The sequence below is a fragment of the Semicossyphus pulcher genome, unplaced genomic scaffold (genome assembly GCF_022749685.1).
Source record: "Semicossyphus pulcher isolate SPU_LCO1_2020_fin unplaced genomic scaffold, fSemPul1.0.p SCAF_2, whole genome shotgun sequence".
In the NCBI taxonomy this organism is placed as follows: Eukaryota; Metazoa; Chordata; class Actinopteri; order Labriformes; family Labridae; genus Semicossyphus; species Semicossyphus pulcher.
The window spans coordinates 28,694,111-28,766,199 of NW_027211693.1; positions in this window are offsets into that span (position 1 = coordinate 28,694,111).

Sequence of the window (72,089 nt, forward strand, 5' to 3'; positions counted from 1 at the left end):
TAAATATGTATATTAATGAATAGACTTGAGAGGAGAGAGCATCAGTATACATTTACCCACCACACACACACACACACACACACACACACACACACTCCCTGCGCTGTGTTTGTTTGCACAGGGTATAATAGGAGCAATAATAAAAGGCTGCGAGTCAAGTGAAGTCAACTGCTCTGCTGCCTTCATCCCCAACTCTAAATGACTTTTATTCATGAAGAGGAGGGGTGGGGGTGGGGGGAGGAGGAGGAGGAGGAGAGGGAGGAGGAGGGTGACGACCAAACATCACAGTTAATCACTCCTGAGAGTTTGCATCAGATCATGTCAAACCATTTCTCAAATATTGTCACTAAATGTTCCAGAAATGATCGTTTCCACTTGAAATTAATCTGATGCACAAGTTAAACATCGGTACGAATATTTACAACATGTCAAAAAATCCATCACACAGAGTAAAATACACACATGAAAATCTAATCTAACATCTTAAACTCAGTATCTGTTTTATCATCCTGAACGCTGATTCAAACACAAACGAACCTTTGATTGTTCAACTTTTTACAGCACATATTTGTTTTTAGACCTATCACTTTATTAACCTGTTTCATTCACATTTCAAGGATTAAACGTCTTTAAATTCCCTGAAAATACATGCACAATAAAGTTTTTTTTTAAAGATGATTTTTTGGGGCTTTTATCCTTTAGTGGATAGAACAGCTGAAGAGAGACAGGAAATGTGGGGAGTAGAGAGAGGGGGGATGACCAAATGGTTCACCAAATGATCAGCAGACAGCTAAGCTAAACCAGCACCTGAAGTCAGTATTTTTAAAGTCATTTGTTTTATTTGATACGGGCTTTCTCCTTCATCAGCATTTATATTTATATATAGTTTTCCTTTGTTTTTCTTAATTCCACCTTAAAGGGTTTGTTTCAGTTTAAATGAAAGGCTTTGTATGGAAGCCCTGAGAGGCCCAATCTAAATAGTTTTCTTTAAAAAAGGCATAAAAATGTTTTTTTACCAGCATCATTGTCAAAGTTACTGAGTTTATCAAATGTTCCTATTTTCACATTTTTTCAATTGTGTCAAAATACATTTTTTTTCCTCGCTTGTTACTCCAACTTACATTCATCATCTGTGGAAAAACAAACAGTTTTAGCAGGAGAGAGAAAGAAAAACAGGATCGTTTTTCATTTTATGGTAAATTAGTTTTGGCACTGTGGCCATTTTTTAAAAGTGTTTGTCATTGTAATACATATTCACATACATGTAATACAATACATATTCTGGCCAGAAGAGGAGGAGGCGCACCACGTCCATGTGTTCTGATAAATGACTGGAGGCAGCCATGTTTGTTCAGGTGAGTTTAAAATTCTCAAAACATGTCTTTAGAGTGACGTGTGCCTCAGTGTGATCCACTGAGGACAAGTGTGTCTGTGTGTCTGTGTGTGTGTGTGTGCGTGTGTGTGTGTTATGATTAATGACACAGCTGAGTCATGCAACATTTTTCTTTCTTCCTCTTTTTTGTGATTGTTTTGCTTTGTTGTTTGTCTCAGACAGCACACTCATCAATGTGTGTGTGTGTGTGTGTGTGTGTGTGTGTGTGTGTGTGTGTGTGTGTGTGTAATCGTTGTATAATTGACGACTCAAAGCAGTTCAAATGTATTACTTACTGCTCAGAGTGTCCAGAGAGCAGAGAGGAAATAATCCCAGACTGTTTTTTAAACACAAACTCATTAAAATGATAAAATAAGTCAAAGTGTGGCTTTGAAGCCGACTCTGAGACAGCAGCAGACATGTTGGAATTAAACCTCCCTCCACCTACCTGCTCTCTCTCTCTCTCTCTCTGATGGTCAGCACAGCCGGCTGTTAGATACCATCCTGCCAAATTCAACAGTGGCCCCTCCTGAGGCCCCTCGTCTCCCCCCGGCCCTCGTCCTCCTCCTCAGCCCAGAGGCCTGGATCTGTCTCTGGACACTCCGCAGCTAACAGGTGGCTAACACACCTGCACGGACAGCTGGTGGTCCATCAGGGCATTTACACGACTGCTGTACCCCCACTGAGGGTCCACAAACAGGGCCGGCCTGCAGCGGAGCAGAGCCAGCTTCATGTGTTACACACGTTCGTGTAGAGGAAGCCTTCAGAAAGGTCCGGGTCTGTTCCTGCTCTCTGGGACACAGGCTTTGTATTAGCTTTGCGGGACGTCAGATGTGCATGAATTTACATTTACACGTTTTTAATGTCACAACCATTCATCCATTCACGTCTCATCCAGTTACATTCTCTTATTTCTCTGGGACATTTAGAGCACTCGCACATACTTTTCCTGCTAATGATCAGTGTGTCTGTCTGTGCTTTCATTACATCACTTTATTTTTGCACAATATAATATGATCTCACTGACACGAGCAGTTTAAAAACAATGTTTGTCTTCAGATCCAGAAGCAAAACGCTCCTCATGAGTTACTGCTGTATGTATAAATATATATGTTGTGTTTGTTGTATCTTGTTTCTACTTATTCTGTCTCTAAACTGAAAATTGCTCTTGCATAAATATCACTGTGCTTTAAAAACATAATATAGTAACATTTGTCATGTATAAAACCTGTTATCATTAGGATATATTACATCCTGAATTTGTCAGGAGAGGCTGAAACACCGAGCTGCAGTTTGAGGGAGGAAGTAGAGACACTCTGGGCTCATGGGCCGTCTCTTTCTCTGTCTGTCACTGTGCCATCACAATGAAAAGAATGATTTTTAGAATCTGTGGCGTTAATTAAAATTAAGTTGGTGTAATGTATCTTTAAAGGGCAGCTGAAAGAATCAGGCTAACACTTCCTGTCAGCTGTGTGGGCGTTGCAGGATTCTGTGTTGGTTGTTCGCTCCGTATTTCAAAGCAAATCTATGTAAATATTCAGATGTGATTTATCTTTCCTGCAGTCTCTCATGGTTTGCATATAAACTCTCCTCCTGCTGCACTGAGACGCTGCCAGCAAACGAGGAGAGCACAGAAACACGAGTCAGGAGAAGGATGGACTCAAATCCCAGCCTGCAGCCACCTCCTCCCACTCCTCTCTTCTCCATCCAGCCAGCCCTCCCCCAGCCCCCTCCTCCTCCCACATCTTCTTCCTCTCATCCTTCTCCTCCTCTCTCTCTCTCCGCAGAAGTGCTGCTGAGCCGTGTGCTGCCGAGGCCTGTCAGTCAGAGGTCAGGGTTTAAGGACTTCACGCAGCTGCTGAAGGTGTGTGAGGATCAGTGTGCGAGAGCAGGAAGGACTTCCTGTTTAGGTTAAAGTGTTCTTTTGTCTCCTGATTGTTCTTTATATTTTAAAACTAATCAATCAGAGGAAACATGACTGTTCATCCTGTGTGCTGATTAATTCGTGGTGTGAAGGCACAGACCAACCATCGAGCAATGACTCCCAATATTTATATTACTTCATCAGCCAGGACCTCAAGTGGGAGCTGAACATCGGCTCCCTCATCAAAAAGGGACAGCAGAGGATGTACTTCCTGCGGCAGCTGAAGAAGTAGACAATGATGGTGCACTTCTACACCTCCATCGTTGAGTCCATCCTCACCTGCTCCATCACCGTCTGGTACACTGCTGCTACTGCCAGGGACAAGGGCAGGCTGCAGCGTATCATACACTTCGCAGAGAGGGCGATTGGCTGCAATCTGCCATCTCTCGAGGACCTGTACACCTCCATGACCCTGAGGCGTGCAGGTAAGATCGAGGCCGACCCCTCTCACCCCGGACACAGTCTCTTTGAGACCCTCCCCTCTGGCAAGAGGCTGCGCTCCATCAGGACCAAAACCTCCCGACACAGGAACAGTTTCTTCCCCTCTGCTGCCAGCCTTGTCAACAAGGCCCCAACCCCACCCCCCCTCCACGTGACATGGACTCTCATCCAGCCCCTCAGTCACTCCACACTTAACGAATGTTTAAGACTTAAATTCAGACTATGCATTACAGTAATGCACACTGGACTTTATATTGTCTGTACACTGCAGTATTTTTACATTTATACTGTAAGCTCTTTGCACTGCTCAATATCCTGCACATCTGTACAGTTTTTAATCACACCTGTTTCTTTATCTTATTCTATTTTCTTATTTTTATTCTAGCTCTGTGTTAATTCTGCACCAAAATCACCAAAACAAAGTCCTTGTATGTGCAAACCTACTTAAACCCAGATCCTGATACTTATATTCATACGTATATAATACTTCCAATATGCTTCACTTTTCCTCCCATTAATTTATCATATAATATTATATTATCAGAGCCAGTTAACTTTCCAAACAGACCACATGGTGACTGACTCAGGAGAAATGTGTGACAAACATAGTTAGCTTACTTCAGTCAGAAACAACTACCTGTAATATACAACCTACATCTCAAAACACACCATGTCTGAGTGTCCAGCTGTTGGCAAAGAGGAAGATCATCTGGGCTTTCAAAGCAGATCTCTCTAAAAAAAAAAAAACCCTCACATGGGATAATTGTCGGTTTGAAACCAGCCTTCTTACTAAACCTGATAATCTGATTACCTCAACACATAAATGCATGCAAAAGCTTCCCACTGCGGAAAAACTTTAATGAAAAAAATGTAAATCCCCATTTTCTACAAAGTTGTAAAACAATGATTAAAAAAAGGTTCACAGTCAAATAAAGGAAGGCGAATAAAACCAGAAATAAAAGTAAGATAAAACAGAAATCAAACAGCAGGTGAAATATACACGGATAAAAAAACACAAGGATAAAGACACACAGAACACAATACAAAACTTAAATCCTCACGTGCTACCTAAACGGTTGTAGAACAGATGGTTTGTAGCTGCTCTTTAAACGAGTCCTCAGAGTGGAGAGACCTCAGGCTGACTGGGAGACTCTTCCAAAGCTTCAGAGCGTCTGACTCAAAGGCACCATCTCCCTGTGTCCTGTAGGTACACTGAAAGACTTAAAGAGCTGAGGGCTCGAGATGTGGGGCTGCAGGATCGAGATGTGAGGTGCTATATTTATGCTTTTTTATGTTAGTTTCATGTTAACCTACATGTTAAAACATATTTATATAATTATCATGTTATTGGTGACAAAGACTGTTGGTAGTGAATGTTTAAAGCTTTAACATCACACATAACGCTTTGTTTGTCATCCCCGTGGATGTGGACAGAAGACGTATTCTGTCTTCTGATTTGGAGAACAAGCAAAGAGTTCATTCAGGCCAGCAGAAGATCAACAGGTATTAAACGCCAGGTAGATAAATGTTACTCCAAACAAAAGACAGACACATTGTGCCAGACTCGAGCATCATGTGTCTAACTGGTGCGACCAGCTGACAAACCTTTAACTGTTAACATGCTCAGGTCAAACGGCTCTTGATAAGGCTTTCATGTAAGACTTGAACAATAGTGCAGAGGTTTGGTTTCAACACTTGTAGGACACAATGTTCAACTGCATTCAAGCAAGCTCAGGTCACCCCACTGCTCAAAAAACCCACCCTCTACCCAACCCAGGCTGAAAACTACAGGTCGGTTTCACTTTCCTGTCAAAAATACTTGAGCGCACAGTTTTAAATCAAGTCTCTGACTTCTTGTCCAAGAAGGCCTCAGGCGCCTAAAGAAGTTTGGCCTGAGGCCCCAAATCCTCAGGGACTTCTACCGGGGCACCATAGAGAGCCTCCTGACAGGCTGCATCACCACCTGATACGGGAGCTGCTCCAGCATGTGCACTGAACTGAACTCTTAATTTACATAAGCTGGATAATTGTGCAATAATTTGTAATAATGTTGACGTAATACTGCCTACACTGGTCATTTGTAAATAACTCTTATGTATAGAACTTTTAGCATTTATCTCTTATTTTATTGTATATATAATGCACATATTTGACATTTGTATTTTTGATTCTGATACTGTAAGGCGCTGGCGAGGGTGGTGCGCACAGCCCGGCACATCACTGGGTGTGAACCCAACCTGCCTCTTTGTGTTGGTCTGAGGTTAACGTTCGCAGGTATGGAAACTTCAATGACTGTACTGATTGTTTTAGTTACGTCTCCTCTCACCGTTCGTCCTCTACTCTGCTCACCCGGAACAGATCGGCTGCAGAAGCTGTATTTGTCATCAGAGCTGTCAATCATCATTATGACAGCATCAAATAACTAATTAAAAATAAACTTGTCAAAAACATGAACACTTGCACGTAAATCAGCATGAAAAGAACTAACTATAATGACAGAAACCATGTTCGAGAAAATGTATTTGACATGTATTGTGATTTTATAGTCTGACTCATGTCCCATCTGTTAACATGGAGGAGGCGGGCTTTATGACCTATACTGAAGCCATTCAGCAGGGGGCGATAGAGAGGGTTTGTCTTCACTTTTAGGGAGCTGTCATGTCGGCCATCTTTATATACAGTCTATGGTCCAATCGCACTTTTGCTGTTTGTTGACTCTTACTGACTTTGTTCCCTCCTGTCTTGATCGTTGTTTGTGTTGTATTAACTCTCAGATGGACGTCACTTTGAACAAAAGCATCTTATAAATTAAATGTAATATTGTAACTCTGTAACAATGTCTCCTCTGTCAGATTCATATTTGATGACATTTCATCACATTACCACCTGATGTGAGACTCAAACCTCGCCCCCTACATGCTTAAGCCAGAGCATATTGTAATAATTTAACTTCCCTCCAAAGTTAATAAGAGGTTTTCTCAAATCTTTGCCCCTAGAGTAATTCTTCTTTCATTCTCATTCAACTATTAATCTGTCATTGCACATAGAAACTGCACACCTACAGTCAGTGCAGCAGGTCACACTGAAGCAGCTGTGTCAGTATAATCTGTTTACAAGTTTTGGTCTTTGTTTACTCAACACTTCCAAATATCCCTTTAGCGTAATTGCTGAGTTTAGTGTTATCATAAGTGAAAAGACATGAAATCAATCCAACACATAAATTGAGTCCAGCTTTGGATAAATCAGAACCAGGTTTAAGTAAAGTAAATACTGCTCATTGCACCGGCTGCCCCTTGGAGCTGCTGTCGTGTCTGTGTGCAGTAAAACCTGCTGCAGGTCTCCTGCTCATCGTTCAGCTCAGTAATAACTCCTCCTGCTCTCACAGCCTGAGGCCTCACGCGCTGTGTGGTCATCTCAGCCCCCGTCTCCATCCTGGCTCTCTCGTACATCCCGTCTCTCTGTCTTGGCTGCTGTGTGGTGTATTAGTCAGCACCGTCTGTCCTGCACCGCGGGACTCTAACTGCCCGTTGGCAGCGCTGCAGCTCCTCCAGCCAAGCGAGCCGTTCTTTTCCCAGAGAGTCGTAACATGGAGCCAACATGGACACACTCCTGGGCCGGGCCGACCCGCTAAATGACTTTGCATACATCGCCGGAATTAATGGTCCCATTGAAAAAGTGCCCCTCTCCCCAGCTTTAATTTGATCTGCAAAGGTCAAACGGTAAAGATGAGGTGAGGCAGAGATGTAATTACAGATGTGAAGCCGTCGCCTCGGCTGGCACACGGCCGCTTCATTTGGAGGGAACTCTGCGGCTAACACGAGCTGGACTCTGAATGAGTATCTCTCTCCGTCTGTGGGGACATGAACAGCTTGTTTCTGAGCAGGAAGGAGAGAACAGATTTACTCACACTGGTTTGATCATCTATAAATTCTGCATTATGGTTGCAGAGTTACACATGCCATGGAAATGTTTCCACTGGTATTAACCTTGTGAAAACACTGGTGTTAATGATTATAAGAGGCAATTTACAAGATTGAGCATTAGTGTCAGTAGGCAGACAATATTTTATGCTGTATTCAGATGGATTTAGGCAAAAGGTTGACAGCAAAGCAGTTGTCACTTTAGTGGACGTTTTAACCTCAGCCCTCGTTTAGCCTGTTGAACTCTGGGTCAACTCTTCTTCCTCTCCACACGTGCTCAGTGAAATCTTAAAGAGCTTCTCTGTGCTGCTGCTGTACAGGGCTGACACTTCTAGTTTATAACTGTAGCATCTGAAAACAGACTAGTGTTTATTAGAGGCTTTAAAGAAGTCAAACGATGGGGTGGTGGACGAGTGATGTAATTGGTGTATGCCCAAAATACTGTAACACTGACTTGATTTGGCGCTTTAAAGATAGAAATAGATTGAATGTTTGATCGAATCAACAAATGGTGAATGTTGGTAAGTGCCCTTTGTGAGGCTGAAAGTGCACCTGACTACTACGTTGGACGTTAAAAGACAGCAGGATGACATCTTTATTTAGAGACTAATGCACACACTAACAGGACAGGAGCAGAGAGGAGATTAGTTGACCACTTTGTCCACAGGGGGCACCAAATCCACACACAATTAATCAGCTTCTATCAGTGAAAACAAAAGGTAGATGTTTCTATGAAGTCTGCATGGAGCCATGCTTCCATTCTTTATGCCAAGCTAAGCCAATAAGAAAACCTCATTCAGTGAACTGATGGAGCTGATTTGGGAAAAAGCTACATCATTTATGGAGCCATGGCAACGATGTAGGATGGGAAAAATGACCCAGAGGCTTCCATGAATTAAATCCAGTCTCTGCTGAGAACAACTGTCCTTTATGACTTTGAAGTGAGTTATACTAAATATTAATCCATTTGTTTTGTGTGGTGATCATGCTGTTGGTTGGGTGTCTGTGTTAGCTCCACTATATTTCTGTTCTTAATGGTTATTTTTGCCCTACAAGTCACTTATCAGGATGTGGAAATGATTCTGTGCTTGTGAAAACATAAAACAAAAGCACCTCTCAGGTTGTAATAATGGAAGTTTTCTCAGAGCATAATACAGCTCAGACTGTCACAGCATGTGATGTTATTCATAATCATATAAAATATGATGCTGATGATTTGATGTTACAAACATTACTCAGCGGCCACTCCTGTCATGTGGGAGTACACCATGTTCACATCATTAGAATGTAACATAGTCTTTTTAATTTACTGCAGAGATTAACAACAATTTAAGGTGTTTTTTTTTTAATCTTTGGTTTAATGTTTAATTCTTCCGTCCGTCTTCAGTGATACAAACTCATGATTTGTGTCTGTTAGATTTGTGGTCTGTAATTTATACCCAGAGGCAACTGCTCATAATCTCTATTAAGAAGATTATTAGATTTAACCCTGAAAAACAGCGAAAACTTTTAAATTATCTGTTTTCCCTCATGGCTGACTGGCAGGCTGCAGCCAGGCCCACAGCTATAATTAAATGTGGGATCGACCACGGTGACTTTAAAGAACGCTTTCATCTGAGAGACAGTCAGAGACGAGTGTTCCCAGACAGTTTGTGAGAAGGAAAAATCGAATACGTGAATTAGAAATAACATTAAAATAATAGAAATTAATCATCAGGAGCGCTTCCGTTCCCCCAGGAAATGAGGGTCATGATTTATGTTAGTATTTGTTTTATGTGAATAGATTTAAACTGTGAAAGTCTTTATACAAACTTTACATAGATCAATGAATATTTGAGAATGTTCCAAAGAACATTTATATTGATAGACTTATCTGACACATTTAGGGAGAAAGTATTGATCTCCATATTAAAAGTTTTTAGTTAAATTATATCAACAGAAATGACAGGAGCGGAGGACTGTGGTTCTGTTTGGGATGACTTGATGCTGGTTATTTGGCCTGATTTGCAGCCACCTCTAACCCCGACAAACTGTTTTGTTTTTTAACCCTCAATGGCCCACTTGTTAGTCCTGTTAGCCTCTTCAGCTCCCACCATCAGGCAATTCATGCCAGCTTGTTAAATTCTCCATGTCCTCTGCACCTGCATCCTAGACCCTCTTTACACTTAACTGATGAATATTGTGAATTTGTCTTTTACGGCTGACACTGTGCCTGTTTGGATTAAACCTTTAGTTAAAGCAATGACACCTCAATCCAGGTAAACCAGTCTCTAACCTTCCATCTATTTAAACAGTGCTAGAAAGAGTCTGAAAGTCTTTTCAGTCTGTTTTCAGAGCCTGTCACTCCTCTGAAACTACACTTACTGAAGTGGTAAATAATCGTCTGCTCACGTCGGATTGGGATTCCACCAAAGACCTTCTGTGATTCGATGCTAGTGTGGCTGTAGAATTAATAGATCACTCTATGCTCCAAGACAAAGTGGAAAATTAATCAGTCACACCTGGGCTGGCTCTTGCTTGTTTAAAATCTTTCTGAAGGAAATCGGCATGCTTCCTATGACATAATTATTCTTATGTGAAATATGGAGTACCTCAGGGCTCTGCTCTCGGTCCTCTGCTCTTCTCTCTTTTTATCAACTGTTGCTGTTGATGATACTCAGCTGTGTGTCTCTGTAAAGGCTGAAGATTATTTGCAGTTTATCAAATAAGAATCTTGCTTCTCTGCTCTGAAAAAAAGGATGAAATGAAACTTCCTGCCTCTAAACTCTGATGAAAGTGAGATGCAGATCTTTGGCCCCGTTTGTTTAGTTTAAAGTAACTCTTTCCCAAAGTTTCTGACAGATCTGATCCAAAAGAAAACTTTAAATAACTCATGATTATTTCTTTTTGATCTTGGTTAGTTTTACAGCAGTCATGGTCATCTCTATCCATTGTACTACCTGAGGCAGGACTCACTGCTGCCCCTCCTTTCTCTCTTTCTCTTCTCTTTGTAGAAACTCTGACGGCTTTGATCTTTTTATCATCAAATAACTTCAACCACAAATATTCTCATTTTATGGAACCGTAACTTTCTGTCACATCATCGTCATCAGCAAGTTCTGATCCAGAGGATTTCACCCCTTTCCTCTGATCAACAGAGGGGTCAACACTCAAAGATATGCTGCTGTGGATGTAAACAATGATGATGAACATCCGGTTCATGTCAGGGGAAGACACGATTGTTTTAGTGAGTTTTACTATTCTAAGAGGAGCTGCATTCAAACTTCCACATTTCAATGCACAGATTTGTGAATTTGAAAACATGTGTGTGCATATTGTTCCTGATGACTTTATGTTCTGTGTACTTTATGCTTCTGTCGAGTTTTTGTTTCACTGTTTCATTCTTGCTGGATATGTTTTATGTATGCTTTCCATGGATAGTTGGCTTCAGACTGAACACTATTAAAATGAATGTTTCGACTTAATAATATAAAAAAGGATAACATAAAAAACTAGAATGTGTCACAAACTGCCAATAACTTAAACAAAGTTGAGATATTTAGAACCAGTAGACCTGAATTATTTGATGTGTGTGCTTGCAGGTGTAATGTGCCCAAAAACACTGTTTAATAAACAAGCTGAACATGAACATGAACATGAACATGGCTGTAGTGTATTGTTAATGCTACTTTGATGAGGAAGAAGAGGTTGTGTCTATTTGTTTCTGATGATTACAACAACGACTGTTCAATCGTGGATTTGGCAACTTTTGCTACAAACGGCAGATTGGCCATACATCTCAACATGTTGTGTGTTTCTGTGTGTGTGTGTGTGTGTGTGTGTGTGTGTGTTGGGGCTCCTAGAGAGATACTCTGCTACTGTTAAGAAATTCTTAATCAATAGTTAATTGACATATATGCTCGAAATGGGCAGCCTGCTCCGTCTGAAATCAAGGACCGTAGCCTGCATAGAGGAGGGGACGTAGCCATTATGACTCCACCCACAGGTTTGGTAACCCCTTAGTTGAAGCCTATAGTTTGGCACATTGGCCGTCACCATCTTTTTTTCATTAGCCAGTAGTAACCATATTTGAAGAACCGTTGGAAATGCATTGTGAAGCCTCCATCATGGGTGATAGGTCGCCGTAATAGTCAATCACAGGTAGCCGCGCCCTAAACCCTCCCCTGCTTTATGGTCTCTGTGACTCTAAATGGGAGCATCATTGACTAAATGAACATCATGCTGTGTTGAAGAAGACTTGAAACTAGAGATTGAGACCATAAACTCATTAGGAAAATGTAGGACCATTTTCTCATAGACTTCTATATAATTAAACTTATTTTAAAACCAGTGGAGTCGCCCCCTGCTGGACATTAGAGGGGATGCAGGTTTAAGTCATTGGCATCACTTTTGAAACCAAGGGGCTACACCTCCTATATACAGTCTATGGTGTAAATAAAAATGTTCTCAGATGTAGCAACAGTTACAAAAAGGGGCGGGACTTAGACCTGCTCAAGGACTGATCAGAGTTTTTGTGATGAAAGGAAATAACTGTAGGGAGTGTCATGGGTCCGCTAGTGTTCAGTTTCTATCTTTGACCACCTGGATCCACCTGGACTCTGACTTCATGTCCTCCAGCAGAGACAGAGCTGCATAAACGTCAACCTCCACGAATGAACGAATGAACTCTTCAGACGAAGGCAGCAATCATCTCTGTGCTAAACCTCTGAGCTGCTCTCCAAACTTGTGTGTTTTTATCTGCCACCGTTGCAGCTGATCTGCAGAGACGCCTTGAGCCTTTATAAAGATGTGAGCAGATTTCAGAGCACCTTGCTGCATATATTTGCCTGTTAATGAGGGGAATGGCAGGACTGTAGGCAGCTAAAGTGTCTCATGTCTGCTGTGTTAAAATAGTAATGACAATTCACCGACTTTAACCTGCAGATTTTCGAGAAACCAACACCTCCCTGAGTGGCAGGAAGAAAAAACAGAGTTTAATTAAAACAGAGAAGAAGGAATAAAATATTGGAGTTGCCAGCTGAGGAGTCCCAGAGGCCTGGTCCTCCCAGAGACAGCCCGGTCAAATGGAGCGAATAATAAATGAGATTCCTCTTATCAGTGGGAAGTCCATCTGTTGGCCCTGTGTTTGAGCCTGCTCTTTATGGCCGCTAATGATCATTAAACAGTGAGAGGGCCTTTCATGGTCTCAGCACAGTTTACAGATGAGCTGCAGGAGGAAGGTCCAGCATGAGGGCAGGGATGGATTGGTAGTGAAAGACTGCCCTGGACTCTGACCCAGCCCAGCCCACAACAATCAGTGCTGTGGAGTCCGCAGGTGCAATGTCACAATGCCTTAATCTTAACTCATAGCCTTAAGACACTTTGAAGGGTGCCTTGAAACCGACTATAAACAACAAAATATTGAGCATAACTTCCGCAAAACAGAGAGAATATTTGCCTATTTGATCTGTTTTTTCAGTCACTACCTATCAAGCTAAAAATCTGTTTATTGCTGGTCTAAACATCAAAGTATCAAAATTTCTATTAAATTTCCTTAAAAAAAAAGATCTCTAGTTATGATCAGTTATTTTTACCTGTTTTATTATGAATGAATTAAACTCAGAGAGAGCAGGAGAGTCTCTCTGTCAGCAGGTAACACTTTCTATCCTGGGTGTTACGCCCCTCCCTAAGGCTGACCTATGGGGCTAACAACTACACACAACTGACCCAACAAACTCACAGGAAACTCTAGAAAAAAGTTTAGTAAAGACAATACTAACAACTGAATCATTAACTGAAGTCAACTACAAAGCAACCACAACACAAAATCCCTGCTGAGAGGCAGAACTACATCAGTCCCCACTCCAGAAGCCTCTCTTGGTGTCAGTGCTGGTGTCTTAAAAAGGCTACTGATCCAAGGCCAGGTGCATCTCATTTGCAATTAGGTTCACCTGCAGAGTTGAGAACAGAAGGGGAGAAGGGACAAACAGAACGGGGAACACATACAGCTGTAACAACGAGCGTCAGGTTTGATCAGCGTTACGTGATTTTGTGACTGGCAAATAACTTCCATAGTTTATATGACTCCATAAATGTATTAAGGTATACAAATTAATGACTTTGCAATCAGATTTTCAGTATTTACAAATACAAACAGGTAATATAAACAATTACAAATACAAGAGGCCTAAGTGCCTAAGTAAAATTATCACTTGGGCAAATAAAAAAGTGGTTCTAAGCAGCGCAGGTGTTAAACAGGTAACAGGATACAGAGAGAAAACACTGTTATTGTGTGTTTTGTTAGAGTTAATACAGTCAGCAGACACAAACAGCTGTTAAAGCCGACTGACCACTGATCCAGCGTTGATCAGCTGACGACGTCATCAATAACGTCGCTTCACCTGGCGCTTCAGAGTCAGAGTCTCTCCTCACGTGGTTTCCTGAGAAGCAGCCCATGTCTTTCGCTGCTCACATCACTCACATCGCACACCTGCTGCTGTGTTCCGGTCTTGCTTCTTCTTCATGGGTGTTAACTTGACGAGTTAGAACCAAAAGTTTGCATTAGCACTGTCGCCCCCTGTCGCCTCGCCTGTCAGTGTGCAAATATCTTAAATGATAATGTTAAACTACCGGCTGTGCTGTGATTGTCCAGAACAGACAGAAGTTCAGCTCGAAGCAGGTTCAGTAGGATTTCTTGACAGCATGAGATCATCATTAGACTGGCTTTAGATACTTAGGTATAAACTCAACTGTTACTAAATCTCTCTATTTCTTCTTTTCAGGCTACACACTTAGCATCTGAAGCTCTGTTCATACAGGACTTATGTCTCTAAGGGAGCTGGAGAGATTTTAATATTACCTGGCCAGGTGGGTGACAACGGCAAAAGGATTGGAATAAATCTTGAGGGTTATTCAAAAGAAAAATAGGATTCTGAAGCAGATTCGGTCAGATAATCTAGTTCTGTTTTTAGTTTGGATAAAACCTTGAGTATTAATTGTTCTAAACTTCTGAGTCTGATCGGTATAACTTTGATTATCCTGATCCCAGCAGACGGGAGGATTCAGGCACAAAATGGAATAAAACTTTCAAACAGATAAAAGAAAACACAGTTTTCACAATGATGTTGATACTTTAGACTTTTTAAAAAATATTTTACTCTTGAACTCGCTGAACCGCTGCTGTGACAGTAGAAGAGGTAGACTTTAGGGTTGTGGAAGAAATCAAGGAATGTCCCTCTCAAATATTTGCTGTACATATGGACAAGGTATGCCATGAAGTCACATTTCGAGCGCTGGTAATGCCGATTTGGTAATCCTTAAAGGTATGAATCTGGATAAAGTTGATCCTATCCAGTTTTCCTTGAAAGACCTGGACTATTTACACCAGCTGCTGCAAGAGGAAGGAATCACACAGGCCTCTACCCACCCAGCACACACTGTTTTTTTTTACCTTCCTTCAGGAAAACGTTTGCAAAGCATCAGAGCAAGAACCAGCCGCCTCAAGGACAGTTTTTATCCTCAGGCGATCAGACTACTGAACAGTATCGCTTAGTGTCTGCTATTTATTTATTCATTCATTTTAGAATGTTGATATTTGCTGTCTTTGATTGATATGCTGCAACTTATTTATACATTATTTATGTTATTACTTTTGGTTTAGAGCAGGGGTCAGGAGCCTTTTACACACCACTCCCCCCAAAAATCTGTCTGGAGCTGCAAAACACTTTACAATAAAGGTAACACAGCCTATTAAGTCTAAGCTTGTTAACATTTCTAATAAATCTCAATGAGCATTCATTAAAATGTTTCACCAGTGGGCGATTTCATGATTGTTACTTTAACCTGCATTTCCATTACAATTATACCATATTTTGTTGCATTTATGGAATTAGAAGTACAAAGCTGAAAAGTGTTTACATGTGTTATTTTTGGGGGGAATGCCATTATCAGCACAACACTAAACTGAACATTTGTGTGGGGAAAAGAATGCCTCTTTTAGAAAGAGTGGCAATGAAGAGCTGCAGGCTTACTTTGGGTTCTCGTGCGAAACATAAATAAATAAAACGCTGTTTGCTTATTTCTCGCCGCAGCTCAAGCATACTGGTAAGCCAGCAGCGTGGTGCTAAAAGCAAACAAATCTGTCCATGCACTTTTGAATTCTCAGTTTTCATGAGACTTTTCTTTTTATTGATTTGACATCCATGACTACTCTGGAAAGGTTCTGTAGACGCAGGATATGGCACATTTAGGTTGACAACATACGAATAATATTAATAATTTGGTGTATAGGCTGCACATTTTTTACAGTTAGAGACTGTAAAAACACTTTGCTACAACAATGATAAATGAAAATCATAATTTGAAAAAAGTTTTTCTTTTCTGGCAAAGTCACAGGGAGTCACTGGAGAGGGGCAAAAGAGCTGCATGTGGCTCCGGAGAAATGTAATAAAACTTTTTGATTTGTGGATTTCTTGTTGACCTAGATAAGGAGAGACATTTGGATGTGTCTGATTTCCTGTTCAGAGGGATTCTTACTGTGTTACAGTCACTTTAGGTTTCCAGAAGAGGAGTGTATCCTGAGCTCATTTGCATCCTGCACTACATCTTCTAAATGAAATGCTGTCAGTTATGGCTCCGTCTTTATTTCCTCAGTGAGGGTTCACACAGTGTTCACTCAGCGCTGTATCCCGGTGTAAACTCTTACACAGTCCAGACACTGTGAGCCTCTCTTTGTCTCTGAACATCCTGTGGCTCTCGTCCAGCTGCTTTCACACTCTGCGCACCGACTGAGGGACCTCATGTGAGTCAGACCAAACACTCACGCTCAGTTTACAGACCTGCAACAGCTTCACACCGAGCAACACAAGAAGTAAAACTTACAATATTAAATATACGTCAGTCATAGGGATCAATGAGTCGTGAATAGTTTGGTGCTGCTCAGTGACTTTTTCAGAGTTGATCAGGAAGTACTCACATCAAAGTGGTCAGAATACAGAGTATAAACAGGTGAGTGATTTAAAGGTTTAAAGGTATTTATTGAATATAAAGTTGTGACTTTGTGGCTCTAAAATCCATATGGTTGTCTGCATATCTGTTCTGCAGGGTCATGGGGTGGGTCTTTAGCCTATCCCAGCTGTCATCAGGCGAGAGGTGGGGTTACACCTGGACAGGTCACCAGTCAATCAGAGGGCTGCCACACAGAGACAGACAACCTTTCACCCTTCGGGCAATTTTAGAGTCACCAATGAACCTAACGAGCTAGTCTTTGGACTGTGGGAGGAAGCCGCGGTACCCGGAGGGAACCCACGCATGCACAAGGAGAACATGCTAACTCCCCACTAAATCTGAACCGGGACTCGAACCAGGAACCTTCTAGCTGTGAGGCGACAGTGCTAGCCACTGCACCACTGTGCCACCCATCATTGTCTTAAGTTTAGATAAAAAAAACGTGCTTCACAGAAATGTGTTTAATGCTATTTTTTAAATCGATTCTTACATGAGCTTCAAACATCAGACAGCTTCAAGACGTGTAACTCAGACTCGTGCTTTAAAGAAGCAGGTAGTTTGTCTATTAAAATAAAATAAATAATTAATATAATATCCAGTGAAGGAGTTAATATAAATTATATTACTATTACAGCAGCTCTCCTGTTTTAGTCCTACATTTAGAGTTATTCAGGAAGTATTATCAACACTTCATCATCATGCCTAACATCATTCACTCATCACTCATTTCTGAATAACTTGTCACAGTTTAATGATCCACATCATGAGGGGTTTCCACTCTCAGGCCACCATGTGAAGTTTTAATTCATAATTATTATTGCATAGAAACAAACACATATCAGTCCTTTCTCCTGCAGCATGAATCACAGCTCTGTAGCAGCTTCACTTTCTGCTCTAATCATTCTTTAATCTGTGAATAGGTCACCATCACTTTAATTGAGTGTCAGAACAAATTGCTGCTACATGATTTCATTCATCAAATATGTTTTTTATGTTTTTTAAACAGGATAATCACTTTAAAATGAGCGCGCATCGTGATGAAGCAGCCTCGCTCTGCCTCCTCGTCCTCCCTCGCCTCTATAATGTGATGCTGGATGAAATCACTGAACTTCACACATGAATCTGTTCCTCTCTGCATCATCAATAATTGTGAGATTGTTGTAAATATCCAAACAGGGACGTTTAAATTGTCCAAGTGCTGGAGGGGGGACAAAGCTAAATGTAGGTCAAGGAGCTGATTTGCATTAAGCTTTTCCCGTGTGTGTGTGTGTGTGTGTGTGTGTGTGTGTGCAGGCTGATGATTTAAGGCTGCAGAAGCTCTCAGAGTGCAGAGGCTCATCATGCATGGGGCGCTGCTCCAACAAATTGCTTTCATATTGAAGTGACACTGTGTTGGAAATTGAAAGCAGAAAGCAGAAAGTCCAAATAAATCAAGGAGGCAAGACGAGTGGAACAATCTGTGTGTGTGTGTGTGTGTGTGTAGGTGTGTGTGTGTGTGTGTGCGCGCGTGTGTGTGTCCATCAGTATTATAAAACAGTCTGCTAAGTGTCAAACCTGAAGCATCAAACTGGACTCGACTCACAAACTTTCACTGAAAGTGATCGACCACACTATGAACAACAAACTCTCCTCAACATCAGAGAACTAAACTCTGGGTCATTTCAAAGGTTTGTCTTTGTACCTGTTATTCTTCTTGTAGAGTGAACTTGGTGCCACAGAGGCACCGTCCTGTGCTTTAAATGTTGCTACAAAATAAAGCTTTCCGTCCTCACTCAGTGATTTGAGTGAATGTGACTGAAGAGCAGGCTGTATGGGGCAGTATTATTTCTCCCACAAACATCTAGAAGTTTTTCCTTATTGTGGACGATGTTCTACTTCTGTGTAGAAAAGTAAAGTAATGAATGTGGGCAGGAAAGTTTGAACCTTTGAATAACTGACGAATAAAGTTGTCTCCTTTAGTGCATTACTTTCATCTGTCAGGCACACAGAACGAGCACTGCAAACTAAACGCCACCGATTCGCAAAGATGGTGAGACTCCTTCCCCAGGGAACATCTTCTCTGGGTGGCATGGACAGGACTCGGTCAGGAGTTTGCGTTTTATACTATCGGCAACACAAAGCTCAGACCCTCCCTCCCTACATTGCCACTTCTACGTTTAACGGACTCGGTTGTAGTTCTTGAAGATGTTTCTGAGAACTACAGAAAATGCTGCTACTTGTTGCTTTGGGCTTCATTGCAGCTCTAAACAGCTGGTAACGCTTGGTTACATTTTAACCTTGGTTCTCTGAGTGAAGAGTCCATCTCTCCACTCCGTTACATATTCCTTGTGTACAGGGAATGATCCCCCTGCTGTCAGGGTATGGGCATACTTCTTTAAGACACACCGGCTTGCCACTTTATGTGCCGCTGCGTGTGCCTGTAGTTCAGCGGCATGTGCCGATACTTGAATTGGTGTGCCAGTGAAATTCCACACGTACAACAGCAGGTGACGCTCAAAAGTGTAAGGCCACTATCAGACTGCAACACAGTGGCACAGCCATAGTTCCACCCCTAGTGATGCATATAAGAATGTATACCCGTGGTCTTGCTTTAAAACATTTATTTTTCAAAAAATATTTGGCAATAATGTTTCTCTGGTTTGTCTTTCATGTGTATTCGGAGTATGGTTGTTGATCCAGCGGCATGTCAGTAGAGGACGGCGACATGCCATGGCATGCTCTCGGCCACTTTCGATCTCGGTGCTGCTGAGACGTTCAGTAACACATTGAATTCCAGTGCCTACATTCAAAAGACAACGTGCTTTTGGTTGAATGTAAGATGTCTTTAGGGTCAACAACAGGTTTGTAAAACTTGCAGGACTCTGGACAGAAGATGAAAACTTTTCCATCACTGCATAAAGGATGAAACATGTGCCTTAGTTTGTAGCTAATAAAGATTTTTAAGGCACCAGACCCCCTGAGTGTCATAGAGGAGTATTAGTCGTGTGAGCATTTCATACTTTGCCTTGGAGCGCTTGTTCTGTAGTGAACATGCTGTTAGAAAAGGACCGGGCTGATCTGGAATGTGACTCTGGTAATGCTGAGTGTGGTGTCACACCTTGACGCTAATACAAAAATGTCCTCTCCTCTGCAGTAAAATCATCGTGTCAAAGTGTCCACTCGCTAACCTTTACATAGTCCCTCATCACTGTGTCGCTGTGAGATCCTGTCTGTACTGACTCACCTGACAGGTTGATCCCCTCCTCCCCTCTGCGGCTCCGCTGTGTGGCACTTCTATCAGAGGTGGCAGGCACATTACCATTCAGAGGACGAGACACTTCAAACCCCCGTTCAGCCGCTCAGATCCAAACACAGTTTAGCTGAGGCCACAGAGGAGCCTGAGGGAGCATATCAAAGGCAGAGGAACAAAAAAAGACTTTCAAAGAAGCTCTGAAACGGGAAACAGGAGCCACGGGATGGAGAGAGAGACAGACGAGTGATGGGACAGAGAGAGAGACAGGAGCAACGGTACGGAGAGAGACACAGGAGAGATGAGATGGAGAGAGAGACAGGAGCAACAAGATGGAGAGAGAGACACAGGAGCGATGGGACAGAGAGAGAGACAGGAGGAACGGTACGGAGAGGGACACAGGAGAGATGGGATGGAGAGAGAGACAGGAGCAACAAGACGAAGAGAGAGACACAGGAGTGACGAGACGGAAAGAGAGACACAGGAGCGATGGGACAGAGAGAGAGAGACACAGGAGAGACACAGGAGCGAGGGGACAGAGAGAGAGAGACACAGGAGAGACACAGGAGTGAGGGGACAGAGAGAGAGACAAGAGCGACGGGATGGAGAGCGACACAGGAGGGACGGGACAGAGAGAGAGAGAGACACAAGAGCGATGAGATGGAGAGAGAGACACAGGAGAGATGGGACAGAGAGACAGAGAGAAAGACATGGAGAAACAAAAGGTGGAGAAATAATTTAGGTTCTTAGTGAGTGAAGAAAATAAAAATGAAGCCAAATCATCCCATGAATGAGACATCATTAATGTTCTCACAAACCCCCAGAGGTTTCTCTCCGCTCCATTGGACCCACCTTTAACCCTTTAAATGCCGCAGGTGAGAAAGCGCTCTAAAATATGCACGACAACAAGTCGTCCTCTGCATCACTTAACCATCAAAGACTTGGGGACTTGGGGAGTTCCTCCAATAAATTAGGTAATGCTGACTGTGCACTAAGATACTTTTAAGGACCTTGAGAAGACTTTTGAAAGAGTCAAGTCTGACACTGTCGTGGACCAAGCAGTCAAGGCACAAAGGAGCAGGAACAGGTTTTTAAACAACATCAGGCCCATTTTATTCGACATTTGACAGACTTGATAGTTAGAAACTTGACAAAAGCAAAGAGCTAAATCAGACAAATGAGAGGAGACAGGGCCCTTTAACAGAGGTCGGCGTAATATAACACTATGCTATACTGCTACTACTAAACTATAGTCTAACAGAACTCGGTGTGAACTCAACCAGCCTGAGAGGAACATTTCTACAAGCCGACCAGACCAAGACTAAACACAACACGGACAGCATACAACGTAACTAAAACCTACTACAAAGAAACCCTGATCCCCCCTCCCCCTTACTGTGAAACACTCAGAGCCCTATTTAGATGGCGGACGACACAAAGTCTGTAGCCCAAGTGATTTAGGGCGTGTCTGACACTCTTTTGCCAGTTACACGGCGCACTATCTGGGTGCAAACCGAGGTGCAAGGCGCAAAGAGGTTGTCTTAAATCCCTGGATTATTCATAGCTGTTTTTGTCATAACATGAATCAAACCAATCAGAGAGTCAGCTCTCATTCCTTTTATAGGATAACTTTGGGATTTTTCAACCTAGACCCTATTTTTCCATGTGTTTGTGTGTAAGTGAATAGTGGAGACAACAATTATTGAAATCGATCCAGTATTCAGGGAGGGAACACCGGCCGGCAGCCGCGAAATGAGATACAATATAACTAAACGGGGCACCGTGCATACACCAATATGCAGCCACTAGAAGCGCTTGTTTTTGCTACTGACAGGCTCAGATGGTTAGAATAAGTGTGACTGTGTGTCTGAGGCTGCCACAGACACCCTCTCACACCTATAGATATTATTTATGCCGCCCTTTCACTAAACAACTTTCCCACACAATTCAGACGCTTACTTTGAAATGACCTCAGGTCAGGTGTGTTTAAAAAGTAACATAACTAAAGTACCATATTTGATGTAACTAATGAAAGTCTGTTTTAAAGTTATTTGGCGCCCCCTGTGATTCTGATGATGACGGCCTTAGTACCAATCTCCAATCAGTATCTACACACATTCACACACAGATGGCCCTGCCTTCAGGAGCAGTTTGGGGTTCAGTTGCCCAAGGACACTTTGACATGTGACTGTAGCTGGTTGAGAGACGTCTGATTCTAATCTGCTCGTCTGACACCGACAACATTACAGTTAAATCTATAAAGATAATGAATCTTCTTCCTGATGGTCTGTTTGTGTTTGTAACTCATATAGAGACATCAGGATTCATTTAGTCTGTTTCATAAACAGATAAAAACTTCTCACAGGAGCTTTAGGTAACAGAGCTAATGTACAAACTTTACGTAACAATAGTACTTTAAATAAACAAAATAAGTCTTCTTTAAACACCGACCATTGGTTTCAACAGCATCAGAAACCAAGCTGGATGTTATGAAGCGTTGGGCGACTTTACAACACTGACCAGACCCCATCAGACGTTCCCTCCTGTCACAGTCACATGACTCCCACATCCGCCTGCTCAGCTGTGTCTCACCCTGACAGGCTCTACAAAGCTGCTCCTTGAAGTCAGACATTTCTTTGTCCCACTTAACGTAAGCTAACATGTGAGCTAACATGTGAAATAAAACACTCCTGCCTGTCATATGCCAGAGAGGTGTGTGTGTGTGTGTGTGTGTGTGTTTGTGTGTGTGTGTGTGTGTGTTGTAAGTGCAGGTGTTAATTAATACTAACAGTGTTCCTGAGTATGAACACATTATTTTTGCCTCTTTTATTTTCACTGCACACCATCACCTTCAGCAGACCTGCTTGTTATCCACTGACACCTTCTTCTTCTTCTCCACCTTCATCACATCTTCTTTTCCTCCTTTCCTTCTCCTTCTCCTTCTCTGCCTCGTTCAGATGTGATTCCTCTGCAAACCATCTCCATGAATGTCAAATCAATGAATCATATTGACCCATGTTGTCTTCTCTGGATGGATTATTTGTAGAGATTTTCCACAGCTGATAGAATAAAATTGATATTTAAGCGTAGAAATATTTTAACCGGAGTGTTCAAGTGTCTTTTTAATTAAAGTCCATCCCTCTGATCAATAACTGTATTGATCAACTCAGACATGCAGCATACACACACTAAATATCTCACCTCTGGCCGGAACATGTGTGTTCCTCTGTCTCAGTGATGGTGATGATGGGGATATGAAGAACAGACTGCAGTGCAGTGATGATGTGTTGAAAGGTGTGTACAGAGCTGCATATTAATGTAACACTTTCTAATTGTTCACAACCTGTTTAATTATGTGGCTGCTCAACATCCTCTGATTGCTTGATGCTGATTTATGTCCAAGTGTTCATTTTTCTGACAAGTTTATTTTTAATGCTGTAAGGGGGGTGTGACCCAGTGTTGTGACCAAGTGTCGAATCATTTTTTCTTGGGCTAGTCAAGTCAAGTCACTTTTTTTCCTCCCAACATACAGCACTATTATATTTCGTATCTGGTCTTTATAAAGAGAAAAGACAAGGTGTTAGCAGCTCGTCTAATAATGATATTATTGGCCAATTTATATAACCTGTTCAAAAAGTATGACAGTGAATTGTATTATCTTGGCACAGACGCAGCCATGATGATGGTCTGCTCTGAGACAGTATTAAGTAGTAACGAGTACGACTGATGAGGCTTCTCTTTGGGGAAAAAACATCAGGTAGCGGGGGTCTTTGATGTTATGTGTTGCCATAGCGAGGAGTTTGACTCACAGCCAACCCTCCAATCCTGACAATCACATACCGCTGCATACATACTTGATAATTAGAGACTTGACAACATTGAATTTTATCATTTTATATTTAACAGCTAACATTCAAACTTATGAACACGCAGGTCATCCGAGTCATCATGCCTCAAGTCAAGTCGAGTCTCAAGTCATTTATTTTTTCTCAAGTCAAGTCACAAGTCATCAAAACAGTGACTCAAGTTGACTCGAGTTCAATCACCAAGTCTTATGTCCACATCTCTGGTTTGACCTCATGATTGACAGCTCTGTTGGCAAATGGGGCTCCTGCAGCGTTCTGTTCCAAAGCAGCAGAGTAGAGGAGGAACGGTTAGAGGAGATGTAACGAACACTAACACTACAGCAATTGAACTTTCCATAACCATGAATATCTGCTTCAGACCAACACAAGAAGCTGTTCTGCTGCAGACTGAGCCCACCTGAGGGCTCCAACACGTCAAGGCCACAAGGTCAATGTGTGTTTTCGGTAGAGGAAGGGGCGGGACATCAATACTGCGGCTCCACCAGCCTGCACACACTCTGGATACAGATGAGCAAGATGGCAGCGCCCGCTCCAGGGGGGATTTTGGCTTCATTTTTTACAATGAGAGGAGGGGGAGATGCGTCGGCCATCTTTGTATACAGTCAATGGTCTTTACTTCAGGTGTTTTTTTTAGGAAACTCTTTATTTGTCCGTATTGTAGATGATGAGAGAAAAGATGACAACAAATGTCAACATAAAACATGACTGAAGTTAAGGTCATCAGTGTGACTAGTGATGAGGCAGATTCAGAGAAAGCAGAACAGATATGAACCAAAGGGTTCAAAGTCTACAAAGCCTCCAGTTCCTACGCCTGCACCTTTCTGTGCCTCCCATTAGAGCGTGTTCTCTCTCAGGCCGTCTCAGCAGAGCTCTCTTTACTCACACTGATTCTGCAGAGGCTCAGCTGGGTGTTGTGTTGTTTGATGTGTGTGTCTGCACCGTACTGTAGCCTCCGGATTACCTCCCTGCTGCTGTCGAGCGACAGGAAATACACAGAGCACCCTGTGGGAAATCACGCCATCAAACTCACATACTGTCATTTTCTCTTCTGTCTCTGCTGCTCGTCTCAGTGAGAGCTGGAATCATCTACCGCTGACTTCCTGCTGACACAGTGTGCAGATCGAGGAAGAGAGACGCCTCAGAGTGAATAAAACAGTAAAGACTGAGGTTCATTCAGTCTGCAGGAAAATAAGATTCTTTTAAAACCAGAACTTTAAAGTGGACGTAAAGAGTATACGTAGGGTCGTACCACTGTGAATGAAACTAGATTTAAATAAGTTATCAAACATCTGTGGCTCCATCTTTTCTAAATGATGAGACAATATAAAAGCCTGTGTGTGGGTATGGTCTAAAACATCTTTGTAATATCTGGAAATACATCCTGATTATAAACGGCTTCATAAATACATAATTAAGAGCAACACAGTCACAGCATGTACGGCGCCGAACAGATGATAGATATCCATCATCAGGGACGATGCGTGATGTGTCACTTTTGTTCATGTGACAGAGCTGTTAAATGCGTCAGGACACCAGACGTAGTAGATCACATCACATGTAAACAGTTGTGTGTAAATGTACAATTAGAATAAATAGTGTAATCACAGCTAGTGAGGCAGAAACGAAGTGAGTCAGCGTGAGAACCAAATGGAACTCTTCCCTTTGAAGGCCACTTTACAGGATCTGAAGATAAAACAGGTCGAGAAAAGCAAAATGAGCAGAAACATCACATGGATGAAGATCCCTTTTCACAGCAGACGTGTTATCTGGAGCTTCCCTCGGTGTCTCTCAGCTGGCTGTGCTCGCTTTTGTGCTCATCTAATTCCGTAAAATAAACACCAGAGGAGCCTCAGAGAGGAGGAGGAGACGTTTTCCCTGGTGTCCCGTCTCTCTCAGAATGTCGTCTCCCTCATGTCTGGTCAGACACTGCGATCAGACAGAGGCTGTCACAGAGAGTGGGACACAACAGCATCTTCAAAGTGCTGTTTGTGTTACCTCACACGACCTCAAATATATTTCACTTTCAATGAACATGCGTCATGGGCATGTTTCCAAAGAGTAGTTGAATTAAATGAAGTGTCCCACCTGTTTGCTCCTGACAGAAGAGAGCACAGCAATTATTTTTATGATTCATTAAATGAATTTAAGGAATGCTTCCAAATAATAAACTCCAACTAAAATTAAAGGAGCTTTTTTACTGGTTGGGAATAAATCTGCTCGCTGTGTTTTTGGTGAAATCTGTAATGACCAGTTTTTCTGTTTTCGCTGCCAAATGAAGGACTTGTTTTGGTTGTGTAATTGCTGGGTGCAGTAGCTTTTGGGGGCTGAAACTGAAATGGTTTAGCACAAAACTGTGTTTTAACCGTTTAAAAAAGGAGAACTAATTAGTCAGGTTTTTAGTTATTTCAGCACCATGGACAGCAGCACTGTATTTCTCCCATACACAAGGCGGTTTTCTGTTTACTTTACATCTGATTTTGTCACTATGCACTTAATAACCAATCCAATGATTTTCAAACACCTGCAGAAGATAATTCAGAGCATGTGATGTACGATCACGTTCAACAAATATCAGTCAGCCTTAATTTGAACAAAAAAAACAAGCCGATATAAAGATGATGTAGGATCAGAGCTCATAAATAATACAATACAACTTCACAGTAATCCCAATATTACATTTCTGTGAGGGTCCACTTAGGAGTCTGTTGTTCTGAAGCTTGTTTGTTGTGATAAAAGAAGACGATGAAAGCTGCTCTCTTCAGACACCAGACTCCACTGACATTTTACCTCAAAGAACATAGAAGATGCTCGTCTCTGCCTTGGTCGGTTAGTGTTATTTGTGTTCTTATAGTTAATTGTTAGTTCAGATCCGACACAACATTTGTGTAACACAAACAAATTCATTGGTCGTGGTACATCAGCAGCTCCTGTGTTCTGTGAGGTTAAATCGCTGTTTTTATCAATGGAGTCTGGTGTGTTTGCAGAGAGCGATGTAACTGCCTGTTTGTGGTTAAAACAATCATCTTCCTCTATAACAAAAAGGTCTCTCTCTGTAGGGATCCTTTCTGTAATGTTGTCAGACACTTAGAGCAACAATCTGAGCCTGTCAGTGGAAACAACAAGAAGTTTTAGTGGACGCACTTTGATCTGTCAAGGATTATGTTGCAGCCATTACAGCGTGATTCAGTGCTGCTAGATGAACACATCTACTGAAGACATACAGACACTTTGATTACATAGAGATAGAGACTGATCTAACAATAATCTCCCAAATTTATTCACAAATATATTGATCACAGAGGACGCATCCTGAGAACACATAAAGAAGACGCATACCGCAGGATGTTTCCTTTCAGTTTGTCGTTTTCTGCTATTACGTATAAAAATTCATTTATTCACCAGTTTCACGGCCTCTTTTTGTTCCTCCTTTTTTTCTCTCTGCAGTGAATTTGGTTCATTACAAGTGTCCCACTTCTCTGCGCACACACACACACACACACACACACACACACACACACACACACACACACACACACACACACGTGATGATAATATGAGCATTTTAGTAGTGAGTCCCGGAGATGAGGAGACAATAGAATTGAAATGCTGCGTGTAATTCAGAGCTGCTGCTGCTCCTGTACTCGTGCATACAAACACACATATATTTAAGTCTCTAATCCTCATATATGTATTTGTGTCTGTGTTTCCTTTATGCTCAGCAGAAGAAGAGAGAAGATAACACCTCTGTCACATTGTTTTCAGTGTTATATGAATGTTAAATCCTGCTTTGATGCATCACTCAGTCTGTGTTCTAAAAACAGGTTTTTACCTCCGTCGTGCGATTCCTCGTTATGTGTGATGTGCAATTAAAGCGAACAGACTCATGGATCTGCTGCTGTGAGATCCTCGAGGGGAAAAGCTAATTTTACATCTAAAAACAAATAGTTCACTAATTAAAGATGTAAATGTCATTGTGTTTGTGAGGAGCGCGATGTTATTGAACAGCAGTGACATCAGGGGAAAACAGAGACGCTGGAAATATTCAGGATCAATTAAAGTCACGAGGACGAGCTGTGATGGTGAACGAGGATCAAACACATCAGTCTGCACCTCCTCATCTGAAGAAATGTTCCCACTAAATGATTTCTGATTGCACAACCTCTCACACTTACTCTCCTGTTAATGGAGCTTCTAATAAGCTCTGATTCTGTTACATTAGACCAGGCTGCTGCTATTGTGCAACACTGCTGTTCAGTTTGGAACCTTTTCTTTACTGCAAACAGAGTTTTTCCTTTTTTCCCCCACAAAAGTATTTTGTAGTGAATGAGGAACTACAGTTTATTTTTAACAAATTTTTGGATCTTACTCACAAACAGGTACAGAAAGTGTTTGAATGTTTCCAGTAGATAGTAGATTCAGGCTGCACTGGCTGCAACATAATCATTGACAGATTAAAGTACGTCCAGTAAAAGTTCTTGTTGTTTCCACTGTCAGGCTCAGATTGTCTGACATTTGTCTGACAACAAAGGATCCCTACAGAGAGAGACCTTTTTGTTACAGAGGAAGATGATTGTTTAACCACAAACAGACTTTACATTGCTCTCTGCAAAGACAGTCATTTAATTCCACCTTGCAGAGCTGCTGGTTTACTGCTGCCACTGTGTTGTGTTGCAGCATTGTGTTAACTGGATCCAAACTAACCATTTAAAACACTGAAGTCACACAAACTCAGCAGAAGACAAACAGTCAGCATGTAGTGATGCCATGTAAAGGAGAGTTCTATGAGAGTTCTGAAGACTGGAAAGATGCTCTCAGTGCAGAACAACTGTTCATCTCTGAGTGTCAAACTGTTGCTGCTTTCTAAAGACCTCGCCTGTAACGTATCTGCTTTAACTCCAGCCATCGTTTACAATTTTCAGTCGGTAACGGAGACAGAGTTGTAACAGTGTGTCTGGAGCACTGACTAACATTATTGTAGATGCAGACTGAATAAAGCTGGACTCTGAAATAGAACCTGAGTTTCTCCTCTGGATTGAAGCTGGGGACGGCCAGGACTGTGTTTTATTCAAACACTCTACCTGTATCTCGCTGCAGTTGCGGCGCTGTCGGACAGTCTGCAGCGACACGACTCAGTGACCACAGGAACATGTGCTGCCATCAGCTTTTTACCTGTGTGAAATCTTCTAACAGAAGCTGTGCATTGTAATACAACCGTGAATGACGTCATTGAGGGGGGAGAGGGAGGAATTTTAAGGACAATGCTTGGACGACACAGATTAAAGGGAGAAGTCTGTTGTCAGACAAAAAAAAGATGGCTGCACAACAATCAGTCAGTTAAGGGAAAAGTAAACATATAGAAGTGGTTGGGAACGCTGGTGAAGAGAGCAAATGGAGACATGATAACCAGCTTTGATGCGGGACCAGGACGACTTCTCCTTCTTCTTTTATTTCTGGCAGTGTTAGCACAACAACAGCACACTGCTGCCCCAACTGTTCCATACCTTCACTGCATCATGAAACCTGAAGAATACATTCTGCCTGCAGGTAGCATGGAGTAAATCGTGTGTGATGTGGGCGGCAGCAGGTCCGGATGTTACGGTGTTAGTCCTCTAATCATGTAAAACACACGATGTGATGAAAGAACACTTATTTACATCCTGAAGACTTCTGAACTCACGAGGATCAACCGGCATCAAACAACAGCCCAGAAGGCTTTACTTAGCCCGCACATGCACGAGGGCAGGCTTTACACACATAACTGCATCAACATGTTCTTCAAATGGTTTCATGGAGGCTGAAATTACCCCCCCAACCCCCATCAGAGAGTCAGTGTGTGCAGATCAGACCCTGCAGAACTTCTCTTATTTCCTCTCTTTAATGTGGAGACTCGTACAGGTCCGGGCGTCAGAGGATGGATGATGCTCCTGAGGGCTCCCATCAGCCGCTCTGAAACACACTCAGCCTCCTCCACACACACACACAAACATGCACATGCACACACACACACACACACGCATGTCTATAGTGCTTGCTTAATGCTAATTTGGCGGGTGTCACCCTGCTGATTGGGTCATTAGTTGCTCCCTAACGTCCTGTCAGAGGTTTCATTTCCTGTGCCCTCTGTGGGTTAATGAGCTGTACGGCGGTGGGGAGCTGGGGCTGTGGGTGAGGGGGTGAGGGGGGGGTGCAAGGACAGTTTATTCTGCCGGTGTTTTCTCTTCTGCCCGGCCTCATTTACATGGCAGGAGGAGGCGAGCTCCTGCACAGCGGGAGGGGGCGGGGTGGTCTCTCCGGCAGCGAGCAGAGAAACGATGATTTGGGCCAATTAGGACGGCCGAACGGCACAGAGACAGCAGCGGTTAAGAAGTCGTTAAAGGAGAAGAAGGTGTTCATTTACACAAACAGGTGAACAAACAGAGACACCTTCAGCTGAACACAGAGGAATAAAGCCTCCACCCCCAGGACACGCTGACATTATTAACACATGAGGGGAAACACAGCTTCTAGATTTCCTTCTAACTGTGAGATATTTGTGTTTAAAGCACCACTATCAAACTAATTTACTTTGTTTTTCCCTGTAAAACCCATTACCTTCAATAAAGATCTAATTAAAGTATCTGAATTGGGATTCTAAGGGGAGAAATAAGGAACAAATTGGACTCTCTCTTAACCAAATGAAAATGGGCTGATGATTGTTGCTCGCATAATCCTGTTTGAATGGATCCTAAATAAAAACCATAACAGCTTCCATAACCTTTACTTTGTACAGATGCATTATGCAGATATAAAGCATTTAAGGACACAGCTTACAAGAAAACTAAAGGGCCCTATCGTCCATCCTGCGCAAACTGCCAAAGCGCAGAGCGCTAGCGTCATTGCTATTTCCACCTGATGCAGTCGTCATTTTCAAGTAAATAGCAAGTGATCGAGCACCCATGGGCATGTTGGTCTGAAAATGAGGTGTGTTCAGGCAAATGAGTGGTGTGATATCTTGAGGATGCAGAAAATGATGTTCCTATCATATGTTCCTGGTATTTAAAGGGCGCCTCATGGACATACATCGGAGAGTTCACAACACGAGTCTCTGCTTGGCACTCACACGGGGACGCACAGCAGTGCTTCTACTCATAAGCAAAAAGCAGATACAGTAAAAAAAAAATTGTTTAAGGGACAGAGGCCTGTGAGATGGCAAGCTTTTGTTTCCCTCGTCTCCTTAAATCATGATGATGCTTTCAGTTTGTTACCAATCTGGTGAGAAGTGTCGGAAGACGTGGATGATCTCACCGCTGCCTCCACACACACCTGCTTCACCTCAGGGAGATTCCTGCTCGAGCCATGCACAGGCCAAAAACTGCCATTATGATGCACGCTCTCTTTAACACACGCAGAAACAGACATACAATCGCATACACACAACTAAGAGGTACATTTATTATAATCCTCAGACATAACTACCTGCATAACTACTTTAAAACACTGTCCAGTGTCCATTATGCAACGACAGAATGCAGCCATGTGATGATAAACATTTACAGCCGACCTTTCTTTGATGGTCAGCACGCAGAACTTTAATAAACATAAGATCCTGTCTGTCTGGAGACTTGAATCATTAATGCTGTGCCTCGTGCGTAAACGTTCACAGCGTCTCTCTTCATATTTGTTTCTGTTGGGCAGTGTGATCGCTTCAGTGGCTTTAACATCAATCCCTACTTTGACATATATCGTACAGTGACCTGTGTGTTTTCTGCGTGTGCAGGGGCACAGTGGAAATAATATGCTGGTCGGGTTCCGTTTATAAAAGAAGAATGACTGAAATCCACCGTGTAAAAAGCAACACGTCTGCCTGCAGGCACACTTGGCTCTTAAAGGGGATGAGAGCTGACACTCTGATTGGTTAGATCAGTTGAGTTCCAATGGTTCATTATGAAAACAAACCCAAGTGATGTCTTCTATGGCTTTATCCTACGACAGCAAGGATGCACTGAAACAGGATGTTTCTTTACTGGATGTAAAGGGTGGGTAAATGTAAATGTAAATCTTTCTCCTTTAAGGTTCTGTGAAGTTAAAGAGTTACCTGTAACGTTTAATGTTTCAGCCTGCAGCTGTGAAACAGGCTGTAATGGCTGCAACGTGATCCTGGAGGGCAGAAACAGCTGTTACAGCGCTCCCTTTAAAGCCACCAGACTCCATTAACAAAAAAAGTAATTTTATTATTATTACACTTATACTACGTTACACTAAACTCACACGATAACACAGACTAACTAACTGATGGAGGCAGAGAAAGAGCAGCCTGTTCTGATCTTTAATCTGTTCAGGAAACAGGTGGGTGTGTGATGGAGCTCTGGACTCAGGCGACTATCTGTTCGCTTCTGGCCTTTATGCTAAGCTAGGCTAAGCACATTGCCTACAACGCAGAAGTGTTTCTTTGACCGTTAACATTCATTTCCGTTGGATAAAAAGCGCTTTGATATTTAATTTTCAGGGAGCTGAGAGGAAACAGGATTGTATCTGCTTGCTCGGCTCCAGCAGCAGCAGCCTCCACCTTCCTGAGGATTACTCCTCTTTCATCCCTCACGCCGAGCTGCCGACTGTAATGGGCTGTAATTATGTGTGATTATGCTTAAAGATCTCCCTGAATGTGACGACCCAAAGCAGTAACATCATTACTCTAAATCGCATCACTCTGACTGTGTGTGTTTGTTTGGGGGGTCGCTCTGAAGCTACTGTATGTTCACTGTGTGCACAGTATACAAGCATGCAGCGGTTGTGATGTGTGTAACAGAATGTGAATGGCAGTGGCAGCCTCACAATGGGACATGTGGTAACAAGAATGCACGCGGCCTCTTTGGATAATTGCTTCCATTTAAATATTAATGTGACTCCCTCGTCTGCAGCAGCGGGCCATGCTGGAGACTCTGCATGCAGATGGCATCAGACTGAAAATAAAGATCAAAGACAAGAGAAATCCCATTTGTTCCCCTCCCTGTGTAATGCCAAGGCTTTAGGAGAATCTGCCTGCTCGATTTCTGGGCTCGCAGAGAGGAGCTGAATGTGAGATGATGCTGGCACAGATGGCAGCAGCTGATACGCAGCCAGTAAGATTGAGAACACACTCTGCGGCTGGTTCCACTGCCGACTCCACGTCTCTCTGGGAGGGTCGGAGACGCTACTTTTAGCTGCTTCTCCGAGTCCACAGCAACACATGTGGAGGTCACTGAGTTTAATTACTAATTTATTAAGAGATGACAGCTTCCTTATTGATCTAAAGGATTAAAGCATTCGTCATTTTTCTTACTGCTGATGTAAATATTTAGCAGTGAGAGTAAATGTGTTGCTAACCTGTGGATGTAGAACGTCTCAATGAGAAGTGCTTTTATTTTATCAACCCAACAGTGTTTTGCTTTCTGCTTGATGTACTCTCTGTTTTGGCTGCAGGTTCCCACAAATGCACACGGAGCATTGATGCAAAAGAGACCTAGTGAATGTAAGGAATATTAAGCTGTTGGCTGGTGCGTGGCAAAAAACTGCTGACAGACAGTCCCTGGGAGTGTGGCCTTTGTCCGCTTTACAACACAATGCGAGGTAAGGCTGTTCTAAAACACAGAACCGATTGTCTCTCGCCACACAGACGTGCTGGTCGGCTGCAGCCAGAAACAAAACAGGGAAATAAGAAACCCAGGCACAGAGCAAAGTCTCTGCAGATACAGACGGCACACACTTCTCATAAGTGATGATTGACAGGGAGTCTATTGAGAGTTTTTTAGGAAATCTTGGCAAAACGGGAAATTCCCATTAAATTCATCTGTAAACCGGCTTCAGCAAGAGTGAAAGCGAATATTCTCAGGCTGCAAGTGCCACATATTTGTCTTGAAATCAGGTCTGTTGGTTAAAATGAGTGACTGTGTATAAAGATGGCCAATGCGTCTCCACCTCTTCTCATTGTACAAAGTGAAGCCTTACCCCCTGGAGCGGGCGCTGCCATCTTGCTCATCCAGAGTGTGTGCAGTAGAGATCAGCTGGTGGAGCCGCAGTATTGATGTCCCGCCCCTTCCTCTACCCAAAACACACATTTACCTTGTGACCTTGACGTGTTGGAGTCCTCAGGTTGGCTCAGTCTGCAGCAGAACATCTTCTTGTGTTCTTCACCGTTCCTCCTCTACTCTGCTACTCGGGAACAGAACGCTGCAGGAGCCCCAATTGTCAACAGAGCTGTCAATCATGAGGTCACACCCCCTTTTTATAGCATCAAAGCATTAAATTAATGTTATGCACAACCAACCAACTACTGCCAGGTGCCAGTACCACACCTGCCAATCTGTAAGTATTTTACTAAAGTTTTCAAAAAGCTGGTGACTCCTTGTGAATTTGACCAGTTGTGCAGTACGCAAGTCTAACAGCCAGAGGCAGCAGCGATACGCTAACAAGCGTCGAGCCAGCTGAAAGGCAAAAGAAGAAAAAGAGTTTGACCACTCATAGTGCTGGATCCGTTCCCCTTACCTTCACCCACCTACAAAATATGTTTTTGCAAGCGGGGATGATTGACAAGTGTGTGATATCATTTTAAAGGACAGTAATGTTAGCTAGGGTCCCAAAATCGACAGCAACACTCTTGAGCTGGATTTTATTCCTTCTCGTTCTCACGGCTGGCTGGTTCCTCAGGTGAGGACCGTTCTTTGAGCTGCTTTGCAAAGGTAAACAGACTGGGGGCGGGGATGTGGAAAGTTGAGATTGTGAATTAAGCTAAGTTAGCCTAACACTACATAGCTATTGGATAGCTAGCCTGCTTGTTCACCGGTCATTTAAGTTGACAAAGTACTGGTAAGTTATATTGTCTGTGTTTCACAGACGGTTAAACGTGACTTAATTATTGCAACCAAACCCAAAATCGTAATGAGAAGAGCAGATCATGGCGTCACAGAAAATCCTAGAAAGTTACCTGGAGAGATGGCCATGCCACCTTCTCTTCCCCTCTCTCTGTCTCTCTCTCTCACGTACACACACACACACACACACACACACACACACACCTTGGAGAGCGCTGCGGCACTCAGTCCTTGTTTCTGTCCTCCGTCCTGATAATTGTGCTACTATAATGTATAAAGTTGGCCGTGCGTGGTTCGGGTTGGGTTCAGATTGTTGAGTAAAGCATATTTTCGGCATGGTGCTGATTGGCTCTCATAATGGGTTGGGTGGATGCGAGTAAAACCCTAACCCGCACACTCGTGCCCAGGATAGGATGAGCATTATGTCGCTGCGCTGATCCAATTCAGATAATGCAATTACCACAGAGATATATAGGATACAGTACTGCATAATAGTGGTGTAATAATATAGTATTCTATAAATATATAATTGTATAACGCACATTTTGTTTATGTACAGATGCAAACTCAAACACAAAAATGAAATTAAAAAAAGTAAAAGTATTTGCACCGGCAGGAGAGACAAGTGAGCAGTCACAGAGTAAGGGTAAAAAAAAAGAGTAGATGGTGTCTGTCCTGTGACTTTAATTAAACATCATAATCAAACGTCAACATTCATTTTCAGATGTTTCGTGATAATTTAAGTCTTCTGTATTTACAGATTTAAGAATGGATCATTCATTGCAACATTTAACCTGATTCTCATGCTGCTGCCCACTGACATGGTTCATGGCTCTCCAAATGTATTAAATGCACATATTTAGATCAGGGAAATCAAAATTTCTGCAGGGAGGCATGCCCCCAAACCCCGCTACCAGTCTCAGTTTTTGGACCTCCTAAAACCCTGCGTACGGCCCTGTATGTGTTATGCCTTTTTGGCCACACACATGCAGGAGCTGAACATTTCCTCGGCATAAGGTGGTAGTCCAAGACTTTCTTCAAGGTTGGCAGGTCTGCAGTACAGCAGCAGCTCCAGCAGCCTCTGGTGTCAGCCAGGCTCCTGAGAGCTGAGGGGCCTCTGTCTGATCTGTACTGAAAACACAAAAACACTGTGAGTCTTCAACAGTTCAAAGAGCCTGAAAGAAAACCGCCTCCCTCATCCTGCTCCTGTCAGAGCTGTGGGAAACACACACAGACACCTGACACACTGAGCTCGGAGTGTGAGAGGAGCACAGGTTAGTGTGTGAGGTGGTTCAGAGGTCATGATCGGTGACAGCTTCACTACAGAGACACACCCTGTGCTGTATATAACGCTGCTGCGGTGACATCTGTGCATTAATAACACGCTGCGGAAATTACTGTCAAACATTGTTTCCTCCTCAGCCGCAGAAACTGGGAGGAAATTGGGAAAGTGAAAGTGTGAAATGAAGAGATGAGCTGGATGCAAATGAAATGTCAACGCTACAAAGGTAGTTAATGAGATTCTGCCCTTTCTAATTCTCACATTGTTGACTACAGTGTGAAAACTCCAACAAACAGGTCCATTAGACTCCTGTCCGTGTGTGTGTGTATGTGTGTGTGTGTTGCTTTGCCTTATGTAGCATGTCACCACGCTGCGTCTAAGAATAGGGCCTCACATCTGCAGCGCGTTCACATTTAGGACATGAATATGTATGAAGGCTGAACTATCTGCACCTCATCTGTGTGAGCTGTGAGGCTTCAGCAGGCTTCATGTGCTCTCCACAAATATATACAGTAAAAGCTTGGCTTATAAATACGCATGAAAGGCAGCGCTGGATTACAGAGAGCAGGAGGAAGAGCTGCTTCTGCTTATTGAACTCCTTTTATTCCTTTTGTCTCCAGCAGCTGAAGAATAAACTTGTGTTTATATTTTACCCTCTGGGGGGGTTGGAGCAGCTTTGAATCATGTTGATGCTTTAATAGCTCATCAGTGTAAACTCGCTGTGGTCACCTGCTCTGATCCTCACACTGTCTGATGTGCATGAAACCAGGATGCAGACTCACACTGTGTTTCTGCATCCTGAACCAACATGCTGGTTTATGTTGTTGTTAGGTTTTCATTTGGAGTGTTAACAGGCTTTCATTGTCTGATCAGAGAACAATGAGGTGACAAGAAGCTAATTAGTTTCATTTCCATCTCTGTAACCTCAGACATGAACGCTACAGGAAACATTAAACACTCTGACCAGCCCTTTGTCCTCACTTTTCCTTAGGAGACATTCAGGTAAGTTATAGCTGGTTAGCTGAATGAAACCTCAGGGGCAGCACATTGTATCAGCCGTAGCTAATAAGTGCTTATTCTGTTGCTGCTCATATGAAACATTTAGCTGTCGTTACATAAATAACACCACCTTCTAATGCCATTTTACTCAAGGGATCAATGTAGATGGTTAGAATAAAATATTAGAACTAGGATTTTGACAGATACTTGAAGTCAGAGTCGAATATTTTCTGTAAAACTGTGATGATTTCAGATGTGTTTTCAAATTTCTGGATAAAGTATTTTGACACACATACTGTCTTTCTACCAACAGGACAATGACCATTTTAATGGGACGTAATCATCCACAGAAAGACACAGATTACGTCCAAGTAGCTGCATGTTTATACAGAACATCAGGGGGCCGAGGATGGAGCCTTGGGGAACCTCACTTGTTTATGCAAATATGCTTTTCATGTAAATATCAGACAAATAATCTGTCTTGCTGTGCGCTTTATTGTACGAACAGACCATCCAACAAGTCTGACACAAATTTTACACTCAGTCACATTATACTATTATTTTATTTATATGGTAAATATTAAACGGACTGTACTTATATAGCGCTTTTCTAGTCCTGCAACCACTCAAAGCTGCTTTTACACTACATGTGACATTCACCCATTCACACACTGATGGCAGAGGCCGAAGTGCCAATCTTCAATCTCATCTATGCCCATTCATACACGATGGCTATGCCACCGGGAGCAATGGGGGGTTCAGTGTCATGCCCAAGGACAATTAGACTGTAGCAATCAGGGATCGAACCACCAACCTTCTGATTGAGAGATGATCCACTACACCACTGCACTAGCACTAATTAGCAGCTACCAGTGTCTGTGCTCACCAAAGCTTGTTAGCTCGTTCAGTGTTTGTCATACAGTGATTTATTTGTGGCAGCCCGTGCAGGGAGTCAGGACTGTTGTTGTTCTACAGAGAAAATGGCGGGCTGTAGAAGAGCAGACGCTTCTTTTCTAGTACCTGGTTAGTCACCTGACACCCGCTCTCCCTATGAAGATGAGGGCTGGCGAGCTACAAGTCCCCTACATTCACCGAGCTCTCTGAGCCTCTAATAGTCTGGTAAATAAAAACACTGCTCAACCTACCACCACAAATGGGGCGACGCCTGCGAGCTAGTTGAGGCAGACAACTCGATCTGCACTGATTTAATAATTGATATGCGTCACTTTCACATCACCCGACAACACTTCCTCCCAATTGGCGGTCTATTTAAACTGCAAGATTTTTGGTCTCTCCCTCTGCTCTGTCATTGCCATCACTGCCCTGCACCAGTGCGCTCTTAATTTTAGCCCCACCACCACCCCAGCATCCACCTGCAGGCTCCGAATAGGGGGTTTAAGATATTATCTCATCACTCCTCAATTTCTGCATGTAAAATAAATCTGCGAGGAGCGATGAGGTCAGAGCCTAGACGGCAAACACAAGCTATGTTCTGCTGCTGCAATAAACATTTCAAACTATAACGTGAGTTGTCTGACTGAAATAGAATCTTATTCTGTGGTAAACATGGTGGTTTAACTATTTAAGTAGCAAGTTAATGAATTGACCTGACACAGGCTGTATAGCTTTAAAAACTCATTTGGTTGTAAGAACTCAAGATGGCTTTAGCCAAAACAATGAACTCAAGGCTTCAAAAAGGAGGTCCACTAACAAATGAGTGACGTCACAGCGGACACTGTGAACAAGCTGTTTTTACCTTCTGTTAATTTGGTACCAACAGAGCTCAGATTATGGACCAGTAGCAGATGGAGTAAAAGCCCCTTGAATCAAATAGACATGAGCTTATTTGGACAACAATTCTCCCAGAATCCATCAGGTTGGCATAGAGACACACACGCTGGAGGTGTGCCCCTTTATTTTGATATCATTGATCCAGGCGGGCGTTTACTGCACTGGCTGAGCGTCACAGAGTGAATGTGTTTGGATAATAGATTAATTCATTTGGTTTTTTATCTTGTGGGCTGTACTCGGGCTTCCAATGATGTCACGCAACGCTAGCATAAATCATTTTAATTAGTCCTGCCACACAACAAGCACTTTCCTATTTAAAGCACATTAGCTGGAGTGGGAGCTGCAGATCATATCGATCACACGCACACGCACACACACACACACACACGCACACACACAGGAAGCATGTGATGTAATTTGAAACTTTGTCTGCTGCCTGCAATCAGGACACAAAAGAAACTGTGGATTTCCATAACAGACCTGGTTGCTGAGCCTGAGAGAAGCAGCACTCCTCCACACACACACACACACACACACACACACACACACACACACTCTGTGCAGGTGTGTGTGTGTGCAGACTGTTTTCAGCAGCTGAAGCAGACAACACAACACGAGTGTGTCCCTGTGGAACAGAGAATAAGAGTAAGAATAAGGACATGAGGACGACAGAGAGAGATGCAGCTCCCTGCTCGCCCGCGGCGCAGAGTTGTGCATGCTGTTTTGTTCATGGCCTGAGGTTGTGCAATCTGTTTGACTGTTTAATGTATCAATTAAAAATCAGTGTTTTGCCTCCTGCCGTGCTCTCCAGTCTGCCGAGCGCGGCACTCCCGTCCCCCAGAGGGGCCGCTGATTCAAACACAAACTAGATGTAGACACCCGGACCTCCTGCTAGTTACACACTCGACAGTTAATCCACCTCGTGAGCGGGCAGAGACGGGCTGTTAAATCAGAGGAGGAGGCTCTCTCAACTCCTCAAGGATCCATTTCATAAACAGCAGCTCTGCTAATGATGTTTCTAAACAAGCTTCTGCACAGGCCATGCAGCAAACACAACACGGTCCACGTCCTTTAAAGTAAGATTCATGCCGACCCATCAGCAAAACAACCATGATACAATACAGTATTCAACAGTTTATAAAATGCAAACCAACAATGATTCGTACAAATAACCCTCCTAACCTCCATCATGAGCTGAACGAGCAGCAGAGTGCTTTGCTGCGTTTGTAGCCCAGGCTCTGCAGGCTGCCCTCCCTCACTGGTGGAGGCTGTAGTGCCACAGCTGATTCAGATACAAGAAACACCAACATGTTCTCGTGAAGAGAGCGAGGCCACTTCCTGTCAACAATACATTTTATAAAGAAACAAACAAACTCTTATTAACAGTATTTTATTTAGAGGACAACTTGAAATCCTATCTACTTCTGCCTCATTTACTTTGTTTTGTTATTATGTGACTTTGTGGTTTTAAAAGGTTACTTCAGATCCAACACAATATTTGTTTAACACACAATAACTGTTTATGGCAGCTCCTGTGTTCTGTGAGGTCAAATCACTGTTTTTATCAAGAGAGTCTGGTGTTTGAAGAGAGCGTCTGTTTGTGTTAATAAATCTTCTTCCTCTGTAACAGAAAGGTCCGTCTACTGGGGTGATTATAAAACTGTTTGTATCTAATAAACATGTAAAAATCTTTGCCCAAACTGCTCTGGATTAACTCCTTTCAGTGATGTAAAATCATTTGTGCCTTTTAAAACAGCTCGATGTCTCTGAGTTGATCATGTGACCCAGAGTGAAACAGGAAGTTTGGTCCCGCAGAGACGAGCAGCAGACGAGCAGATGAACTTTCACTCAACACTGACTGTGACCTTTAGCTCAGGCCAGGCCTGTGATGGGACTAAACTCAGTCTGGTTACATTTCTGTATTCAGATTTGGACTGAGGACAAAACGCACATTTGGATCAATGATAGAACAGACATGATCCCCCCCCCCCACCCCTCCTACCCCCAACAACCACCAACCACCAGCAGCAGCAGCCTCCCTGCAGACTGATGGTCAGAGCCAGGGGGATGAATATCTCCAAACTCTGTTAAGGTCAGAGGATGGCTGTTACCCTGCCCCGGGGCTGGTTATCAGAAGGTCACACACACACACACACACACACACACACACACACACACACGCACTAGTTGTAAGTGTTAAATGTTGGCGGCGGTGAGAGCAGGAAATAAACTATATAATTACTATCATTATTTACACAAACTGTTCCTGTACATTCACAGTGATTGTCACATTCTGTTTTCTGGTGCAGATTTTTGACACCATGAAGTGAAGCTGATTTTTCATGCTGTTCCATTCAAACTCAAAATCATGCTCGGTGACGTAAACGAAGGAATGACCGAACCTCAATCACACAACTGTACTCATTTACATGACTTTAATATCTTTAACCTTGCCTCAAATTTGTCTGATGATGTGTCCTGAAAGCCTATCAGATTCTCCTGATGTCCTGATGTTGCATCAGAAATGTTCCAACCAAACTCCATTCGAAAAAACAGCAATTTTAAAGTAGTTTTCTTGTCTTGCAGACAGACATGAGAAAGCCTGAACTCAGACTTTTTATGAACCTGCATCATGATGTAGTTATTTCAGCATCCTTTCACCCTGTTTATTGTCATAAAATCTCAGTAGCATCTGTTTATTTGGGGTTCATAGCGTAAGACAGATTTCCAGCAGTACAGTGAAACTGCCACTCAGCGGAGACAGATGGACAGGCGCTCCACAGCTGAAACAGAACACCGGTAGTTGGTGTCCATTAGAGAAATCCTGATAGCGAGCAGGACAAACCATAGTTTAAGGTCCGCTGCAGATTCTGCTTACAGGTGGGTGAAGGTGAATCTTTAACCTCACAGATGGAGGTTGGATGGCACAGAATCCTTTCCACAGCTCCTTTAAGCTAAATGCATTCGTGTAAAAAAAAGCTCCATTCACTTTCTTTCTTGTACTCAGTCGATACATTTAATACATTCATCATTATTGGATGTTTTCAGGATAGATTTGAATCTATTTTTCATACTCCTCATGTTGTGTTCAGTTCTGATGTTAAGTAAAAGAGAAGTGTTGTTCCCAAAGCAGACACTTGTTTTCTCTCTCTTCACCTGAAGCTTGTTAGAAAGCAGCAGTTTGGTACTCCGACAGGAAGTGAAAGACATGTTTTTGTTTTTCTCCCAACAAAGACACGACTCTTCTTCCCTGTAAACCTGCAGCACCCACACCTCCACCTCCCGTTTCTCCTCCACAAAAGTTAGGAGGAAGGAGGACGGATGGTGCGTGCTTGTGGCCTACTTTCCAGGTGTTATGTGTTGTTGTTCATCACTGCATTCTTGGGGAGAGGAGCAGGTCTTTGGGGAGCAACAGCCTCCCTGAGGGAAGAGAAACGATCTCAGTCCCCACTGACTCTGAGCAGGAAGTCTCTGAGGAATAAGGTAGTGTTATTAAGGCCGAACACACACACACATGCACACACACACACACACACACACGTGTACAGACACACTGACAAGATGCAGAACTTTAACCACGACATGCTCGAACATGTTCTCACTCAGATGCTGCTGATCTGTGTTACACTGAATGCTTGTTGAGATAACGGGGAAGGGGCAGGGGGAGGGGGACACCTGATTAAAGGGAACGATGTTATTGTTGAATCTCAGGCTTTGACGCACTAATTAGTCTATTTTTAATTCTAAAAGGATTTCACCTGTTCTCATATAAGAATAAACCCGCCTCCTCCATGTTAACAGATGGGACATGAGTCAAACTATAAAATCAAAATACACATCAAATAAATGTTTCTCAAACATGGTTTTTGTCATCATAGTTAGTTCTTATCATGCTGATTTACATCCAAGTGTTCATTTTTCTGACAACTTTATTTTTAATTAGTTATTTGATGCTGTCAAAAGGATGATTGACAGCTCTGTTGACAAATTCGGCTCCTGTAGCCGATCTGTTCCTGATTAGCGGAGTGGAGGAGGAACGGCGAGAGGAGACGTCACTAAAACAATCACTACAGTCATTGAAGTTTACATACCTGTGAACGTTAACCTCAGACCAACACAGAGAAGCTGTTCTGCTGTTAAACACGCCAACATGCAGGATCTTTGCTGTTTTTTCGGTACGTTTTGTGTGTGTTTTAATTAGCGGAAGTGGCTACGGCAGCGTCATCCGCCGATCTCTACTGCGCAGTCTCTGGCTCCAAATGACGTCACCATCGCAAAATGGCAGCGCTTATCATGGGGGCTATTTTGGCATCACTTTCGTACAATGGGAGCAGATGGAGACGTGTCGTCCATCTATGTTGGATAAAAAGATGAAATGATGACATTTTTTACACACACAAGGTCAAAGGTCATTGTCACTGTGACTTCATGGAAAATCACTGAGCATTTTTCCTGACCCCGTCTTGTAAAGGAGGTATTTTAGCAACGCCTGAAGGTAATTTATTCAATGTGGGTTTTTATTATTATTGTTCTTGAAAGAAATAATATAAACCAACCAATGACTCTATCTGCAATCAATTAGTAAACAATCTCCCCTCTCTCTCTCCCTTCTCTCCCTCTCTTCTATCTGTTTCTGCTGTGGTGAGCAGCTGTCTACTGACAGAGAGAGATGTTCTCTGGTGTTTTGTTCCTCCTGCAAATGACACGTATCCATTTTAATGTCGTCCTACTTATGCTCTTAGTTTGTTTTAGAATCATTCAAATATTCTCCACATACAAATACGTCTGTCCTGACCACAGTAACACGTCATTCTCTGGGAAACACTCGACTGTCTTGTGGAGGCAAACAACAAAAAAAAAAGGTTAATTCTGTTTCCAAATCTGATTGTGTAAATCTTTGGTTTTTTGGATTGTCTCCATCCTCTTCTTCTTCTGCATGTTTCCTTAAAGGCTGTCATCATATTTCTTTATTAACAGAATAAACCAGCTGATCCAACCTAAAGTACTGTGATTAAAAAAAAGTGTTGCATCGAGGTCCTGAGATGTGAAGGTGCGATGCAGATCATGAGAAGGAGAGAAACATGTGGCAGCAGATAAAGAGAAGTGTGAATTTGCTGCCGTGAAATGTAGATAGTTTGCACATTTCTGCATATGCACGTAAAATAATGCACCCACAGCAGAAAGGGGAGGGCTGTAAACAGGTGTTTGCTTACCATCTTTCCTATTTTAAGACAATCATAAAGATTGCAGATCCTGGCTGAATATTTCATGTGGGTTGGGGGTGTTGGGAGCTGCGGCCATCTGGCTCTTCCTGTCTTTTCTCCCATTTCAGAGAGGGGGGGTGTAAGGAAACAAAGATCCAGAGTGATGCGTGTCCTGGCTGAGAGCCGAGTGCCACACACACCTCTGAGTGAATATTTCATGTCTGACCCCGCTCGCAGCAGCGGAGGACTTTAATCTTTGTTTACACATCTGCTCAGGTTGTTCTAATAATGAAACTTTATTCAAACACAGAGAGAACACACACGCTGCACGCTGCACGTGCTCTGTGCAGGACGACTTCTCTCTGCTACAACCAAACTTCTGATGGAAGGAGACTGAATATTTATGATACCAGAGACAGAAACACTTCTTTTGGTTTAGTCAAAGTTCCTGTTTTTAATACTGAAAAACATACTCAACCACCTAAACCTCAATTATTTACAACTCGTTCTGACTCTCAACTCTCAACAAATGTAGTAGCTCAGTGTCCACACATTTCAGAATGTGACAATCTAAGCACTCCTCAGCTGTCACTTCTGCACCTGCAGGGCCCTGCTATGTTAGCATATGGAACGGGTGGTTAGACTTTCAAAATAAAGTATTCAGCAAGTTAGCAATAATAACTGTGCTACGTACACTTTAGTTTTAAAAGGATCAAGTTAGTGATAAAAGTCAGTAACGTCTCACTCTAATTCATGAGCAACGTGTGGTCAGATTTTTAAAGTGGTCAGGTGAGAGATTAAAAATGTAACATCACAATAAAGTGAGCAAGTCGGTTCAATAAACAAACACTGTCCAGCTGGTCTTTCAAATGACTGTTTTTCAGAAATGCATAATATTATTGTGTATTTAATATGTATATTTTATTCATGCAAATTAATTTTCAGTTAATTAAATTAATATATTCCTCGTCTTTTTTTTACCTGCACACTGAATAATAATATAATAATGGCCTCTTTTAATATAAACTCATATTTTTCTTTATTACAAATTATTACAAAACACACCCTCAGTTTCTGTAATAAACCAGGTACCACAGTAAACCAGCGGCCTTCTGTGTACCTGAGGTTTTGAAACACACATTAAATGAAGATCATGTTTATGATGCACATTAAAATAAAGCTGACCACATGAAAGATAAAATAAACACTGAATCATATGAAACACATTCACAGCAGTCAGCAGACAGTAAACAAACAACACACACACACACACACACACACACACACATTAAAAACACAGCTGGAGACAGATCTGTGTTTGTTTTAAGCATCGATGGTCGATAACTAGAACATTATTATTATTATTAAGTATGTACAAATGTTTATAAATAAAGACTTTAAATCACTCACACTTTATAAATGTGGCACCTTTTTAACAAATCAGTGCAATTCAACGTGATTTACAGAAACAACAACAGAGGTAATAAAGTACAACTGAGTAATAATACACAAAAAAAGAACGTAATAAAATACACGATAGTAATGACAACGATAGTAATAACATTTCATTTCATTTCAAACTTTATTCATTCTTGAAAGGACATTGAGGTTTCCCTCATTTCCAGTGCCATTGAGATGACAGACACATTAAAACAGCAAAAAGAACAGAATACATACGATCAATCACAGAAACAATAGATCAATAAATATAAATTAAAACTATATATAGAAATAAATATAAAATAAAATAGTCATAAATGAAATAATAAAACACTTCATGAAAGTAAATATTATTTTATGACTGATAATAAGATTATTGAACTAATACAGAACTTTAGCCTCCTAAATGAACTGCATGATTGTGATTATCCTGCACACAGTGAACTGTTAATGATGAATGACAGCTGTGTACCTGTGTGCTCCTGTAAAGACTCTCTTTGGTCAGACGCACCTCTACGTCCTCTCTTCAATGTATTAATATTATATAGATTAAACAACCTCTTTTCAGCTGTGTTTGTCTAATTATTTTGTTGTGTGTGAAATTAATCACTTCCTTTTTTAAATAATGAGCTTTATTTTACAAAAAACACCAGGTTGCTGATTCTTGTCTTTCCCTACGAGCTGCATTGTAACATGTTATGACTTTAACCTGCACAGAGACGTGTGTCTCTCTCCATGTCTCTGTGAGTGTCTCTCTGCATGTCTCTGCATGTCTCTCTCCATGTCTCTGTGAGTGTCTCTCTGCATGTCTCTGCATGTCTCTCTCCATGTCTCTGTGAGTGTCTCTCTGCATGTCTCTGCATGTCTCTCTGCATGTCTCTCTGCATGTCTCTCTGCATGTCTCTCTCCATGTCTCTGTGAGTGTCTCTCTGCATGTCTCTCTGCATGTCTCTCTACATGTCTCTGTGAGTGTCTCTCTGCATGTCTCTCTACATGTCTCTGTGAGTGTCTCTCTGCATGTCTCTCTGCATGTCTCTCTACATGTCTCTCTCCATGTCTCTGTGAGTTTCTCTCTGCATGTCTCTCTGCATGTCTCTCTACATGTCTCTCTCCATCTCTCTCTGCATGTCTCTCTGCATGTCTCTGCATGTCTCTCTATGTGTCTCTCTGCATGTCTCTCTGCACGTCTCTCTCCATGTCTCTCTGCATGTCTCTCTGCACGTCTCTCTCCATGTCTCTCTGCATGTCTCTCTGCATGTCTCTCTGCATGTCTCTCCCCATGTCTCTCTCCAAGTCTCTCTGCATGTCTCTCCCCATGTCTCTCTCCAAGTCTCTCTGCATGTCTCTGCATGTCTCTCCCCATGTCTCTCTGCATGTCTCTGCGTGTCTCTCTCCATGTCTCTGCGTGTCTCTGCATGTCTCGCTGCATGTCTCTGCATGTATCTCTATGTGTCTCTCTGCATGTCTCTCTGCATGTCTCTCCCCATGTCTCTTCCCATGTCTCTCTGCATGTCCCTCTCCAGGTCTCTCTGCATGTCTCTGCATGTCTCTCTCCATGTCTCTGTGTGTCTCTCTCCATGTCCCTGCGCGTCTCTCTGCACGTCTCTGCATGTCTCTCTCCATGTCTCTGTAAGTGTCTCTCTGCGTGTCTCTCTACATGTCTCTCTGCATGTTTCTAAGTGTCTCTCTGCATGTCTCTGCATGTCTCTCTCCATGTCTCTGCGTGTCTCACAGTCAGCGGGGGGTCTGCAGCCTCTCTGACCTCTCCAGCAGATCACTTTCATTCCTTCACAACACGTCCTCGTGTCATTGTCACAGACATCAGTGAGACAGAGAAAACCTCCTCTCCGCTCTGTCTCTCATTTTCTATTCATAATTAAAGTGTCTCAGAGGACCCTTGCTCTGCTCTGCCCTATTTCCATATTCACACACAAAGAAAGGCTTTTTATGCTTTGTTCTGTCTGGAGAAATCACTGCATTTCTCTCATAAATGGTGTCTCTCCGTCCCCACAGAGTTGGATTGTTCTCGTATTCAGAGCGCAGCCTGTTGGCTCACATTTACAACCAGAAATGACGATGAGTCTAAACCCACAGAACATCACCAGCTCCTCTGTTAGATACAGGGTGCCATCATTAAAACCTCCTTTATATGCAGGGTCAAAGTGGACATGAGACAACGCAAACATCAGAACGCTGTATTCATCTGTATGAAGAAGCCAGTGACACACACAGACTTCACATAAGAAGAGTAAACTCATGTGTTAGTGCTGCTGACAGATTTACTGTTGTTCTTCAAAGAGCTCAGTGTCCCAATTCTCTTTCTCTCTCCAGCATGTGACACAGATCTGATGTCTCCCATGTTCAGTGTCCACAGCAGCTGCACACACTCTCACTGATACTTATGACAAACAAAGAGACTGTTTTTGTGTTACTTGCAAGAGTTGGATCATCTGTCTTACTACAGTGCTGAACCCCACATAAACAGATGTTACTGAGATTTAATGACAATAAACAGGCTGATAGGATGCTGAAATAACTACAACATGATGCAGGTTTGTAAAAAGTCTGAGTTCATGCTTTGTCAGGTCTGTCAAGAAAACTACTTTAAAATGACTGTTTTTTGAATGGAGTTTGGTTGGAATATTTTTGATGGAACGTCAGGAGACATTTGACAGCACAGTGTGGGGCCGACACGTCCACTAGCTCTTCACATAATAAGACAGAATTACAAGAAAACTCTAAAAGACAAAAATTAAACAATAAAAAACATGTTCATGTCTAACATCAGCATTTTGTAACAATAGCCTATTTTTTTGTAATAGAAGCCTTAAAGGTTTCTTGTGATTGGAGGTAAAAAAGAGTTAAATCTGTTTTAAAATGATTAGAACTGTGTTAAAAAACAATCTGTGTAAGAAAAGTTAAAACGGAGACAATTTGAGGAACAAGTTTTTACATTTTGCATTAAAATAAATCAAATAGATGCAACGGAGGAGTTAAAACTATCTCGTATTCATTCTGTGCCATGTTTAACAGCCTACACATCCAAACCTTCAACAACAAACTGAACCAACTCTAATTGAACACAGTGAAGCTGCATGAAACATCATGAAACCAGTAACATAACATTAACTTAATGTTGACCTGATTCTTAAAGCACAAAGGCGACATGAACAGACGAGTCACTAGAAGTTACGAGAGGAAAAAGCAAACAGGAAACACAAGCCTGTCTGACTTCACTTCAACACACACTGAAGCTTGTGTACATGCTCACGTTATATTATAATAATTAAAACACTTTAATTATTAGGTTATTTAGGTAAGTAAATGTATTTTGGGACATTTCCCAAATAAATTCTGAATGTAACACCTCATGATTTGTGCAAACACATGCGGACGTGGGAAGGAGACGAGCACTTTTTCACTTCCTGCTCCTGTCTGAAATGAATCCTCTGAGGTAACAGGAGCCGCAAATGACTGTGAAGAGAAAACAACCAACAAAACAACACTTACAGTCCTGGTTTCAACTCTGGATGCACAATCAGGTTACTCAATAAGCTTACAAACCCACTACCTTAATACATGTAAACAGCAGGCAGCAGGATTGAGACATAGCAGGACATACAGAATATAAATGTACTTTTCAAACTGAATTTCACGACCTTGTTTTCTTATTTCAGCATCTAATCATAGTTTGTTTTCTTTGTAACATTTAATAACAGTCTGAATTACCTTAAAAAAAAGTCAAATAGAACCTTTAATGTATTTCTTTTTTCTGGATGTTTTTGAATCTATCGACTTTAATAGCCAGAGGAAGGATTCCTGTTCTTACCTGTGCCACTAAAGACCCCTGACCCCTGGTTCATGTTGCTGTAACATAAGGTTCAGTACAATAACTGTGCATTTTTCTTCAAATCTAACAAATACATTTTTTTTCTAATTGTGTTCACACTCTCGTATTTTCTCCGTGATGCTCCTCTGCAGCTCCAGCTGTTATTGAACTGCAGCGTCTCATCACTGCTGGAGCTGAAAAATGACATTTAATAAAAGGTTGACAAAGATATTAATGACAGAAATTCAAGAACAAAATAAAAAACAAACTGGAGTTTTAGGAGTGTCACAGTTATTTTAACACATTGTAGGCAACTGAATCCACTGAATTGCACACTATTTTTCTATTCTATTTTCCTGCTTTTATTACAGATATGAAAATATGAATTTACAGGTTTATTATTCACTTTATTTCCCTCAGACTCTGCAAGTAATAAACATTACAGTGCAAGAATAATCTCTAAGCTAGTTCACAGGGTACTACAGGTGTGAATAAGTGTCAGAATAAAGATATGTTAACTTGGAGTTTTAACAGGTCAGAATCTGACTGTAATTAAGTAAAAGATATCTACAATGATTCATTGTTGCTATCAAGAACATTTTGATGAGTTACAATTTCTTTGTATCATTGTAACATTGCTTTTGTCCAAAGTGACGTACATTTGAGAGTTAATACGACACAAGCAACAATGAATGCAGGAGTGAACGAAGTCAGTGAGAGCCAACAAACAGCTTCAAGTGCAATCAGACACTGGTGCTGACAGGAAGTGTATAGGGTGTACTTTTTTAAAATAATAATAATCATCATCAGCAACATCAACAAGATCAGTATAGTCATCTTCATCATCATGAAAATCCTAGTCAGCATAAACAACATCCTCGATGTCATCATCATCAATATCATCAATATCATTAAGGTCCGGTGTTCATAGAGAGCTGGGTCTTTAGCTTCTTCTTAAAGGTGAAAGGGACTCTGTGGACCGAATGTAGTTTGGTAGCTCGTTCCACCACCTAGGAACGACTGAGGAGAAGAGTCTAGAGGGATATGATTAGTGGAGTGACGTGTGCCGTTTTGGGTTGATTGAAGACCAGTCGTGCTGCTGTGTTCTGGATCATCTGCAGAGGTTTGAATGTGCATGCAGGAAGGCCTGCCAGTAGGGAGCTACAGTAATCAATGTGTGATATCACGAGAGCCTGTACCTGCAGGTGTGTTGCATGCTCTGAAAGGTAGGGTCTGGTCTTCCTGATGTTATACAGGGCAAATCGACATGACCCAGCAATCGAGGCCGCATGAACCTTAAAGGTGAGCTGGTCGTCAATTGTGACACCCAGGTTCTGCGCAGAGTTCAGTTTGTTCAAGTCGGATATTGATCTGTGGTTGCATAGAGGGACTGGCTGGGATGACAAGGAGCTCAGTCTTGGATAGGTTGAGCTGGAGGTGGTGTTCCCTCATCCATTTAGAGATATCGGCAAGGCAGTCATCTGGTGGGAATGACAGGAAGAGCTGGGTATCGTCAGCATAGCAATGGTACCAATGGGACCAAGCACTGACCCTTGAGGCATCCCTGTGGATAAGCTGTGGGGTTTGGACACTCCCCCTTTCCAAGATACTCTGAAAGCTCTCATCATATCTTTGATTAGAAAAACTAACATGTTGGAATTGAATTCTAACCAGTTAAAAGCGTTTTTTTTAAACCTATAAAGCTTCTGAACAGATGTTAAAAAGGCTTTTTCGAACTGTTCTTGTACGAAATTGTACGAATTGTCATGATGACTTTTCTTTTATATACCAACAGATCTGTTTTTAGTCCCACCTTAAAGACATCAAACACACGTGTGCTCAACATCTCTGTTCATGAATCACACTTTTATTTCCATGATCTGATCTTCACACACTCCTTCATCCTGTCTTCTCACACTGCACCGTGTCCAGACCGTTCATGTGATCCATTATTGATCATCTATACAGTCAGAGTGGATGACTTAATGAACGAAGCAGCAGAGAGACAAATGAGTCCTCCTCAAACTGTTTGTGACGGGAAATTATTCACGTCAGCTCCCAAATTAAGGCTCATCAGATTCACATGAATCAAACGAGCGTCTTAATTAGCTCCATGAACATCACCATGTGTCATCACACACACACGCTGCAGAGTGAAGGAGCGTTTTCATTCTTCATGTGACAAAGAAAACAGAGAAATCATGAAGTCTGCACGTCCACATGCACATCACTCGTCCCAGGGACACGATACGGCGACGAAGAGAGGAACCGAAGCTCAAAGGATGCTGGGAAAAAAAGAAGGAATGAGGTTAATAGGGACGGAGGATGAAGAAGTGAAGAGGCAGCTTCTTCAATCTATAAACCATATCTTCATCTCTCCTCCCTCTCCATATCTGCTCTCATTATGCTCGCTCGTCCCTGCAGACACACACACACGCACACACACACATACACACACACACGGCTGTAATAAAATGTAGCAGCTGTGTAAAATGTCAGCCTGGCCTTTTCTCAGATATACGGTTTGAACCAATCCAAATGTTACCCTTTCTCCCCGTCAGAAAGAAAAGAGGAGGAGGAGGAGAGGAGCTACAAAACGGAGGGATGGAGGAGACGGGTGAGGAGGTGGGGGGGAGGGGGACAGGACTCCGGGGAATACCAGGCAACAAAGACAAAAAGAGCGGGAGACATAGAGAGGATACAGACGGCTTTTTACACGACCTGAGCTGGAGGGGAACAGAGCAGAGACTGTATTAATCTCATACTTTTTACAGATACTGATCATTTATTAAACCGGTATATGATTTATTTATTCATTTTTAGAAAATAGTGGCCATAATTATCATTACTGATGTTTATAAATGGAGAGTAGACATAGACCTGGCAGAAAAATCTGTCAGAGGTAACAACTAGTCGATGCTTCTCTGCTTGCTGTAGCTTGCTGACTGACGTGCACAAGACTCGGACACATCTTCCTGTTTGTGTTCTGCCTCCTTCAAACATGCAGGTTGCGTTATTAAATGTTTACATGTGGTGGCGGTGGAACAGGGAGTTGTTTTAACTCAAATAAAAAAGTCTTCAGTCTGCCTGAAACCTTACGTGTTTGATCAGAGTCCCTGCCCGAACACATGACGGTATTTAGTTTTAGTGGTGTCACCTACTGGAAACAGGAAGTAAGCTTTGTCTGACAAACGTTATTTGACTTTCGAGACGACACTCATATGCAGCAACATAATATGCTTCTAGTGCATGTTGATCTCTAGCGCCACATAAGGGGACACAACAAGTGAGTCTTACCCCTTGTAAGCAGTGTCTTAAATACAAGAAAATTCAGAGCACTTCTAACCGTTCTGTGTCCGGCACAACTCCACTGCTGTGCAACCCGAGCATGTGCAAAAAGTTTGAGGGTCGAGCCCCCGCAGCTGTGTGAGGACCCTACTGGATCTGCTGTATTTATCATACTTTGTTTTTCATTATTGTCCTGATGTTAACCGAACAGGAAGTCAGCCATTTTGGTTTCTGTGCTGCTGTGTGGCGGCTTCTCGTAACTAACAGTGCACGTTGCTGTATTACAACACCAATACCTGCTTCTTACGAGTGAATAATGTTTCTTTCGGAGGCTCGTTTGATGCTGTTGCTGTTTTGAATGGAGAATATGGAATTTAAGCATGTGGTATTTTTCTCTGCATACTTCCCTGTTCCATTATAGATGCTGCATCTCTGCATCTATGTGTGCAAGGTGTTTAGCCTCTCGGGGCCATCTCGCAGGATGTTCAGTGGCAAAGTTGCATCGCACTGATGATGTTTGATGATTTTTAGACTCTTATTTAGACTTTACAGGATAAGTGAGGATGATGGTTGGATAAATCCGTCCTCTATAACTACGTTTGTATTTTTGCGTGTTGTGATGTCATTGTGAAGTTTATCTTTCTGCTGCAGAAAGACTGGAGACTCAACCTGTTATAGTTTTTATATACGTCAGTTCCAACAGGATCGTGTAAGAAAAGACCTCCCATGTCCGTATGTCTATTTTCAAAGGGTTCTTTACAAGGCAGCTACAAAGTGCAAAACCGATAGCTAGTCTCATCGCTGTGGAACATCTGCACTGATCACAGAGACGCATCACAACAACTCAACAGATGAAGACTGCAGGAAACCGCAGAGTTGTCTGGAGGATGTCAAGATGTGCAGAAACAACTCCACATATCTGCGGCAGATGGTGTGAGCATTTAATCATTAATTAGTGCAAAGAAGACTGATAGAAATCTGTGCATGTGACTGGATCAGACAGTAAATAAAGACATCATATCTAAACATGTGACACACAGCAGCGTTGGCACTGTAATCTATTCAAAGAATAAAACATGAACCTGATTTTAACAAAAATCTGTTAATCTGACGTCTCGTTCATAAACATTAAAGTTTATTACAATAAGTTAGTTATTTTTTTTATTAAAAACACTTCCAATCAGACAACTAAGGTTAGGGAGGGGGGAAGTGAGTGGAAGCCAGCAGAAGGGAGGCAGCCTATCTCTTAAGGAGCAGTTCCAGGAGTGCAATTTGCTCACCACTTGTGAACTCACTGTAATCGTAACCACGGCAAACAGGTGTAAAATATTGTGTCCCGTGCTCTTCTCACTACCAGAGGTGAAGGGAAACCAACCAGAGTGCCTCTCTTCCACCACAAGCAAGCAACCAGCTTCACTAAAAGGGATAATAAAAAGTATTAAGCAAAGCAAACAAAACAAGAACTACAAAGAGCAGCTGGTTCAGTCTAACACCGTGTACTAACAGCATGCGAGCGTCAGATATCCCGGCGCATCGCTGTCCACACTGCATCCGTCAAATTTACACCTCCATTACGTCATGTAAATAAACCGTATTGCTATCAGCTGTGTCACGGTTTCAAATTTAAACAAAAGGTTGAGGACCCAGATGCAGACTGAAATAAGAATTTATTTTAAACAAAAAGGCACAAGGCGAAACAAAAGGCTTACTCTTATGAGGAATTCAAAGGGGGCAGGCAAACAAAATCCAATGGTAAAAAGGTCCAAACAAAGCAGGCAATAAGTCATCCAAATAAAACAGAAGGTGAAAAAATCCAGGGAAGACTGAGAGTACTGACAAGATGCATGGACATGGACCAACGACAAAACTCCAGAGAAGGACGACACAGGATAGACGACATAGACTCACGCACGATGGATGACAATGAACAGGCAACGAGACAGGGGAGCACAAAGACTAAATAAACTTAGGAGGTGAGGCTAATCAGACACAGGTGAGACAATCAAGGGAGCAGGTGAAAACAATAAGGGCAGGGCACATAATTCAACAGGCGGGAAAACACACAAAGGCAGGAAGTAAAACAAGACAAAACATACATAGGGCAAGAACTACAAAATAAAACAGGAAACACTAAAAACCAAACTTAGGACTGTGATAGTAGAACTCATGCAGAAAATCTCTAGACAATAAAACACAAATGAATTACATAACTAAATAAGACTAAATCAAGACAATATATTAAATACAAAATTAAACAATGAGAACTCATGACAGGGAGACAAAGTGACATAGTTAAACAAATAATAACTGAACACCAAAATACAAGAAAACCGGAACTAAACTAGAAACTCATGACAAGCTGTGTGCTGGAGATCGGAGGGGTGTAATTTGAAGCAAGATTAGAGGGTACTGTTGAGGTTACTGAGTTTTCCTGAATGTCAGTGAATGCGTTGGATGACGTGACGATGTGAGAGGCTTCACTTTGTAAATTAAGCTAATAAGTTGTGTTGAGCAAGACAAGTAAAACAATATCAATGGCAGTCTCCCTCCCTTTACACGGTGTGAAGTATGAACCTGGTCTCAGGCAATTACAGCAAAACAGTAGATAAAATGGAAACAATATACTAACAGCAAAACTGCAGCCGATAAGGACCTACAGTACAAGATAAACATCACATGCTAGGTTTATAACATTGTAATAACCATGTAATAGCTGTGTAGCTTTGCCTACTTACCACTAACTACAGTTAAACATTCCTGGACTAAATGGAGCTTTAATGAAGCCAACTTGAGGCAACATCTCATTAAGGTAAGCAGGAACTACACATAGTACAACAGATAAAAAATAGACAATTTGCAGTAAGATTCACAGCTCATTAACATTGACACTATGAATTGATTCTCACCAATCCTAGCCAAGCAGACACCAATATGACCTGGTAGACAGTCAGACAGGAGAGGATATCGAAAAAATGCAACTTAAAGCCACCCAGTCCCTGCAAAGTCCCTGCAAACATTAAAATAAGCGCCTCAAACCATCTTTGGCTGCATGACAAAACCTCAGAGTCACAGAGAGGCGCCCATGTGGCAACCAACAGGCAGAGACAAAGGAAAAGGCAGCCACAGGTGCTTTAAATACGCTAAAACTAATCAGGGGCTGAACTTGGAGAGATGTTGACCTACTTCTTTGGTGGTGCATTCAAAGACATTAAACTGTAAAAGTGTTGTTACTACACAAACAACAGCAAACTTTCTAGCCCTGGGACTAACGTTAGCTAGCATGCTAACAGGTAAAATCTCACCTCCAGTTCCCTCAGAAGAATAAACAACCTGTGTAGACGTCTCCACAAACATTTTCTGATCCAGACTTCTGCTTAAATTGTTTCCCTGTGCAGAGCATCACTACATCCTGTGAGATCACGTGAGATCATACCAGATCCTGTGAGATCATACCAGATTACGTGAGATCATACCAGATTAAGTGAGATCATACCAGATTATATGAATTGGTTGAATGCTTACGCTGGGTTACTAAATAATAGTTTAAGCTTAAAATATTGCCGATGTTCCTCCAAATGTTCTCTGTCCGTGGTGCTGATCAGTTGGAAAGCAGTGAACTGAAATTTGTCAGATGTCTTACATCCATGAGTTTTGCAATTGTGGAACACAGCAGAACAACATCACTGCAGCATTTGAGCTTCCAGCCCCTGAGGTCGTCAGAGGAAAAATGGCCGCCGTGTGAATATGGTGAATTATTCTTCATTTCTAATTGATAGTTGGACGACAGGTGTCCCCCTGAAGTCAGGGGGAAATTATAAGCAGGCCACCTGGCAGGTTTAACTGCAGAGGAAGCACTGGTGAAATGACTAGTTGTTCGGTGTAGAGGGATTTAATTACCACTAAAGGTCAAGGTCTTACCTGCCAGGTGAGCTCAGCTTGCTTCATGCAGTCTCTTCACTCGTGCCCTGCAGTGTCTCATATATAAACCCCCTGTCTGGTCCAGTGCTCTGAAGCTCTTCAACCAATCAGCCAAAAGCCTCCAGTATGACAGCAGGTTTTTATATATGCACAGTGTGTGTGGACATATACTTTATATAAAGCTCCAGAATGTGCAGTATTTTATCAGGCTGGTTTCTAAAGTGCTGATTGTCAGTTGCTCCATGTGGAGGTGCTGATGACTTCCTGTATTTAAACACCTCCTGTGGTGACCTTGATGGAAAACGATGTTTAAAGCAGCAGGAGCTGAAATGTGTCTGTTTCACACACGGAGCTGATTAACCTCCTTTGAGAAAAGTTCTGACATTATGGATCTAACTCTGTTCAAAATAACAGTGAAATACTTTTGTTTTTCTTCCCAGAATACAACATGGGCAGGCCCACACACGTACACACACACAAACACACACACACACACAAATGAAGGTGGTTGGTGGTTTTCCGGGCTTCATGCATGAACACAAAGCATTTACATATGGTCACTGCCTGCACCAGCCAACAGCTGAGCACAGTAAGTGCATGTGTGTGTGTGTGCGTGTGTGCGCGTGCGTGAGAACAGGGTGGCGTATATTTGACTTAACACTCACCCTGGTCCAGAGCTGAGGTTCAGACATGCAGAGATGATCCGTCCTCTCTCACGCAGAAGAGAAACACAAACATTTGTGGGGCCAGAAACACACACACACACACACACGCACACACACATATTTAGCTCACTGCGTGTTATTGGCTCTGCTGCTCGGACTGTCTGTAGTTACTAAACAGTTTCAACTCGACTCACTCGCTCTGGAGCTTCTGACTGTGTGACGTTGTTGTAATTAGCTGGTTATTATTAGAATTACAGGATTTATTGTCTGGGATCTTTCTCTGCACCGATCCCTTTGGCAAATTTTGAGCTTTTCAGACTGACCTGCATATACATTTACAGTATGTCCTCTGCAGAGTGTGAATGTTGGCGCCAAACAACACGGTTCTCCTCTCAGTAGCTGTAAAGATATTTGACATATTACCATTTTCTAATGTTTATGGCTAAAAACAGGATGTCTCAATCCGTCTGCGTTCCTGCAGAGCAGCAAATGCAATTAAAACATCCACTAACTTTACATTTCACCCCACACATACACCAACACGCACACTGAGAAATTATTTCCGATGTAATTCTAAAAGCTGCCTCGGTGCTGCTGGGAAACACAAGCCGACCTCGGGCCACAGATTACCCATCAACAGGTCACCTTCCTCCCAAACAGATAAAAAATGAACACAAAAATAAAATCAACAGAGGCAATTTCTGCAGAGCTGCATCACTGACTGTGTGTGTGTGTGTGTGTGTGTGTGTGTGTGTGTGTGTGTTTTCAGCTGGGAGGCAAGCCAATCCATACATTAAGTGTTATTTTCCTCTACTCTCTCCACGCTGGACAAATGGATCTAATAAATCATAACTAAACGGGATGAATTGAGAGTTTTTTCACAGGGTTTATTTGGGTGTATGAAGTGGAGATAAGGAAGCCATCAGTCGCCCCATCCCTCCTGCTCAGGTCTATTTGTTGGCAATGAAAGAGAAACGAGAGAATAAAAGAGAGCAGAGACGAGGATGGAGAGGTGTTTTTGTCTTTCTTTGTCTCTCTGAAGCTCCTCTTCCATTTCTATTCACTGTCTCCCTTTTCCTTCTAAGGTTCCTCCTTCTTCAATCCGTCTCCACACTTTTTTATCCACATCCCCCCTCTCTGTGTCAGTGAGCGGGGCCTGCTTTAACATAGGAGACAAAAGACATTTAGAAAAACTAAGTAGATCATTTTCTGTTCTCTCTCGTCTGGGTTGTTTTGGCTATTAGCTCTCTTTTTGGTCTCCACCAGCTCCTGAGATAAAAATCAGTCTCTTCAGCTGCTAAATGTTTCATTGTGTTCACCAACTATCAATCTCAGATCGAATTTGTAAGAAGTAAAAATTCAACATTTGTCAGGTGTGTCCTCAAGAGGAGAAGAAAACTTTTAAAATGCTCGTTTGTTGAACGGAGGTCCAATCGATCTGATGCATTCGAGGAAGCCGGGAAATCTAAACGCTAACGGCTTTAGTGACACAGCATCAAGGGAATTCATCTCAAGTTAAATTTTAGATCTAGAACAGATTGTTAGCTGTTAGCATGCAGATGTCTGTTTATAGAGATTAATAAGAAGCGAAATCATTGTCAGGTGACGTTGATGGGAGCCAGGATGTCATTACGGCAGATTACGTTCTGCCTGCTTTTGCTCTCCTCACGGGCTGTTGTTCCTGCATACGCCGCAGCCTGCTGATACGTGATTGGTCAAAATTACTCGGACTACAAGCGTAGTTCAAACAGAACACTTGGCTTCCTGGAAATCCACGTCCCTGCCTACAGATTCTACATTTCTATTCTACATTTCTATGTAGAATCTGTAAATAGAGGTTAACCAATTATAGACCCTAACAGAGTCTGTTTTTCTGCTGAGCAGGTGTGGTACAGCTGCATTATCGGAGCTTTTCCTGCTTGTTGAAACAGGGTTTGTTAGCACAGCCTTATCAGGACGTAAAATCCAAACAGTGAGATAAAGGATGTTTAATAGCTGAGTAGAGGTGAGGGGACCTGCAGGATTAGGATAGTTTTCTGAGGGTTCTCTTAACACAACTACTGTTTCCAAAGAAACCTGGAATAATGGAGCCTTTGTGCTTTTGGTATCTATGTGATTGCCAATTTTCACCAGTCTGTTGACAAGTCCAAAACTTTGGTTCAGACTGGAATGCCTCAACAACTGTGAGATGGGTTGTGAGGGAATTTTGCACAGAAATGTATGATTGTTAAAAGCTGAATTCCAGACACTCCTGTGATCCTCTGACTTTATCTGGAAACATCATCAGCTGTAACTTCTAATCTTTCCAACACTGCAGCTGTATGACGAAGCTGTTTAACCACTTTAGTGCTTAAAAGCAACTGTTAGCATGCTAGGACATGTTTGCTGTGTGGCAGACACAGCTGTGTCTGTGGTTGATCGTCAGGAAGAAGCTGATGTGATATTTGCAGAAATGTTGCAGAATGGCAGCTGATGTTATTCACAGGAAACATTGTCAGATTGGCAGAAACCTTTTCTTAATCACTCACCAGGAATTCCCTCTCTCTGACACCTCTGTTTGACTAAGCGTGTACTCCCAGTGCTCATAACAAAGTCTTATTGTCTTGTTGACCAAAGATTGTGGGTTTCATACATGAAGTTTTGGAGATGGGACCAGGACCCAAGACCATCCTTTGTTAATGGAGACCTTCCCCTTAAACATTGTGATGGTTTGGGGGTTATGGGGGGAAACACGGCCCAACAGGAAATATGATGTGTTTCAAATTCTCACATTGATTTTATATTTCCCCCCTTAACAAAGACTGATGCTCTGAGGCGTTAATAATTTTCCTCCTTGACACCTTGAATGTCCCAGTTCATAGAAGTTTTAATCACCAAAGTACGGCTTTATCTGATAACACTCTTGTACATCAGTTTGAAGCGAGAGGAAAGCTGCTGTGATCTTTGAACACTCCTACGGACACTGAATATTGCAGAATGCGACTGTGAATACAGGAGCCAAAATTAGTTTTCATAGCAGGCCGGGCTGACCCTCAGAGACGGGGTGAGGAGTTCAGAGAGCTCACAGTAGATCTGCTGCTCCTTTATGTTGAAAGGAGTCAGCTGAGGTGCTTCCCTCATCCCGCCCTCTCCTTCGGAGAAGACCGGATTGATTATATATCCTGTCTGATCCAGGAAGACCTCCCATTCATCCAGAAAAGCTGAGGAACATTTCTGTGGAAAAATTATCTGGGCTAACGGATACCGAGATGTCCTCACAAGTCCTAACACCCAGAACAAGTCTAAAGCTTATCCAGTCAGGTGTAATACTCTTGCCGTGCTCTGATGTAGTCCTCCATCATCATCACGACAGAAAACATATTCTCCATCATCCATGGACTGTTTCTGACTGAGTCTTTCAGCTCCATCATTGCTGTATAAAGTGTCTTAAATCATGCAAGTTAGGCAAATATACGATTTATGATGGTCAATTTTAGGGCACATGAGCCCGACACCAAAACATAGCCCCTTGAAAACAAACATCAGACATGCAGGATATTATTGTTTGCATACAACCATAGACAATAAAAAGATGGCTGACATTACAGCTCCGTAAAAGTGAAGCCAAACCCTCTATATCGCCCCCTGCTGACTGGCTGGTCATAAAGCCCGCCTCCTCTATGTTAACGGATGGGACATGAGTCAAACTATAAAATCAAAATACACGTCAAATACATTTTTCTCAAACATGGTTTCTGTCATTATAGTTAGTTCTTATCATGCTGATTTATGTCCAAGTGTTCATTTTTCTGACAAGTTTACTTTTTAATTAGTTATTTGATGCTATAAAAAGGGGGAAGTGGCCTCATGATTGACAGCTCTGTTGACAAATGGGGCTCCTGCAGCGTTCTGTTCCCGAGTAGCAGAGTAGAGGAGGAACAGCGAGAGGAGACGTAACTAACACTAACACTACAGTCATTGAACTTTCCATCCCCATGAATATCTGCTTCAGACCAACACAAGAAGCTGTTCTCCTGCAGACTGAGCCCACCTGAGGGCTCCAACACGTCAAGGTGATTTTTGGGTTGAGGAAGGGGCAGGACGTCAATACTGTGGCTCCACCAGCCGATCTCTACTGCACACGCTCTGGATACAAATGAAGAAAATGGCAGCACCCGCTCCGGGGGGGGGGGATTAAGCTTCACTCATGTACAACGAGAGGAGTTGGAGATGTGTCGGCCATCTTTATATACAGTCAGACATAATCCTGTTTAAAATGATCTAAAAGAAATACCTTAATACCCAGATCATGACGTGCATAACAAGTGGAGAATTAAAGGACATGTAGGTTTTTAAATAGACTCCAAAAATGCCAGAAACTAAGATGTTACCTCGACTACAACCAGGAGGACAAATGGACAAGCTGTTTGAGTTAAACATGTTTGTTCTGTTGCTTCTCAACTGGAAGAGGAAAGAAAACCTCTGTGCTGCGAAAACAAGTGGGTTTTTTTTTCTCCATGTCTCTGTTTCTTCTCCCTGCAGCTAAGAGGGCTGACTACACACACACACACACACACACACACACACACGCTGGAAGGTTTCATTATTCCAAACACATCTGACAAAAACTTTGTGAAGCAGGAAATGATATTTCTCAGCAGCAGTGTGATTTAAGTGGGCTTGATTCTGTGCATGTCCTTCAAGGTTTAAGCTAATCACAGGGCTGCTCCTCGTCTCCCCGCCTCCTTCTTCTCTGCAGATGGAAACAAAGATTTACTGAGCACACAGGCGTCTCTACAGAATCTGAATTTAGACAGAAACAGGCGACACCTCCTCTGCAGCCAAAATAACAGCGCTGCTTTGTTTCCCAGCTAAAAATGACCAGCTTTTTAATGTGCTCCAACATCAATCTTCTTCCTGCTGCCTGTAAATGTAGGGTTGCTCTTTTCTCTAACACATTAATGACTTAATGTTAAAGCAACAGTCAGTGCTGGTTCACTTCCAACAGGACCATTATTGTTCCTTAAACGCACCTACCTGAAGGATACAACAATGGGGCGGCTCAGAGTCGGTCATCTCCTAATCGGAAAGTTGGTGGTTCGATTCCTGACTGCTACAGTCGCATGTGGAAGTGTCCTTCGGCAAAACACTGAACCCCAAATTGCTCCTGGTGGCATAGCCGTCGGGTATGAATGAATGGGCATAGATCTGAATGAAGAGCTTTGAGTGGTCACAAGGCAAGAGAAGCGCTAAATTTTCTTTCACTAAAATAACTTTATGATGACAGAATTTGAGCCGAATAGAAATGACAAAGTCACAGTTGCCATAAATGAGATGCAAATCCTTTTCTTGTGCTGGTTATGAGTGAAGGGAGTCAGCAGAAAGTCAGAGGATCCACCAGAGAAGAGTTTTCAAGACCAGCAGCAAAGAAACTTTTGATTAAAACGATTTGTGGGAGTTTGATTCACAAACACGCAAATCTATTTGCCATTCCTGACACGTCAGAGAACCAAACACCTTCATGTCTGCGAAGATACAAACAACATCGGGAAGATGTCATGACCTTAGACATGACAGTGTTAACGTCTGCAGGGTGGGTTTTAACACAATGATCCTGCAGACAAACGCTCACCAGTGAAGCAAGGTGAAAATGAGCCAGGACTTCCTGCCTGGATTCAGGATGAGCAGATACAGATGCTACAGCTCTCTGGTCTCCAGCATCAGAGCGGCTGTGAAGAAGAAACGGGAACGCCGTCTGAACTCTTTGCCTTCAGGAGAGAGCTAAAAGGAGGTTGGATTGTGCTCCACTTTAGGAAACGATCCCTCAGGATTTCACTGCTGGATTCCCAGAAGAGACAGGAAGTCAAGTGTAGAAATGATTCAGAGGAGAGGCAGCAGAGACTCTCCTGAGAGCTCCTCACGCAGCTTTATGACATCACTGCTTCCTGCTGAGAGGACAGAAGCTGCTGGACCGCTGACCTGTGCAGCTCAGACAGGAAGTGGAACTGAGAATAGAGTCAGAAATCAGATCTACTGGCCTCAGGTAATTTTCCATTTGGCCCTCATCTTGTAATCCATTCTGTCTGTCTGCCTGTGTTTGGGTGCACACTTATACCCCTTTCCCACCTAAATTGAGCGTGTTGAAGCAGGTTTTTCAGACCCGGGAAGACCTGCTTAAAAATGCCGATCTGACAGTAAATGTTGCTGGTAAGTGTTGTGCTGTTATCACCCTACGCATTGTTAGCTTGCTGTTAGCTGTGTAGCAAGTTAAACTTATCATAGAAATAAAACCTGTGTGCAACGTTTTTTCTCTCACCGTCCCAGCGCTCCCCAGCGCCCTGCCAGAGCTTTTCTGTCAGAGAAAGGCACAATGTGGACACGGGGCCTCACTGTCTGTGTATTGAGAAACGATGTAAATCCAACTTTATTGTCACTTTAGTGTTTCATCGACTAGAGGAAATTGAAATCTTGCATTAAAAATGCTCAGAAATAACTGCATCATTTGATAAATTTCACTTTAACTGTGAGTAGCTGTTAGCACGAGTGTTTGTGAACTAGAGTGTTTTTCTAAGAGGCTCATTTGCATAGAAAGGAGTCGTTTTCTCCCAAATGAATTCACATTGTCTCTGTTAATTAGGACCAAACAGCAGTAAAATACCAAGACAATCTTTGCTTATTTATTAAGTGTGATGAGTGACAGAGATCACATGAGTTCAGACTGTCCAGCCCGTAGACTGTATACATAACGAATGAAGAGGCACAGTGATCTGTGGACTGCCCTTTGAAGCCTCAAGTTCGGCTGAGTTATTAAAGCTAAACAGTCTGTTCACATGGCTAAGTCATTAGCTGCTAATGAGCTAATTAACCATTTTCCCCTCAGACTAATTCTATCTGTGGTGGTTATTGACTGGAGTTTATTATTCAGACTAAAGAAGTTTACAGCAGGGGTTCTCTAACTTTTTGGAGCCAGGGACCCCTGACAGGGGAGAACGTTTGTCAGGTCTGTCCTCAAGAGGAGAAGAAAACTACTTTAAATGCTCGTTTGGTGAACAGAAGTTGTATTGATCATGATCAAGGATCATGATTTGAGGAAGGGCTTTCGTGACACAGCGTCAAGGGAATTCATCTCAAGTTAAATTTTAGATCTAGAACAGATTGTTAGCTGTTAGCATGCAGATGTCTGTTTATAGAGATTAATAAGAAGCTAAATTGTCGTCACATGATGCTGATGGGATTGGTTGGGATGCTACGTGATTGGTCAATAGAACTCGGACTAAAAACGTAGTTCAAACAGAACCAGAACACTTGCCGCCCCCCAGGCTACGGCTTTGAGAACCACTGGCTTACAGAGCTTGTGGATCGTAGTGGACTCACTGCTCAATCCCCCACATCTCTATAGGGAGATCGTTTGTTGGGTTAATGACATGTACTGCTTTACGTATCGCTTCGGCGCATCGTCTTCTTTTTGAGGAAAAGCCAACAACCGTCCTGACTCCCTGCACGGGCCACCACAAATAAATCAATGAATGACAAAGCTAACGAGCTAGGACGCCAGGTACGGAGAACACAGATAGCTGCTAATCAGTGCTAACATATAAATAAAATGCTTAGTGTAAATACAGTGTGTCAGACTGGTTGGACGGTCTGTTAGTCCAATAAAGCGCACAGCAAGACAGATTATTTGTCTGATATTTACATGAACAAATCTCCAAAAGGTTCCAACGGCACAAACACGGCCCAGAGGTTACGTTCAGTGACTGAATAAGCTGAGGGGACAGCTAGCAGACAGCTAGCAGCTCAAACCTGTCACTCAAAGAGGCCACGCCCCTAATGATGCATCACTTTAAGCCTTAATATAATGTAAACAGGTGAGTTATACAAAGATTCTCCCCGTACAGTTGTCATGAAGAGAGAAATGAGCTGTAGCATCATGATTTGTATCTTTTGACAGGGTGATGGAAAGACGTCTTTCACTGCTGCAGCTCTCTGTGCAGGTAAACCTGATACACAAACATGTGGCACCTGCAGCAACAACCTGGACTTCACTGATTCTTCTGTAAATGTGTTCAGATGAAGACCAAGTTTTTGTTATTACCACAAACACTGAAGTATGTTTGAGTGTGTGCCTGTGTGTGTGTGTGTCAGCCTGTCCAGTGTGCACAGCTGGAGCGTCATTACAGTGAGGTGTGACTGCTGCTGACACACACACACACACACACACACACACACACACACACACACTGTCCAGGAGACAGAGTTATTGTTGTGATAGGTCCAAGGTCATCCATCTGTCCTAATATGTGTCCAACTAAGAACCAATTCATGGCCCATCAGTGGGATGGATGGAGGCTGTGAGCATGTGTGCGTGTGTGTGTGTGTGTGTCTGTGACTGTGTGTGTGTGTGTGTGTGTGTGTGTGTGCTGTCAGGGAGTCTGTGTAAAAGCAGAGCTGACAGGGGAAGAAGCCATGATGTCCTTCATGGCTGAACCTCCTCTGCTTAATGTCAGCCTGTTAATGGATCCAGCGACAGGTCGGGTCCCCGGCCGCCTCTACCTGTCCCGGCTGGAAAACAAAGACTAACACACCCATCACACCTTCCTGTGAGCTGCTCACACCGATGAAGATCAAGAGCAGCAGGGGAGAAAGTTTGCAGGAAACATCTCTGTTCAACTCTGCAGACCAGTCTGCAGAGGAAAAGTACCAGAGGAGGCAAAGTACACACAGATTTACTCTAGTTTACGTACAAAAGGACTGGTAAAAGTAGAAGTACTGACTGTTTGTCCTGCAGTAAGAGTGCAGCGTCCAGGCTGTGAAACGTCCTCACAGTATAAATTAAGACGTGGCCCTCGGGCGGCTGTTTCTGTGCTAAGCTAACTGAAGCTCACCTCATTTTGGACACTTTTAAACAGAAATCATGTGACTTCAAATCAAAGAACAATATAGCGAAAATAATGAACATTAACTTTGCTCCAGTGTGTAAATCAGTTGGATGGGAGTGTCTCGCTGCTGGTCGTTGGCCATGTTGGCTGCTCCACTTTCATCCATGTGGTTTCGATTTCTCCCCGTCGCTCTCAGAAATCACATTCCCTCGACACCTCTTCTCCACGCTCCAGTTTCCATCTCTGTCTGTTTGTCTTCACACGTCTGTTACCTCCTTTTCTTCATGTGACGTCTGTCCTGTGTGAGATGACCTGATGGAGACACCAGGGAAGCAGCTTGTCCATGTGGTATTGTTCATACTTGTGGGCTGAGATCTGTCCCCTCCAGTGCATTAAAGCTAAAGCAATGAGCCTGTTTGAAAATGTAAGGATTGTTGTATAAGGTACTGCTGTCTCATCAGGCAGCTGTGATTCTGATCGTTGGCCAAACACCTGCAGAAACACAGAAATGTTGGTTCTACACTGTCAGAGAAAATAGATCCACTCTCAATAAGGGACATCAAAACCAAAAAGACATTTGTTACTTCATATTGCCATTGAGTAAGGTGCTTTGAGAGCTGTGATGGTGAACGAGGATCAAACACATCAGTGTGCTCTCAGACAGTCGGCACCTCCTCATCTAAAGAAATGTTCCCACTAGATGATGTCTGATTGCTCAACCTCTCACACATACTCTCCTGTTAATGGAGCTTTTAATGAGCTCTGATTCTGTTACATTAGACCAGGCTGCTGCTATTGTGCAACATCATTGATGTTCGGTTTGGGAACCTTTTCTTCATGTTCATACTGTGGCTCATTTTCTTCATTTCACATCCTGGTATTTTCAAACCTGGTTCCTATTTTCAGATTTTTTTTTACACATTTTGTGGTCTAAATGGTATAAAAAGTGTTATCATAAAGTGCAACATAATCCTTGATGGATCAAAAGGTGCTTTTTGACCAAAAGTACCAGGAACTTTTAGTTCCAGGAACTTCTCTGAAAGGAACTAAATGGTTCCCGTGGCCCATTGTTGTCTGCGTTTCCACAGCGGCCTAAAGTCCCAGGAAGATTATGCAAATCAGGCCAATGCTGTGGCGACATAAACGGATGGTTAACGGAGCGGACGTGCTGCAGAGTGAAATAAAAATGCTGTGAGTGCTCGACCAATCAGAAATGATCAGCACTGCGAGCCCCGCCATGGAAGTTCCTGGACCTTTGGAAAGTACTACCCCCTGAGCAAATGTGCCTATCAAACCATCATCTCATCTGAACGACACACTCATCTCCTCCCTGTGAGGAGTCTGAAAGGAGTCTTCTTTCTCCTGAGTTCATGATGTTGTGTGAGAGTCGTCAGTTCTTCTCCTCTCTTTCTGTTGCTTGTAGGTCAGTCTGCTGTTTGATCTTCAGTGCTGCTTCCACTCATAAAGGCCTAACCGCACACGGTGAAGGTCCTATTCAAATCCCATTCAAATGTGCTGCAGTGGAGCCAGATCTGTGGCCTTTGTGAGGCTGGAGAATTTGCAGCGTGACCGGCGGCCGGTGCCCAGGGGTCGTCTGCGGCTTCAAACTGAGTTATGAGTTTATTTCATGTCGGGCCTTTACAGTCCTGGAGAGGAGAATAAAACTCTTAGAGAGAGCCTTTGCTCCCGGCCACAATGTTCCACTCCAACAGGCTGTAACACAGCAGTTATGCAGATACAAGTTTCATTATTTGTGTGGGTTTATTTTTAATAATGTATCATATCACAAGAGGGACAGACAGGGGGGTGAATCATGTTAAATCTGCAGTAAACGTACATTTAGAGACAAATAACAGAGAGAGACAGAGTGTTTTCCTGCTCTGTGCCCTTCCTCTCTCTTAATCTTCTCCCTCTGTCAAAGCTCCTTGAAGCTACTAATCATGGATGCATGAGTAGCATGCATAGCATTCGCCCCGCTCCAACTGACAGATGGAAATATATGACCCTGGGAAAGGCAAGGGCACACCCAAACAGAGAGAAACACTTTCACTCCTCACTGCTCCTGCACGCTTTCACATTGTTCTTCCTCTGCAACAACCGCTGAGTCTCTGTGTCATTATGGCCCAGTGTTCAAAGACAAATACTATAAATACAAGCTAGTCCTCACACAGAGAGGATCCTTCTATGTGCTGCAATTAAACTGGTTAGTACAAAGAGTTGTGACAAACCAGAGGTGCTGTTTTTATTTGTCACACTCCAGGGTGGGGCCAAATCCGGGTGAAACAGGATGACTGTTTGAAATGAGGACAAAGGTGTGGTCCAGCTGGATGTGGGTGCTGTGGTTTTGTAGGATGTCGCAGTGCTTTCTTCACTGCTTTCTTCATGTCTCTTACAGTGAAATGTTTTCTTCTTCACCCAGCAAACCGCAGCTTCCCCTAAACTGAAACTAAAATACAACACTGACGTATTCATTCAGCCCAAACCCTGATCTTTCCCGAAACCTAACCAAACTGTGACACACTCGCCAAGGACAATAAAATAACTGAGGATATCTTCACCGCTGTCTGCTGGTTAGCATCGCAGCTATAAACCTAAATAAAGCAGGTCTGCAGCCAAAACACACCGGCTATCCTTCACCAATAATCAACTTCATCCACGGGTTAAATGCCGGATACAGTGGGACATGTTTTGTGATGATGTGGGCTCATATAGGTTTGCCAAACATCGTCCCAGGTCACATGTGACTGTTGATATAATATACTCGACCTGCATGTGTTACAGTGTTACAATTTCATTTAGCAGACACTTTTGTCCAAAGCAAAGTACATCTGAAGGTTAATGATCTATGCATCTATGCCACTGGGAGCAATGTGTCTTGCCCAAGGACACTTCGACATGTAATTGTAGCGGTCAGGGATCGAACCCCCAACCTTCCGATTGAGAGACGACTGACTCTACCACTGTGCCACGGCCGCGCCGCATCCCAAAGCACTGCTTCTTGAATAGAACGTGAGAGTTTGTCGAGTCTTCTTATCATGTTTGAAGTCACGACAGTTTCCTGCTTTGAATAATTACAATAATGAAACAGAGACACAATAGTAATTTAGATTGACCTGGTTTCTGTCCTCTCGACCATTAAGCATTAAGTGTCATTCCGGGGCTCTGTCGAGGTGTCCTTGAGCAAGCCACCGAATCCCCCCATCAGTGCATGTCCATAGAGTGCATGTCCATAGAGTCCTGTTAGTGCATGTGTGTATTTCAGGACTATTTCCCCTCAGGGATTAACAAAGTATTTCTTCTTCTCCTTCTTCTTCTAATATCTGCTGGGTGATCAGGCTGCAGCTATGAGTCCTCCTGACTCTATGTAAATCCAATGAACTCGAACACACTGAGTACTAACTTTTTTAAACCGTCTCTAAAATCTTTTGCCTTTGTGAAACCTTTGGAAATGTTTTACAGTTTTTATTTACCTAATCTTCTGTTATTTATGGTTTTTTTCTTCCTTTTTGCTCTTTTCTTTCATTTATCATTTTATCTGCCTTGTTTGGTTGTTCTTCTTCTTCTGAGGCTCTTTGTAACATTATTAATCATGAATTATTGATATTGTTGACTTAAACTTATGATTATACCTACATACAGCAGTCCAGCAAGAGCGTCAGCAGAGGAATGACAAACACAGTCAGCCTGTTGTAACAACATCTTTATTTAAATATTTTGTATCTGTACATTAGAGGGGAGGTTATGTAGCCTTGAGGTTCACAGTTGCATAATCTTCGTCTTAGAAGGATCTGACTCGATGCAGAGGCAGAGATACAGGCTGCATATTCCACAATCTCCTTCCTTCTTATGAATTGCGGTGAAGGCTCTGACCAGTGGTTTTAGAAAATAGCAGGCAAGGCCACAGCCAGCAGCACATTTGGCCCACTAGCTGTTGGAAAATGCCACCTGTGTTCCTGTTCTAATGTGAATGCTGTTGAGATGAGAGAGACCGGGCTGCTCCAGACTGAAAGGGGCTGAGTAAACATCAAATCATTTATAAACAGGGAGGGAAACGGGATTATTCCCCGCTCTGATGACTGATGCTGGAAATCAGATTCTTCCTTCCCCTGTTGAAGTTTCTGCCTCCTTCAGTGTGAACATGCTTTCATCCTTTTCTTCAGAGCTGTCAGGAGAACAGAGAGAATCAATTATCTCCCGTATCGATCAGAAACTTCCTCCTGTTTTAAAGCTTCCGGATGAACGCTGTTGACTCTTTAATTGAAACATTTGTTGGGCGCGGGTCCTCTGGCAGCGGCTGTTCAGGGCCTGCTTTGCATCCTCGCTCTGCTTATTGACGTCTGGGCGCCCTGCAGCAGCCGGCTGAATGCTAAGAGGATTAAGAAGTTTCAGTGAGGAGGAGGAGACAGAGGAGAGGAAGGCACACATTCTGCTCTCAGCCTGTATTACCTGGCTGTGCTTACAGGCGCTACATCAGCTTACAGCGGCGATTAGACTCGTGTACAGTGGAGGGCTGAATGAGGGGAGCCTGAAGCAGATATTTGATCCTCATAACAGTCATGGAGGGAAGTTTCCTCTCTACTTCCTGTCTGTGCTTGGTTTACAGTGCCTGTAACAGACATCATGTGACAATGTGAAAGCAATGTGACAACCCCTGAGAGGCTGCTCATGGCTCGTAGTGACAGGGCATTATCATGTGAATCTGCCGCGCCTCTCTGCTTTATGGAGCTTTATAGTAAGCTTTAGCTCGTTTGCTAGCTGCCTGGCTAACTGTACTTGTCTGGATCGCTCTCACCTCTCTGATCGAGTCATTTTCTGCCCCACAGCAGGCAGCTGGTTTACAAACCCACTGTACACTACCTGCTCAGCAGCAGACAGGAGCCCCTTTCACCTACGAACTGCAACCCTGAACTTATCACACATCAGCCAGAGGAGCTGTGTGTACAACATGTTCTCATGTAAACACCTCTGCCCGGTCAGTTGTCCCTGTGCTTCTGATGCTTGGTTCCTCTAAGGGGTCATTTTGGCTCATGCAGACTCTAAATATCTTAGTTCCAGTCTTAATGAGAACACACGTTAGTTATAGAAAGTTGTAGATATTTTGTTGTGCTATTGAAGACAGCTGACGCAGTATGAAGAGAGAGAAAGTGTGTTTGGGGTGGAGTTGAGTACGATGAATCCCACGGGACTCTCAGGCAGGAAACCAGATTTGATTCCTGTGTGAAACCAAAACCCAATTTTCACTTCTTTTAAGAAGCTTCTTGCAGGGCTGGTTTAGCTCAGTGGCTAAATCTCGTGTCCCACACACAGAGGCTACAGTCATGGATGCCGCAGCCCTGGGTTCGACTGCCAACCTCTTCCTCTGTTTCTAACACTCTGTCCTATCTCTGAAATAAAGACATAAAAGGCCAAAATAAAGACTTAGTTATGAGCAACTTTTAGTTGGTTACCTCAGTTACGTATGTTATTTTCACAAGTTCCATCAAACCCTACTGTGGAGATTTTAGTTTTGCTCCCTGAACACAACTCACTGCGACTAGACTATAACTTTAACCACATGATACATATTGTTTTATGTCCAATAAATAGGGTGTTATCAAAAATCATTTTTTTGTATAAAGTCTACATGATCCTACGTTCACCGTCAGGGCCGGCTCAAGGCACAGGCGATATAGGTGGTCGCCTAGGGCACCATGTTCTCGGGGTCGCTGGTTTGAGCCTCAAACATTTTAAATGACTCCCCAATGATAGATTCAAGCCTACTGCATGACTGACACCTTCACTCCAAACCTTTCTCTCTGCTCCACTCACATTAACCGTCACTCTACCGCTCTCTCTCTCTTACTTTCTCGACCACTCACTCAGCGTGCCCTTCCTGACACAAGTTACAAGAGAGGAGAGGAGCGGTGCGTTCAGGCCCAGTTGGAAAAACTCAAACTCTATCTTTTAAGAGAGGGGATGGTAAGAGGTGTTGTCATACATATAATGTACGTTCTGTTGTTTGATTAGCTCACCCTACTCGTCTATTCTTCCAAGTCTAGTCCATCCACCATCTATAATGCTCATCCTGTTCAGGGTCCCGGGGGCTGGAGCCTTTACCAGCCATCGCTGGGCGAACACCTGGGGTACACCCTGGACTGGTCGCCAGTCAATCATAGGACTGACACATAGAGACAGACAAACTTTCACACTCACACCCACACCTATGGGCAATTTAGGTTCACCAATGAACCTGATGAGTCTTTGTCCTGTGGG